This window comes from Ambystoma mexicanum, chromosome 3p (assembly GCF_040938575.1).
Source record: "Ambystoma mexicanum isolate Mex_15411 chromosome 3p, UKY_AmexF1_1, whole genome shotgun sequence".
Lineage (NCBI taxonomy): Eukaryota > Metazoa > Chordata > Amphibia > Caudata > Ambystomatidae > Ambystoma > Ambystoma mexicanum.
In genome coordinates this window covers 439,021,815-439,093,903 of record NC_090925.1, presented here as the reverse complement: position 1 = coordinate 439,093,903, position 72,089 = coordinate 439,021,815, and positions in this window count along the sequence as shown.

Sequence of the window (72,089 nt, the reverse complement as noted above, 5' to 3'; positions counted from 1 at the left end):
AGTTTTCTCAGATGCAGATCGTACCTCAAGACTCCAGGTACAAGGTAAATTGGGGAAAAACTGTAGTTTTTCTGCTAAAGATAAATCCACTAATCAAATGATTTTATGAGCACCCAGTCCCCAGGTTGGAGTCGATGACCTGGAACCTCACACTTTACTGGGATGGCTTGGCACACCTGTTCATAAATCAAATACAAGTTTTGAGTTAACTGGTCACAGTACTCAGAAAAGAGCAAATGCTCTACATCTTTTAGCCGCTTGGGTTTGGGTACATTCCAAATATTGGCAGGTCTGCCCATGATTATCTCATAAGGAGAGAGCCCTGTCTTCGGCAATAGAGCTATTGGTAAGGCATCTGGCCATTTCAAATAGCTATTTGCACAGACTTTGGCGATCTTATTCTTTAATATACCGTTGTGGAGTTCTAAAAGTCTGGCACTCTGAGCGTGTCTGACTGAATGGAACCATTTATCAATCTGTAATCCCGCGCATACTTGCAGGATAACAGCAGCGATAAAATGTGGACCATTGTCCAACCAAATGACTCTCGGCAAACCAAACCGAGGAAAATATTCCTTCAGCATGGTTTTTGCTGTCATCATTGCTGTGGCATCTTTCAAAGGAAAAGCTTCAACCCACTTACTGAAAGCGCAAATAACTACTAGAACATATTTGTAATTCTGACAATGCTGCTTTTCGATAAAGTAAAATTGCATCACCTCAAAAGGCATATAGGGGGGACCAAAACTACCCCTCGTGTCGATGTACCTTTCCCAACATTATGCTGTATGCATACTATACAATTTTGAACAAAACGCTCAGCAGTTTTTGAAATATTCACATTAACCCAGACAGGCTCTAACAATTTACAAATCTTTTTGGAACATATGTGAGTTGGACAATGAGCCATCGTAACCATAGCAGTGACATAAGCATCGGGCAGCATCCATTTTTGTTTTCCATTATCCACCCAACAACCTTCATCGTCTAAACTTGCTGAAACCTCAGCCCACTGTTTAAGTTCGTCTGGAGTGTCATCAGCCTGAATGTCTTTTATGGAACCAATTCCCTCTTTGACCTCTTTGTTATATACATTTTGAAGTGCAAATCAGTGGCCGTCTGCTTGGCTATTCTGTCAGCAAAAGCGTTTCCTCTCCCCACATCATATGTTACTTTCTATTGTGCTGTGCAGTTCATTATTGCTAACTGGCTGGGAAGCGCAAGTGCTGAAACTAGCCAAACTGTATCTTAGTTCCATGTGAGGTCAAGAAACCTCTCTCTGCCCATAATCGACTGAAGTTGTGAACCACCCCAAAGGCATACTGACTGTCTGTCTGTAAATATATTCACACTAAGCCCTTTGGAATGCTCACAAGCTCAAGTCAATGCAATAATCTCTGTGGCCTGCGCGGAGTTATGCAGAATTCTTTTGGTTTCCACAATAGTGCTTAATGTAGTGATTGCGGAAGCAGCAGTGGATGCACCATCCGGAAGTTTAAAGCCGCAGCCATCACAAAACAGCTCCCATTGTGTATCTTTTAATGGTGTATTATTTAGATAAATTCTGCTTTTAATTTCTTGGTCTGTGGTATAGAGGCAGTCATGTGACATCTTATCGCTGCAAGCAATTTCTTGCTGAAGAAGCAATAGTTCGGCCGGATTTAATGAGCAACATCTCTTAATTTGGATATGCGGTACACATAGGATCAGCTCATACCTTGTCAGTCGTGCTGATGTGAGATGTTGCGTCTGCGTTCTGTTTAATAGAACATCTACAGAGTGAGGTACCATCATGGTTAAGCAGTGACCCAGAACCATACCCTCACTTTGTTTTACAGATGCACTGGCAGCAGCAACAGCTCTCAAACCTCTCAGCAAAGTGCATGCAACAGGGTCAAATGTGGAGGAAAATTAACTGCATGATCTATACTTTCCCCCATGTTCCTGCGTTAACACAGCCAAAATGCATCCATCACATTCATGCACATACAAAATAAAGGCCTTGTCGTAATTTGGTGTGCCCAAAACTGGTGCTGAACACAACGCAGCCTTGAGAAGATCAAAAGCTTTCTGGCAATCCATATTCCATGGTAAAGGAAAAGAAATGCCCTTCTTTGTCAATGTAATGAGAAGTTAGGGATCCACTCTCTACAGTATGAAGCCATGCCTATCAAGGCCCTGACCACTTTCTGTGTATTTGGGACAGACATGCTAGAGATGCTTTGTATCCAATCAGGTGTCAATCGTCTCCCCTCCTTTGACAGGAGATAACCTAAACCTCCTGCCAACAATGTTGAAACTTTCTTGAATGAAGCCTTATGCCCATGTTCTCCTAGGTGAATACGCAGCAACACAGTGTCTTCTTTGCAAGCAACTTGTGAATCTGCAGCTAAAAGAGGATCGTCAACATACTGTAACAACATAGAGGTGGAAGGCAACTCAAGCGTATCAAGCTGTTCCTTCAAAGCTCTACTATAAATACTTGGACTCTCAGTGTACCCTTGTGGCACACAAGTAAATGTAAATGAGCGTCCCCCTAGGGTGAACACGAACAAATAACTACTGTCAACATGTACAGGAATACTAAAGAAAGCATTCTTTAGATCTACAACACTGAAATACGTAGCTGAAGCCAGAATCATTGTCAATATAGTAGTCACATCTGGCACAATCGGAAATTGTGGAGCAACAATCTTATTGATAGCACACAAATCAATAAGAAAATGGAAAGGAATTGCATTATCCCCTTTCTTATAGACCGGTAGAATTGGGCTATTACACAAACTTCCTGCAATTTCATCGATCACTCCTCAATGTACAAAATCATAAACTATACTCTTTAAAGCTTGTTCACCGTCAACTGAGATCTTATAATGTGGGATACGTGGTAGTTTAACACCTGGTTTCAATACAATTTCAACAGGCTCAGTTTGCAAAATACCAACGTCATTATCATCAACCGCCCATAAACATGTCAGAACCTTATCAGAACCTTATCCAATTCAGTCGGTAAAGGCCTAGTCTAGAATTGTGAAACAGAAATTCGTTGAGGTGAAATCGTCGAATGCTCTCCATCCGGAGAACAGTAAATTACAGCATTCAATTCTTTCAACAGATTCAACCCCAACAAATGTTCGCCACAATTCGTCATCAAAAGAAATGGACATGAATAAATGGTCCCAGTGAAATCGGTACCGGCTGAGAGACCGGACTAACCACTGGCGTACCAGAGAAACCTACAGAAATGTTGTTCTGCCCTGACAGTGGAATATCTGGAACCCGTGAATGATCAACGGAACACTTCTGTTCTCCTGTATCTATCAAAAATAGATGCTTCCTATTCCCCACCTTCATCTCAATGTAGGGCCTTTTCCGATTGACAGGAATAGGTACTGGTTCCAGACTCTGCATTGGGCTGTCCTAGCAGAACAGTACATCATCAAATGCAAGATCCTCAGAAAAATAAACAGTCAAAGAATTATCAAAAATGTTCCCATTATTAGCACTATGCTGCTGAATATCTTGTGAAAATGACTGTTGATTCCGAGCGAACTGACTTCTACCAGGACCTCCTTTCCAGGTTGGCCTCTGGATTGTCTACCCATGGTACCATACGTGTTATTCGATTGCTGCTGAAGGATCTGGCATTGTGCTCACCAATGACCTTTTTGTCTGCAATAGGCACATTGGTTCATGTGTACAGGACCCATTTGCGCATTACTCTGTGGTGCAAACTGACCTCTGAACTGTGCATTCTCACCTCTGGTTCCTCTTACTATTTGTTGCAACAAAACTTTTGTCTTCAAGTCTCCCTTCTTCTTTTCCATCTTCTCTTTTTCAGTATTAACCCTATTCTCATAATACTGAGCCATGTGCAATACTTCATACTGCGACTTAGCTTACCAGGCGCTTTCGGAAGTCATAATTTGTGTTTGCATGTCAGGCAACAATCCACGCACAAATTTGTCTACAAACAGCATTTTTCCTGACTCAGTACTTAAGTCCTGGCAGCTGAAATCTGAAAACACTTGTTTGAACCGATTAAAAAATTCAGTAGCATCTTCAGATTTCCCCTGGAGGCAAGCTGTATGCTTGTTCCAAACTATTCTTCTCTCTGGAACCAAAGTTTTCAATTTAATTACTATTCTGTCTGGCAGTGTCAATATCACCTGTGGCGGTTTCTCACCAGCATTCCTTTCTCCAGTTATTCGTACCAAGTTAACCCAAGTGTCACCCAGCCCTGCCTGATCATCTACAGTTCTAATCTATTTCCATAAATCAGCAAGTAGGATCACAGGGAACAACAAGTTTATATCACCCAGCGTGAAAACTGATGAATGCAAGACAGATTCAATTTCTTTATAAAATCCTGTTGGATTTTTCCTGATATCTGGAATCGTCTCTCTGATGGTATTCGCTGCCTGTCTAGAAAATGGGACATGAACAAACTGTTAGACATAGTGAGCCTCAATAGTAGCGGCTGCTGCGCCTGTTGCAGCATTAGCTGGAATTTCTACTTTAGGAACAAATGTTGGAGGAATCTCCCTCATTGGCAATTGAGAAGTAGGCAATTCTGAATGATCATTAAGCAATATGGCTAAATCAAGTGACAAAGTAGTCAAAGCAGTATCGGGCAAAAATGCTCTCTTATAAATGACCATCAAATCTGTGGGACAACAAACCTTTTTCTTCATCAACTCATCCTGTATGTACTCAACCATTACCTGTAACACTTTCCTTTACATAGCCAGAGCATACTGACTAAACGTTTCATATAGTTCAATGGGATTAATTGAAACATCTGAAATCCATCTAAGCACATCTCTTGTGAAAATACGCGTCTCTTCACTCATTGGTTTACATGAAGGAAGAAATTGTTTCTGCACATAGAAGGCTTCCAATCTATTATCATGTATATCATCATTCCGTAACCGATCTAAGTCCCCCTTAAACTCAAATACTCTCTCAACATGCTCATGTACTTTCTCTGCAGTGTCCCTTGAGCCAGCTAGGACATTCAAATCCCTCAACCCCTGTGGGACATTCATGTCCGTGAAATCATTCCAAACATCAGCCAAATGCATTCCCATCCCCTCTCTCAAAATATTCTGTTCGGGAATACTTTCTTGGTCAGAAATTGCAGTTAAGACAGCTGTTTTTTCACCTTCTTCTATATATTTCTTAGCCCATGCACACAATTCTCTTTTTCTAGCTTTAGATATTGTACTACGAGTCACTATTCTTAAATCGGCACTCGCCCCTTCAATCGCTACAAGTGGAGCAGAACCACTTGGGAAAGAAAGCTCAGACTTGTACAATAGGCAGTGGAGACACTACCGCTGGCGGTAAAGACAGAATTAAGGGAACGGCAACTGTCGGTAAGGGCGAGGATGCAGAAGGGGAAACAACAACAGGAAGAGGAGCAACAACTAGAGGAGGAGCAACAACGGGAGGAAAAGGAACAACAACGGGAGGAGGTGCAACAGCGGGAAGAGGTAAAACAACAGGGAGCGTCACATAAGGAAGTGGTGCACTGGCAACAGTCATATGCTCATTCAATAGTTTATCGATTAGCTCATCTGAGGTATGAAAATCCTGAGATGGATATATTTTCTGTACTCCAAGTTGAAAAGCCCTATCCATACTTCGAATAGATTCCGACTGTTTCTGTTGATCATACAATAATGCTTTTTCAGTGTTAGACATATGTCGCGTGCGTGTTTCTCCTTACTCTTAAATTGCTGCATAGCTTCCTTTCTCCAATCCTTAATTACATCAAATGCTGCAGGACTAGCCTTTTTCTTCAGCAATATAGACTCTAAATACTCTATACGGGCAATTTCAAAACTACCATGAACTGGCCACTGAAATTCGGAAGCATGTCTAGTTTGTCTGTGCCAAATATTGTTAAATATAACACCATTGAGGCCGTACTTACAGTATATTAAACAAGCCGGTGAGCCAACAGGTGGTGCCGGTTGGCCACATCCCAAAGATTGTCTGTCTCTGCGGAATAATTGGATTACAAAGGATCCTCATGGTTGGCGATTTCGGCAAAGAGCCTGCCTCAATATGGGGACCCTCATCAAGATGCCTTCTCAAACTGCTTGATCACCGCCCAGGGATCAGATTGTGCAGTACTTTCGAGGTGTCACGTCTCATACAAAGGGGCCCCCTTTTTACCACACTCTGATCCTGGTCCAATAGCCGCGTCTTCTTTTCAGCGAGATGAGATCATTCTTGAAGGTCCCTATTCGAGTGCCATTTGAAAGACCAAAGAAATATCAAGACTTAATACCACAAAATGAAATACGCCAATCACACGACGAAAGATACAAGTATCTTTATTTCTGTACAGATTCAAAGCAAAACAGATAGCTATCTGGCTCCCAACACCTCACAGTGTGTACCAGCAGACACAGTACCAATTCCAATCATTGTCCAGCTCCTCTACAAACTAATAATTTACATGCTAGCGTTTGTGCCCAGTTCATGTGACAAATATGGCAATATTGTTTAACATATTTAACAAGTTTCCTTGTCCATGAAGATACAAAGGCAGTGTTGGGTCTCCGGCTCATAGTAAGCCTAGTTTCAAGAAAGAACAAAATATATTACAACCAAAGCACACGGTCTGAGTTTGCTCTACATTGTTCCGTTGTTTATATGAGGATGAGACTTGTGAGCGGAGACATCACTTGGATTGCAGTTCATACGAGTTACAAGGTTTCTTTGCCTAGAACAAACAGTCTGCTCTCGGCCAACCTAAATGTTGACATAATGCAAAGGTCGTTCGGCTCGGCTGTAGTTAAAAACACAGTCCATTTTAGGACACAAAGCAAGAGTTAAAATCAAGTGGCGGATCGTCCTTAAAATGGCGGCGAAGTTGATCAGAAATAGGAGCATTTCAAACACGGTTTTCTGTGCATCGCAAATGGGCTTAGGCCAATATTCATAAGAAGACGGTATTATATGATTAGAGTTTAATAGTCGGAACCACTAAATATACCTTTTCGGCTTGCTGTTAAAGCTCAACAGTGTTGAGACAGGCTTCGGGGCACTTTACAATGCGATGCAGTTCTTCAATGGGGATCGGCTTGAAAAAATCAAGAGGGCAGGCCGGTGATGGTGGAGTTAGTGGTTCAATGACTCAAATCAAATTGAAAAGTGGTCAGTGTCAAAACCAGCTCCAGCAGGCCTATAGTAGCTCGGAAATGACACAGAATCAGTTGAGTCTGTTTGTAGGCAAATTGAGGTGGGAAACAGAGCTCATAGTCGGACAGACTGTTTCTGCTATAGAGGACAAGGCAAAATCCTCTTCTCTGAAGTCCAAAGATGATTCAGTGAAGGGGGTTTTACAGCCTTATATTGTCATTCTGTTGTGGAGGAGGTCACCACAATGTGTGGTATTAAATATTGCAAAAGTAGTAAAAAAAAGAGTGTACTCTGAGCAAGAATTAATGCAGTTTTATTCAGGGCCCAGAAACAGCTGGGATAGCAATTTCAAACCGAGCAAGGAAACAAACTGCATGAAAAGGAGCTGTCAAAGTAACACCCCTAAATCAAATGTTTTTATAATGATCTAAACTAATCAGTACCAGTACTTTTGCAACACAATAAGTCTTTCTTGACATTGCTGATTGGTAAACACATATCAACCCTTATGGAAAAATATACATTGCTGTATTGTGATTGAATTCAACAACACATACCACATCACCACTGGTTAGCCGATGTGACATCACAATCCAACCCCCGACTCCCACAGTATATGCCACACCATTGAAACATTTCAGATGCCTAGCAGAACTTTATTCATCTGTTCCGGTCATCTGATCATTATTCTCATGAGAAAGCCTTCTACCATGACACTGGTTGGAGCCTTGAACTAAGAACAAGTTATCGCATTAAAGTAACACATCAGGAACTCTTTGACTTCTTCCCAAGCAGAAATGTATTGGATAGACAATTAAAAACTACAGTGGGCTTTTTGAAACTGTAGCCAAGGCTTCGTAAATTAACTCTGCCAAATTATAAAATAAGTGTGCATTCATTGCCTTTCACCAAGACCCATGAGCTCCCATTATGACCTTGAAAGTAACAAACTTTGGGCCTTATTATGGGTCAGGCGGTAACCCTGCTGGTGCTACCAGTGGGTTGCCACCAGACCCGTAATATTTTCCCGGTGCTTGACTTCCCAGTGCCACCGGCTCATTACAAGTCCTGAGGCCCGAGAAGTCAGGCGCTGGCAAATTGTAAGTCCCCATTCCCATAGAGTCATAAGGGACTCTATGGAAGTGGGGATACAGGAGCACCAGCACTGTTAGCAACAGTGCCAGTGCTTCCGTGAACAGTCTGTCTGCCGTGGTCACTGCACCCGGCAGGGGCAGACCTGTCGGGCACTGCGGCCACGGCAGGCAAATACGTAGTTTGCCAGTCTGGAAAACAAGTGTGAGATAACTGGCACCCTTGTTTCCAGACCGGCAAACTTAGAATGGGGCCCTCTTACCATGCCATCTTAGGATAGTGAGACTTACAGTGTGTTGCCAGCCACTATGGCTACCAAGCGATTAATAAACCGAACACACGTTTTAGAAAAATCAGGCATTTTTAACGTGCCTCAGACTAATGTTAATTTCTATCATACTTACCTGTGGTCCATCTTTATTGTACAGTTTTAGTTTCTTACACATGAGACACTGTTATTTTGAGGCATTCTTTAGCTTAGTCATAATAGCCAAGAGATTATTAGGACAGCCCCCTCCCAGGTCAAGCGCTACTCTTGCAGCTGATAAGTTTGCGTCTCTTTACCGCACGGAACTTACATTTTTACAACACTGTCAAAGCAGATTGGTCAAGTTCAGCCTTCCATAAGGGTCCATTCTGCGCTTCTGTGATCAGTGTCTCTTCCTGGGGATGACAGTCTCAGAATTCTTTGTCTGCAGGAAGTGGGAAGAGGGTTATACGAAGTGTGAGTTTCCTATGAGATTCCACGATGGTGGGACCCTTTTCTGGACTCTCATGGCTACTCTATTTCTGCCCTCTCCTGTCTACCTAAATAAAAGAGTCTTTATTGATGTTCACCTTTATAACTTTCCCCTTGCTGGCAGTGTCTGTCTTTTGAAGTATGGATGCCCTTCCTGCCCCTTAGGGGCTGATCCTGTTCTCCTGGAAGACACGTCTTTCTGGAGGAAAGAAAAGCCCTTGCAGCAGCTGTGCCACATTTTCTTTTTTTCTGTGAAACTCTGTCCCAGAAAGTTAATGCACAGAATGCCTTGACAGAATGCATCACTGAAACCAAGCTGAAAATAAATACCCCAAGGGTTTTGGCCAGCATAATTTTTGAACACCATGGGAAAACTAGGGTTCGCTTATATGTAGCTATTATTCTCCCATCAAGCAATGGCAGCACACAATTATAGAATTTGGATCAGGGTTGCACACAGTTAAAGGCAGTCCATGGCTGTAAGAACATTGGGTTCCATCAGGCTGTGTACATGAATTACTAGATCTCGCTTTCAGAGACATAATTACCAGCATAATTTTATATTAGCATTTAAAAAAAGCACAGACTAGTCATCCCTACAGATGGCATTCTGTCACAGTTTCTTAAAGTCTGGTAGGCCTGCAGAGTTTGCATGTCAGGCAATCATGTTCACAAGCCTGAAAGTCTTTCAGAAACACCGAATTGCAAAGATAGGTCAATATTCGGGGTTGGGGAGGAGTGTGGGGATAGGAAGACTGATGGAGAAACATACAATGGGAAGGTTTTTGTACTGAATTTTAAAAAAGTTGTTATGTAAATGTTAGTGGAAGAAACAACCCAGCTCTCCGAAGAAATAGCATAGAAAAACAAATTCACAAGCAAAGTTGGAGACTTCTGGGATAGTCCAGGAGGGCATCATTTGTACAGAAGAAGCGACCTTAAAGGTGAATATGCATAAACATTCAGCGAATTATGTTTAAGGCATAGGTCTGAAGCGCTCATCAGGCATCGTGATTAATTTTGCTTCCTCTACCTCGCTTTTGCTATTGATCATCGATGTGCATATTAAACTTTCCCTCCAGCCATACCATTGTGGATTGTGCTGATTTATGAACACATCTTGCATTCAAATCGAATCTCCTGGTGTACAAACTGTGAAATCCACCTCCTTGTCTAGAGCTCTCTCTGTTATGAGAATGGTCAGAAGAGACTATGGGCCTCATTATGAGTAGGGCGGTAAGGAGACCGGTGGCGGTAATCCCCTACCGCCCTATTCCGAGGTCCCTTGGCAGGGACCGTAAGGAACGTGTGGTCAGACCACACGTCCCTTACGGGTCCTGCTAAGGGACCAGGGTTCTAATAACGGGCTTTCACGTCGCGAGCCCGTTATTAGCACCCTCCCCATTCCCATTGACCCCTATGGGGGCTCAAATGGGAATGGGGAATGGCATGTTCAATGGGGACTTACCGGTCCCGCCAGGGTTGGACTAGACCGGTAAATCCCCATTGAACAACACCGGAGCCGGACCCGTTATTGGTGGCAGTCATGGCGCAAATAGCGCCATGACTGCCACCAATCTCGGAAGGAGGCCCTCTATCCCAGTTTCAGCAACACAGGTGGCATCAGGGTCACTGTTGTGAGCACGCATGTACTTTTCATTACTCAGAGAAGAATTACATGGTGGCTAACTCAGAGGGAATATACAGTGGCAGGCATTTAATTAAATATAGTTATATAAGCCAATAAATGAGGTGTAACCCGAGTACAACATTCATTTTGACATTAAGAAAAAGCAGAATGCAGAAAATTATGGTAACAATCACGAAAAATGAATTACAATAATTATTTATTTCGTCAACATTCAATGGAGAGAAATGGTTTTAAGTTCAGCTCTTGAATTGTAAAAACACGTAATAACCTGATAATGGCTAAACCTCGGAGAACCTATTTGAATAAATACTGAATCCCCGGATTTTCCATCTATCCTGGCGATGGGAACTTTCTTAGAGGTCCATCGAGTTTGATGGGGGAGAGGGTGCTTTGCACAAGTTCGCCCTAACAGGTTATATACGTCACACACGGTTGGGGAAAGTGATTAGTATTTTCTTTGTGTGATGAGAGAAAACAGTATTTGCTTGTGAAGAAAACGTCCCACATTTTGATTGAAAGTCAGGATAGCGCATTCACCTGCTCTGAGTGTGCAATATTTCTGCGAGAAATTTGGGATGGCCACTACAAAAAGTCTGATACATTTTTGGAGTCAGCGGGATACTATGTCCACTGGATGTACCTGAGTGTGCTATTTTTGTGACAGAGAAAACAATAATAGTGACTGGAAACAAATTGTAGAATTCTTTGGAAACAGTAGATTGCGTGTATGTAACTCAAGCTGCCTTCTTTATGTGGTTAGACAAAATAAATAGGTGTGAAGAAAGCGTTTTCGAATTGCTTTGGGGCAGTGGGGTGCATTCAGTGTCTGAAACAGGTTGTGCCATGTTTTTGTGATAAGAAAAAACATTATTGGCACAGAAAACATCAACACAATGTTTGGAGGCAGAAATACATTATATTTAGCATTTGATAGTGGCCTCTTTTTTGCGATGAGACCAAATACTAGTGGTGACTAGTAAAAGTCAAATAATTCTTGGAAGGCAAGAGGAGATTATAATCAGTGGCTGTAACTTATGTTTAAGTTTATGTTTATGTTTATTGAGTTTATATAGCGCTTTACACCAAAGCGCTTTACAGAATAAAAACAGGTATATTAATGAATGAAGCATAATTACAAACATGAAACAAACCAGTGGTACAGTATTTAGAACAATTTACTCAGAGGAGGGAGGGGAAGGTGGGAGGGGAAGGGGGGGAGCCCCCAGGTGATCTCCTACGCACTATGGTGGTTACAATATCCAATTTGAGGTCATCGGGAGGAGGGTGAATTAAAGGGGGATCACGGGTATGAGGGGGGAGAGAGGTAGGGAGGAAAGTCAGGGGGGAGTGGAGAAGAAGGACTTTGAGGGAGGAGCGGAAAGACGGGTAGGTGGGGGTGGAGCGGATAGAGAGAGGCAGGGAGTTCCAGTGGAGAGGGGCCAAGAGCTGGAAGGAGCAGAAGCGTGAGGAGGCACAAGGGGCTGGGGGTACAGTGAGAAGGTAGAGATCAGCTGAGCGGAGAGAGCGGGAGGGAGAGTAAAATTAGAGAAAGGAGGAAAGATAGGGGGAGAGGTCATGAAGAGATTTGTAGACAAGGCAGAGGAATTGAAATTTCAATTGTGAGAGGAAGGGGAGCCAGCCGAGTGGAGAGAGTGAGGTAGAAATAGAGTCTCGAGGGCCAAGAAGACATGTACGGATAGATAACTTAGTGTGCAACACGTGACCTCTCCCTGTAGGTGCAGGCGAAGGGACCATTTTGAGTGCCAAGATGCCTGGAGCACCTCAAAGTGCTGTGGAGTGGACAGTATGAGAAAGAGGTTCAGTCCAGTGCCGCTGGACCAGCACAAGTATAATAGTTGCAGATTGTTTCTTCTGATGAGCCAGAGAATTAAAACACTGTGCCGAGATGCAGGATATAGCACGTTTCTAGTCTCCATCTCCACCAGTTCGACCACCACCCATATCCGCTGATGATAGGTTTAAGATCATCATTATAACTGTGATCATTATTATAACTATGAAGAACAAGCTCAAGATAAAGGTGACTGATTGAACTCCAGAAGAAAGGTGTGATTTTGAAAACAAGTGCTACTGAGGAGATGGAGATGAGATAGAGAGGGCAATGTCAGAAGGGAAAAACAAAGCTACATTTTCCACCTTTGTAAAGGGGCTTTTAAATACACCTACTCAAATATGAAAGTGCAGCAGGTGGCAGCCAATGTGTCAACTATGTCACCACCACTTTTGTGGCAAGATGAGCATTCATGTTTTACAGCATTTGTTGGAAAAAGGCAAACACATAAACAATTGAAGCAGACAACATGCAATCATTCCCAGGCATGCAATGATAAGATGCAAATGTTTGCAGCTAATGGATGTTACTCAAGCTTATTAAACCTTCTGGTGTTTTGCAATATCACCTCACATCCCCTCCAAATTGTTACAATGTTGTCAGCTTTATCAAAACCGGTCACTATCAACATCTTTTTCAGTGATGGCCTGATGCATTTTCCATAGCTTACCACCTTATCCAAAACACTGTGTGCTTTATTCATCAATGACAGCAGATTGAATAATGCAAGGAACTCTTTCCTAGCTGGCAGCTTTTTGTGATGAAAACTGGATATATGTAAGAACAGGTGCCATAGAGTGATTTGATTTCTGGATTCAGACAGTGCAAGCCACATGTTCATAAACATACACATTAACTCTATAACTTCATTTTCTACTCACATTTTATCTCTGCCGAAAGTGGTGCAACTTCCATTGTTGAGTAAGGTTGCATTTTATTGAACAAAACAATAGGCTGTGAAAAAGCCTCTGCAAGTCAATGTAAATATCTTACACAATTTGAAAGCCAGTGCTGTGACTCTATGGATATTTTTGCACTTTCCATATGAAGCCAAGTCCGAAGGCAGTCACTGATACTTCCCTTTTCCTACCCTTGTGCCCAATGTTCAGTCCATCACCTGCCAGAGAATAGGGTGGCCCTAAAGCACATTTCTCTCCATGACATCCTGCACCTTGCTGGGGTTTACCTAATCCTGAAGGATGCTCATCTTGCAAAACAGACAGCATATGCCATCATGATGTATCAGCTGTTTCCTCCTAATTGGCGCCATATGCAACACCCACAACAAGCTGCAGAGGTGATTGTGAGAACAGGGCTGTCCTGATGGATGATGTAAATGGCGCAGTTGGCATGGAGGGCAGAGGGACCGAGGACTGTGTGTGCTGATTTGTCTGGACACAACTGAATTGTCTCACTTGTGGAGCTCACAAACTGCATCTTTGTCATCCAACTGATTGAGGATGCTGTAGAAGGGTTACTGGAAGGTGAAATACATGCTCTAACACTAGCCAGACTATGCCTCTGTTCCATGCACCTTTGTATTACAATAGTTCTCAAACAGCACATGTTCCTTGTTAAACACTGCTTGACTCCCATCTTGCAGAGGCTGAATACCACAGTTCCTTCAGCCTTTCACAGTCCTAACCTCTGAAATGCTGAAAAGGTCGCAGGCCCAGGATACTGTAGGCACTGTCATGAGTCAGGGTGATCCCTGAGGTCTCAAGTGAAACTTGAGACGTCTTGCCTCCTTTCCAAAAGTAGGTACAAGTGCACAGGCCTCAGTCTAGGTGACCACTCCCTGTTGTCCATCCATCTCCAGCAGCACCACCACCTGCACCCTCTTGTCATCCATCTCTGGGCAGCCCAGTTCCTCTGATATGCACTCTCCCTCATTTCTGACCATACCATATCTAAAGTTGATTAAATCATTGCCCAGAAAAGTATTCTAGTGTATTTTCAACTACAATCACCTTCTCATGCATCCAGTCACATATTGCCATCCAGTGCCAGCTTCATAAGCAGCCTTGGGCAAGAACACGCCCTGTCTACTCCAGCACTCCTCTGCCTTTTTCTTCTGTTACAGTGACAAATCAACCACTGGCAGCCCTGCTTCCCCTGTCCTCTCCTCCTCATCTCTCTGCTCAAGGGTCAAATCATGAATGTGCTTCCCTGCCTCAGCCACATCCTACTCTGCCTCCTCCCCATGTGCTAGTGGAAAACCCTCCATTGTTTGCCCTGCCTCCTCTTCTCCTACTAAGCCAACCAGCAATGGCTCTCCCACTTGAAGCAACGCCTTCTTTGGCGGTGGGTATTTCGGCACTTCAGGTCCCACAATTACAAAGGAATGCACCATTCTCCCCTGAGACCGCCACTTGGCAATGAATATCCTTGCAACCTGAGAAGTGAACATCCTTTTACTCCTGCACTCCTCCATAAAAATGCACTGCCAGGCTTCAGGATTTTAATTTCTTTATGAAGAAAGACTAAAACTAAACTAAACAATAAAGATATGTGACAGATTAGAGCAAACTCATGGATTCATAGAAATACATTGTTCATTGACTCTAAAACCTCCATGCAAATATCTTATTGTTACAACCCATCCTGTCAAAGAAATGCACATCTGCTTATTTACCCTTACAAATTACGATTTCTTAACAGGGGCTCTCATTGAAGACAAGTGGTACCATTCACCCAAATGAGGGTGAGTTGAGAGGTATCTCTTGCTTTATTATAAAGCACAGACACCCCCTGAACATCAACACCCCTGTCATTCCACCATTTCCAACCCAGAATTCACAGAGAATATCAGATTGTCTAGTTAATAACATGAATTCAGGGAAGAAAGATCAGCAGAGGTTTGAACTCAGAGGAATTTCTCTTTTTATCTTCTTGATTTAGAGAGTCGAATAAATCACACTGGTATCTAGAACGAAATCAAAAAGTTAAGGAAAGGAAAGTAAAATGTAACATTAATGTTCATGAGCAAGCAGAATACATACAGGAAATTGGACTTCCTATACAGTAAGAACACCAGCTTACAGATGTTGTGAAGTAAACTGAATGTGTCACTTTGTTTACATTGGAATGAATGATAATATTGGAGGAAGAAGGGAGGGATAAGTAAATCTATGGAAAACAGCAACATGTATGTCTAGAAAATGGGGAATCCCTCTTCCAAAGTAGGTAGGGTTCTCATGCATGGGCAAGCTCAACTCCTAGAGTAGAGAATATAATACAGGACTGTGATTCCAAAGCATCCCAAAGCACTTTCCTGCAGTCATGCTTTATTCGACATGACCCTGTCATGGTGTGCACCTGCGCCTGGGGGTGAGCTCATTTCTGTGCATTTAGAAGTGCATCCGATTTGTGAATTTGGGATGTGCTTCTAAATGCACAGGAATGCTCCCTGATATGTGCAAATGCATTAAAGGGGGTGTAAAGGGAGATGTGACCCAAAACTCGTATGATAAAAATAATCCAAACAACCAAAGAAACACTGCACCACTTTGCAAGGGAAAACAAGGTTTATTGCATGCAAAAAGGTCTCAAATTGTCCTGCAGAATGGAATTCACATAGAGCTTGTCACGCCCCAAGTAGTTACAGGTTATATGTCAGAAACCCGCATATTAGCATAGATAGGTTATAATGTTGTTCCCACCACCCTCATTGGCTACCACCTGTAAAATATTTGAATGCCCCTCCTATAATCCCTGGACCAATTGGCCACACCTTATCTAAACCCATTCCTCTATCCGCGTGGCCCAGTACAGTGTCACTATTGAATCCAGGTACATGAATGGTCGACAGGTACAATAATTGACTAATTAATCGTGACCATCATATGATGTGCACCCCTCTGACCCAGACATTTTCAGTAAACTGGCGAGGCCAATTCTGCCTTGATAAGACAATAGGCCTTATCATTATACAAGACGCTGCAGTGCGCACATGCTGCACCCTCACCTTGGTCTAAATTTACTGGCATCACCTCTGCCCTCCTATCCCAAATCACGGAACATCCCAGGCAAGGCTCCCCGCTTATCTACTTCAAGCCCCAGTTCCCCAGTAATTAAGTCTGAATTTAAGGGATTTATTTGCTTTGGTTATGCACCTGCTTGTAGTTCAAATAGGGTGACCGTTCTTTGGAGGAGGGTGGTAGTGTTGTAAATTTTCGCCTGGCCCATGGGCACCACAAAACTTTGTGCCCTACTTTCATGAATGTGTCCTTCAAAGGGTGCATCCCTATCTGCCCTTCTCATAGCTAACATTCCGTTCCCACTGCTTTCAGGCTCTGCAGCTGAATACAATTAGTGTTATCTGTGCACTGTGGGTGTCTCTGACCTTGGCTTGTAGGTTGGGGGTGTGAAAATGGATTTGTGTTGGGACTGAGCTAAACAGAGCTCCAGCTCCATGTCCGGGCTTTCATTCTGTTCATTGCTTACTTTGCCTTAAAATTGAACATGGCAGCACTCCTGCCATATTGACATGCTGTCCCCGCTCTTACCACAGTACCTTTCTGACTCCATCTTCCACATAAGTCAGCTCTCTCCTCGCACCTCACTGAAGAGCATAACTTTCTATATACTGCTAAACACAGACCCTATAACAGAGCACTATCTATGACCTCGGCAACTGCAACCTTAATATATTTGTTGCTCCTTCTGTGTTGCTATATGTGGCTATCTATTGTGTATCAGAACTACCTACAAGTGATATGCGCGCCTTCTGCTGCACGAAACTGAACCTGCTCACACTGTCATACGTGCTAGTAGTTCTTTCTCAGCCTGAACCTTTTTACCTGGCTGGGATGCTGTCAGTGCATCCCAACATGTGAAAAAGGGCATCCAAATGTACACTTCCAATGGGTAGGCATTGAGATGCTCTTTGAGAATGGACCAGCTCTTTGTTTTGGTGCAAGTGAAGAGATGAACTAGTGCATTTCAATACTTATACCCAAAAAAGTTTTGAGAAACTGACCCCAGAATGTAGGATATATATTGAGTTGTAGAGCTCCTCGTGAGCATTTTCATAAGCCAAGCTGGCCACTATAATAGGCCAAGGGTGCTTGTGTATAGGCCTACATGAGTGGGTCCCTTTCTCCTGCCAGATCTCAGATTGATTTCCAATTTGAAAAATGCAATGGATTGCTAAGGGAACTTTTTCTAGTTATGGGGGCTAATGCAATTTATTAGCTGGCAACTGACAGTGAATTGGGTCCTAAACAAGAGTGTCTATAATTAAAAGAATAATTAGGATATGATCATATGAAAAGCAAAGTTGTTAAAGAAGGTTGTTAAAGCATCCCTTTATCCAAGATCCCACCTCTCTTGCTAACATCTACAACAACGCCCTCACCCAAGCCATTGACTCTATTGCCCCGCTGGAAGACAAAAAAGGAAAAAAATCCATGCACTCCAACTCTTGGTTCTCAGAAGAACTATCTGTCTTGCGCACCATGAAGCGCAAAGCCTTATCCAACTGGCAGTCTACGCCCAACCAATCCTCTCTCAATGAGTTCAAAGAAATCTCACGGACCTACAAAATGGCCATCTTCGAAGCTAAATCTGAATCATACAATCAAAGAATAACCAAATCCAGTTCCAAAACCAGAGAAATATTCTCTATTTTCAAAGAACTCACCACTCCCGAGTCCAGCCCAGACGAAATCATCAAGGATGAAGCTTGGTGCACAGGCATCCAGACAGCCCTCCTAAATAAAGTCAAAACGCTTCAAGACAAAATTGCCTCCCAACGTAAAGCACTCAATACCTCTGCCACGACTCCTTCTCTCCCCCCTCACAACACTCACCCGCAAACACCACTCTTTGCCTTCAGAGAAGTTACAGAACTAGAAACCTCTGCTCTACTCAAAAACATCAAACCTTCCATTTGCAAGGGAGACATATGCCCTCCCACTATCATCAAAGAGTGCTCAGAAGCCCTCACCCCCATCATCACAGCTTTCATCAATGCCTCCTTCTCCTCAGGAACCGTACCTCATTGCCTGAAAGAGGCTTGGGTTCGCCCACTCTTAAAAAAACCCTCCTTAGATCCCACCTCCCCCAGCAACTATCGCCCCATCACCACCGCCCCCTTCCTCCTTAAAATCCTTGATAAAGCAGCCCACAACCAAATTCAGCAATACATAGAGACCCACTCTATCCTAGGCAGAAGACAATCGGGCTTTCGCAAAGGCCATGGGACCGAAACTGCCCTACTAGATTTAAAAAATCAAATCACCAAAATAATGGACACAGGCAAACCTGCTCTCCTCCTGCTACTCGACCTCTCCGCGGCATTTGACTTAGTGGACCATGACATCCTCACATCTCACCTATTTAATGCAGCCCACTTCTCCCTTAAAGCAACCTCTTGGATCACCTCCTTTCTAGAAGGCCGAGCCATGAAGGTGTACTCTGACCAGGCCAATGCTCCTCCGACTACCATAAATTGTGGAGTCCCACAAGGGTCATGCACCGCACCGACCCTATACAACCTCTTCACTAAACCCCTCTTCGACCTACTGGACTCTCTCGACATAGCTTATACCAACTATGCACACAAGTCCTCCTCCCCCTCACTGGAGACTATGCCCAAGACACAGAAGCCCTCCTTACCATTTACTCCACGATCCAGGCATGGATGGCGATCAACGGCCTCTGTCTTAACGGAGACAAAACAGAGATCATCATCCTGGCCCCCAGCGAAATCCTCTCCAAGCTCAGCCAAGACTATTCACACATAACCATCGACAACACCAACATACCCGTCTCCACTGCTGTGAAGACCCTAGGAGTATATTTAGACTCTACTCTCTCCATGACAAGACAGGTCAATGCCATCTCCTCCTCCTCCGCACTGACCACCAAACTCATCTTCGCAATAAAACCCTATCTTACCACTCCCAACTGCCTCTCCATTGCTAGAGCCACCATAGGAGCCAGACTAGACTATTGCAACGCCCTCCTAGCTGGCACTTCAACCAAAAACCTAAATAAACTCCAAACAGTGCAAAACAATGCGCTCCGCGCTGCCTGCACATCCCCAAATTCGACCATGTGTCGCAGGCCAGAAGAAATGCTCACTGGCTCCCAGTTAAAGAAAGAATTAACTTCAAAGTACTCTCCCTCACACACAAATGTATCAATCATACCGCTCCCTCCTACCTAGCAGAAACCATCACCAGGAAATCCTACCTTCGTCCTATAAGAACCCCCCATGACAACCAACTCCGAGTCCCCACCATAAGAAGAGCTAAAGCTGGAGGCATTGGCTTCCCACACATAGCACCTAAGCTCTGGAACAACCTCCCTAACTCTCTTAGAGCGGAACCTTCACTGCTTTCCTTTCGGAAATCCCTCAAAACCCTGCTCTTCACATAATCACCTCCTACCCTCCCCTCCGACATGAATGACATATGTTTAAACGCCATGATGTCTGCACTGCTAAGTTTGTAACTAAAACATGTTACTGTAAATCTAATGCCTTGTAAATGTATATTTCTAAAACATATACCGTAACTCAAAATGCCTGTAAACTTTAACAACCTTCCTTCTGTAACCAGCCAATTGCTTATATGTAACAGCGCCACGATGCCCACGGGCTGAGCGTGCGCTTTAAAAATATGAATAAATAAATAAATAAATAAATAAATAAATAAATAAATAAGGTGTGCGCTCAGAGAAGTGGCTCCAAAGTGGCTGTTCGGCTGGAGTGTATGTCCTGCAGCATATTTGGATTGCCTTTGGATTGTGCCTGGTATGCTAACAAAGACTATTGCATCACTAAAAGAGACTGCTTTGGACTGCTTAGAACTCTTTAAACTATTTATCTTAGTTTCTGCTGAATTATAATCTCAATAGGATCTGATATCATATTTTTTTATTTTAGGTGTTAGCCACGCCGCTTTTCTATCCAGCGTCATCAAAAGCAGTCACTTGCGCGCTCCAAGAAGTGGCTCAGAAGTGGCTATTCGGGTGTTCGCTGCTCGCAGCAGAGCATGTGAGCTTGCCGGATGCCACTACCTTCTGCTTAGTTCTGGAGCCGTGTGCTGCTCCGGTTATGTTATCTTTTGAGTGACGGTAAGAGGAGTTCTAAATACCGTCCCCAAATATTTCTAACTGGTTAATTGATTATAGAGGTGTTTTCCTTTCTTTTTTAAAGGTTTATCAGGCTCTGCATTTTTTTATTAAGTTTCCTGTATTTTGGAGGTGTTTAGCAGTTTATTGAGTATTAACACCAATGTAAAAAGTAATAAGTAACTATTAATGGTGACTAGGAAGGGATAGGGTTGTTACACTGCCTACGTTGCCTATGCGTGTAAACTGGAGTGGCGTGTGACCGCATCATTTACTGTGATTATTTCCTTGGAAGTAAATGATAGTGAGTTTGGATTAACTTGCCTAACTTTGTTAAACTAACTCATTAAGTCTGAATATCCGTGTTTTAGCATTGTGTTAGCATCGTGACAGAGCTCAGTGGGTGTAATCAATGGAGGACATGAATGATCCAATTGATTGTGAAAAAGAAATTGCTATAAACAAGAATCTGCGCTACAGATGCATTTGCGTCCCTAAACTTATATCGCGCCCTAAGAAGGTCGTAGCACCTGGGAATCAAATCAGATAACACTTTAGTAAGACTGCATCTGTGCAACATGTGCATTCAGCAGTTAGTTGTGATGCACTTACTGTTGCATCTGATGACCTGGTATTAGAACTGACAGATACGCTAGGATATGTGAGTGCCAAACTACTGGGTGATATGCTTAGTTGTCAGTCTAAGATGTCAAAGGATGGGAAGCATGTGCAGATATTTGAAACCGAAGCTGAAGTCGACAGTGTAGTTCAGGGTCTACAGATAAGCAATCTTGACCCCTTGCCTGAGGCTTTCGTGCCCAATGTGTCCAGTATGGTGAATGAGCCAACACTAGTAAGTGGTGGGAGTAAGGGTTGTATCAAAGCAATGATTCACAATGAACAATGTAATATTATGCCAAATACTAGCACTAATGTGAATAGTGAAATTGACCTATCTAACACTGAGTTGGATGAATTTGACATTGAATATATGGTCATGACCGAGGGTGTCAATATCAGAGGCTGTATCCACCCCTATGTATTTCACACCACCGAATAAGATGGCACTGCCTATGGTACCACCTGTGCTGGAAGGGATTCCAGTCTTTAAACCTGAGCCAATAGGAAGTGGCAGTGTGAAGTATGATACAACAGTGCCTCAAGTAATTAGCTTTAATCCCATATGACTAGAGCCATGATGGATCCGATGGCAAATGGGGTAAAAGATTTTGGAGAACATAGAGGGGAGGTGGATGATGACACTAGCATGAATTCAGATTATATGTTTAACGCCCTGGAAAATCTGTTGTCTATGCTGCTCGAGAAATGTGACCGTTAGATGTGCAATTATTGTTAATTCACACTAATATAAGGGAGCAACATTGTGCCATGTGCACAAGAATGTTAAGATCTAAGTGTGACAATAAAGACACTAGTTCACTAGTTCTAAAGTGAATGGCTTTCGACGAGTGAGGACCAAAAAATTAGAAGGGTAAATGAACCACGTACACCAAAAAAGAAATCAATATGTGTACACCAAGCATTTATGTATAGCAACAGAATTGTGAAGAAGAAAAAGAGTCCAAAGGTTGTGGGTAACATTGACATGATCCCTTCTGGTGGTGAACCAAATCAAATGGTCCTTGTGGTGGAGAGTGAATGCGATAATGTGGCAGCAGAAACTGTATTACAAGGTGCAAATGTAACTAAGCCCAAAAATGATATGAAAACAACTGTGGGTCCTCCTAAGTCATTATGCTGCCCAGTAGGTAAGACTCAAACTAACATACCGGGGTATGGGTATTACAAAATCCAATCTTGGAGGTTTCTAAATGTAAATGGGACGAACCTATCACATAAATCAAGTACGAGGGATGATGTGTCTTCGATCAATCTGTCTAGCCGTGATGAATTGGGAGCCGCAAAGGATGCACACCCTCGGGATTTATTGAAGGAAAATGATAGCCGAAAAGATATACCAGAAGAGTATTGGCAATGGCTACCACTAACTTTCAAATCGCACTTTGCTGATACTCGGCAATGACCGACTACTCTTGAACTGTTGTATTCATGGAACACTAGAGGGCATTCACATCTATTTGAAAACGAGGGTCTAGTTGCAAATATGGAGCAATTCAAAATGGTGGCTCTCCTGGAGAGATGGTTAACAGCTGAGGTTCATCTAGATGATTGTAGTACTGTCCACCAAGTTGCCACTAAGGGTGGATTACCTGTATCCGTGAAACCACCCTGGAAAATAGTGAAACTATCTTTGTCAACCCAGAATGTATTAGTCACTAAACTCACATGTTCATCCTTATCAATTTTAGTGATAACTGTATATGACCCCCCTAACATGGCCATGACTAAACAAACAGTAAGGACTGTGGATAATGTGTTAAAAGCGTTCAATCAACAATTACCAATCAGGTTAACGGGCAATTTTAACATAATAATTGGAGATCTGCCCACAAACAATGATATGTCTGTTAGATCACAGACAGTAAATTCTAATAACATGATCAGTAGCAGGCAACATTTGAAATGGCATAATATGCCCCTCATCCATACTATGGTGAAATAAAATGGCCATACCCTAGGGGGTGCTAACAGGGCCTTCACAAGAATTGAGGGCAGATCTGTGGCAACCCTCGACTACATTTTCTCTAACAAAATGGGAATTCAATATATTGTAGATATGAGTGTTGTAGAGTGGGAGGAGAGTGATCTTATACCACTATGTTTTCTGTTTGCTTCCCCGAGTTGCAATGACGAGGATATTGCTTATAATTGTAATAGGGCAGTTCACATAAGTGAAGGTAAAAACAGGATACTCTGGCACCACAAAAATATTGAGAAGGCGAGTCAAGTGGCGTCTACCTTGTTATCTGAATTCCTAACTGAGGGAGTGTCGGGGAAAACAAGGATAATTTAATGCTGTCCAATTTTGCTAAGTTGATGGAAAATATCCAATCACAAGTTGCAGAAAAAAGGTCCTACAAATCAGTTGTTGAAAAATCTAATTTTGCTTTACCTGTTAGACAAGGCAATGATAACATGAAAAAAGATGCTAAAATGAACCTTTGTATTGAAATTAGGAACGTGCTAAAACATAGTAAAAATATACAAGTGCAGAATGGAGTTTCTAGCCATATTAAAGATCTAAAAAAGAAATACAAATGAATGGTTAAAAAAGCATACTAATGACTGTCAGCTGAAACAGTGGCAAACAGCCACAAGGTTTGCATTAGAGAACAATAGTGAGGGCATATAGCAATTACTCAACAATAACAAGAAACTTGAATTGACTATCAATTGCATCATGGAAGAAAAGTGGGAAGCCTACATAATGGAAACTCTGGGTAGAGTTGAGCAGTCAGACTATGTCTTTCCCATCCCCAATTTCATCTGGGGGTGCAAGGCCTCTGAACTGGACATAATTGAGATCATTGAAAAACTTAAGAAATACCGAGCGGCAGGACCAGTTGGGGTATGTAACTTAGTAATTAAGCGACAACCCTAGTTATAGGGATCCACGTTACTTCTACTTTTCAAGCAAATAGGCAATATAAGAGAGATCCCTATCTCATGGAAAACAAGTAACATCCTAACTGTCCATAAGAAGGGGGCATGGGATAGACCAGCAAATGTTCACATACTCGCAATGTTGGACATTTCTTCAAAGATTTTTACTAGAGTAGTCTTACGTGAATTGAATGCATGGATCGACAAAAAGAATTACTACCTACTAATCAAACTGGCTTCAGAGACCTATCCAGCACAACACACAACTTGTTGATGTCTACATCTCTCGTCAAACATGCATGGGAAAGACGCCAATTAGATGTCTACTGTGCATATATCAATTTCTCAGCAGTTTTTGATACTGTGTTACACAATCGATTGTGGCAGAAACTGAATATGTGGGGAATGCTGCAAGGTCTCCTAAAAATGCTCATGCCTCTCTATTCAGATACCACTGTTCGAATAAGACTAAATGCAGTAGGGCGCTTATCTCATTATATGTCAACCTGCTGTGGTGTTAAACAAGGGTGTATGATTGTAGCCATCCTGTTTAACCTATATCTGGCTGACATGAAAGATGCATTTAATCTATTTGAAGCAAATCCAGCAAAGATCAATAGTGTCACTATAGGATGGCTTGCGTATGCAGATGATTTGCTAATACTTGATTGGACAGACGCCTGTTGGCCTGCACCGTATGCTTGACTCTCTAGTAACATATTCTGATGTTAACCGATTGTCAATCAATATTGAAAAAAGTAAAACTAAACCTAAACCGAAGAGATATAGATGGACACTACAGTCGAAAGTGATTGAACAAGTCACCACATATAAATACCTTGGCATTATCATCAACGAGAAGTTAAATTGGGAAGCTCATTGGTTGGCACTGAAGAAACGGTGTCATACTTCCGCACATGCTCAGAGTATATATATTGGACGAAATAATGGCTACTCGGTATCAGCTGTTATTGCTATATATGGCAAAAGTAAGGGCCACACTTCTGTATGCTGTAGATATATGGGGCCATAAATATGAAAAGCCTCTTGTGGCCTTTGAAGCAAAACTACTGAGAAAACTACTGTGAATTCCCCAATGTGTGAGTGTCAAATATCTGTACTTAGAGTTTAATATATAAGGAATCTGGTATGCTTGCCTTAGGCAATGTGTGATGTCTTATGAAAAGGTGTGTACCCTGTGAATAGACACGATAATTGTGCCATATGTGAACGCGTTCTTGCGGTTGGAAGTGTTGGGTGTCCTGACCCACATTTAAGCTATCATGCCACAACATTTGGTGCTGTGGGCTTAGAAAATTCAAGATGGCGGAAAACCCACATGTGCGCCGAAATCCAGGAAAGCTGCGCAGTTTGTGCGCACACCAAAATGGTTGCCTCACTTGCCACCCACCAGTGCGAGAATGAAAGGCCGGGTTGCCATGAGGGAAATGGGTTGCCAAAGGAAAAACAGTAGCGCCGGTTAGCTTCAAAGCGCTTTAAAACCACCATTGGACTACCCGCACAGTAGTCTGAAACCATTGGGAATGGCAATGCTGATTGCCAAATGCAACCTAGAATTGTTGGGAATTCATTTTCTTAAATCCCAAAAATGGGTGCAGTACCAGTACTCACCACTATCCAAAAGCCGGCAGTTTAAAACCACCCTGTGTTTCTCTGAAGGCAGGCTCAAACTGTCTATTTTAAACATTGCAACAAGTCTAAAAACTCACTGGACACCAGCAGACATTTGGTAGAATGGAGTGTTGTGTGCCTACAAAATCTGGGAAATGAAGAGCCCAAAACAATGCTTATAACAAAACTGCTATGGAGTCAGCAGTTTAAGTTGCACTGGATTTAAAGACACTAAAATCGAAAATGTTTAGATTAAATGAGTGACCTATGTTTGGTGTCACATGCCTTTGTAACTGTTTAAATGTCATAGTTTTAAACTTAGAATCAGCCTTCTAGCTGCATATGTGAAAATGTTTAGTTTTATTTGAATGCAGAAACTGGGGAACAGAAATGACAGCTTAAAGCGATTCCAATTTGCCTGGCAACTACCCCCATCAGGAGTGAAACTTGAGTCACAGCTGTGTTCCCAGGCCTAGCTGCCCTTTTGCTGCTCACACTAAGGATATGCCATCTATCTGATAATTGAATTACCTGTGCTCTGCAGGAGAGTGAACAATGCAACTCCCTTCACCCAGGCAGAGGGTTTATTGAGAGGATCATAAATGGCTTCCTCTTGAACAATGAGCCTCTCCTGACTCAGGCAAAGGTTTTATTACAGCAGTCGTAAAATGTAGCTTCCTCTTGGCAGAAGCTGGGAGGAGCACTGCCTGTGAGAGCAAGCTGGCTTGGCAGAACTGGATAAACCAGTATTTCTACCTTGTGCTGAGAGGAAACCACACCCCTTTGGAGCCAGAACATAACTCTAAAAAGATGAATAACTCATAGAGCAGACATGTGAAAATTTTATAAATGATACCATAATTCTTGTGATTTTTCTGCCCACAGTTTAAGAGGTTTTTAGAACCGGTGGTATGTTCAGGGGGGTTTTAGCGGAAAAGTGGATATTACTCTAAATGTATGCATGTTAAAAATCTGAAACTTCATCAGTTAATGTCCATACTCCCTGCGCACATGTATGTAAAGTTGGGTCAATGTCAGAAATTGAAAAATCAGTCAAAAAGTCAATTATGTGCCATTTCTGAATGCAAGCTCTTAGAAACAGCAGATTTGGACAGAGACATGGCTAAATTCAGCCACACCATGTATATGTAATTTCAAGCAACTGTGTAACTCTGAAATATGTCTTTTATTATCAAATATAGAATGTGTGCAATCTGACAGAGGAGTGTCCTATCTGCAAGCCATAAAATGACATTCCTCTGACTCACAGTTCATTCCCCAATCAAATGATAAATGGAAGTTTGACCAATTAGAAGCTGAGAGAGAGGTAGGGTCAGTGATGCTAGAACACACCCACATTCTAAACACATAAAAGCAGACAGACAGGACAGATAGGGACCTTCAATTCCATCTGCAGCGGGACGCTCTGCCGGGAAAATCCATACTTTACCTCCATTAACCTCCAGAGAGCCAAACTAGAGACTTCAGTCTATCCAGAACTAGAGACCCAGACCAGAGAACCAGAGAGAGCTGACCCAGATCACTGTGAAGTGCAGAGACCAGAGGCGAGTTTAAAACCTGACCAGATCCATGGCGAGGCCCATTTCACTCAAGAATATAGTGTGAGTACCTAGAAAACTGTGCAGAACCAATCTCCTAGTTAAAATAATATAATTCAATCTATTTAATCTAAGTAGAACTGCCTCCTAACTGTCACCTGTCATTTGTAAAGCTGTCACTTGTCATTTCCTAGTTACAAGCTGCACTTGTCTTTTTGAACTTTAAATTTCCAAATCTGAAAAACGACCTTCACAAAATCGCTCATATCTCCGCAACCGTTTGTGCTAGAGACTTGCAATAACTTTCATCTGAAAGGTTAGAATCGTGGCTTTCCTACGAACCTAGAACCGCATTCCTAACCCTTATAGTTTTACCGCAATCGCGGAACACGCATTCGCGAATTTTACCGCGATTTGCAAATTTCTTCACATGTAAAAACTGCTGCTGCTTGCCTTCCATTTGCCAGAAATTCGTTTAACCTGCTAACTATCCCTGCCTCATTGATAGTGTGAGCCTGGACTAATATTAACTAGATACCACTCACCCTGAACCTCTGAAAGGGAATTAAAAGCATTTCCAGCATATTTCTCATCCATTGCTAGCACATATCAAAGCATTTTGCCTGTGTTTTCAAAACTCCTATCTGTTTTCTGTAGTGTAAGCTTGCTGGGGTGAACTGAATTGCATTGATTGCATTTCTGAGAACTGTGTGCTTTCCTCCCATTTCCTTGCATTGCATCAAGGGGGGGAGGGGATTGCCAGAGAAAAGTGATTACATTGTTTGGTTGAAACCATATTGAGTATTTTCTGTACTGCATTCATTGAATATTGCATCCACCTGAGCTTACATAAAGCATCCTCTACCACATTATACTTTTGTTCCTATTTACCAGTGTGCTACCTTATCCATTTCATGTCAACTCATTAGTGATTATAAGAAGTGTGCTAGTGCCAGATTCTCCGTTGTTGATCTTTATCATATCAGACTAAGTGTGCTATTCAATTATTAATTTATTATAAAGTGTGATATATATATATTTTAAATTATCAAATAAACCTTTTAAACTTGCAAAACAGAACTACTTCTTGGCTCAGTGGGGTCAGGGGGATTCCAAGAGAGGGGTGTTATATAGGGGTAGTCATCCAGAACGCATGAACTGGACATAAAGATATATCAATAAGGGTTTTCATTCAGTATTCTAGACTAGGCGTTAACTTAGCTGTAGTGCTGAATTGAATCCTCTTACAAATTGGGGGCTCGAGCCGAGACGTTGGGTTAGATTTACCACTTGTGCAGCTTAATACAGTGTGCTAACTGACGGGATACATACATCCGGTCGGATCACCACGCTGCATTACGCTGTGAAGCATTCCTCAAAAGGGACACTCCAAGAAAAGTTCTGTTCTGCAAAAATAAAATACAAACTTCTGTAAGTCAGGACAGAGACCAATCTCTAGAATGACGACCTTAGTAGACATGAAAATAGCCAGAGAGCACCTCTTGCATAAGCTATTTGTGAGAGGTGAATGGACCGAACAGGGCCAGGATGTGTGGTTGCAGGCCATCACACAACAGGTCACTGAAACAGGGTCAGATATATATAGAGATCAGGGTCCCTTACATGTGGCCCTGAGTGAACTATATATGGCTCCTAAAGCCAAAGAGGAACACAATAAGATTGCCAGGATAGCAGCATACCTGTACCTATATATGGGAGACATGCAGGATAGATGTGCTGAAAGCCAAAATCTGGCAAATAGGCAACAGATGGCATTACAGAAGGCCCAATCTGATCTGGACTCTTCTGAGCAGAGGCTGCAGAGGAGCCAGGAGTCAGAAGATGATAGTAGGCAGCACATCATTAAAATAAAGAAGGATATGGATGTGCTGCAACAGGAAAAGGTAGAACAGAATACCAGATTTCTGGCCTTGCAGAAGGAATACCAAGAAGGTTTGGACTCCCTACTGCAAAACCAGAAAAAGCTGGAGCAACAACTGGACTTCAACAGGGTATGTGCTGAGCAGGTAGTCACCCTGCAAGGCCACCTGGATAGAGTGAAGGCGGAGAGCAACAAACTAATTCTGAAAGATCTGGATACCCAGGCAGAGTTTGATCAGCAGCGCCAGAATGCTGGTGCCTTCCAAAGGCAAAGGGACGACCTGGCAGCACAGATGCAGGCTCTCAGTCAGGAAAGGGATACCTTAGGCCAGGAAGTCTGCCATTTAAAAAGAAAAATGGAAGAAAATCACCTGGCCCTCCAGGGGCTGGGTGATCTCCAAAAAGAAAACCAGAACTTGGTAGAGCACACCAGAAGGGTGGAAGATGCTCTAGCAAGAAAGGAGCAGGCCAATAGGGACATTGCCCAGGAGGTAAACCTCCTGCAGCAAAGACTGGCCCAGTTCTCCAGGACCAACCAGGAAGCACAGAGGGAGAATGAGGCCCTCTGTCAACACAATGATAGGCTCCAGCAACAGGTAGCGATGCAGGAGAAACTGATAGAGTCGAGTAAGGCCTTAACAGAGGAACTGAAGACACAAATGCAGGCTCTTGCATTGCAACAGGGAGCAGGGGCGGATAGAGATGAGGTTCGCTGGGAAATGGAAACTCCGGAGCATAACCTCAGGAGCCCTAGTACCAGAGGCCCTCATACTTCTCAGTCCCTGGACTCTGCCACCCCCATGTCCCCTGGTGCACATGAGCACAGGGCCACAGGGATGGCAGATTACTATCCAGCTAAAAGTAGGGGGCTCATAGGCCAGTACCACTCAGGAATGGAGGGGTGGGCATCCGGGTATGGGCACCCAAGTACAGTACAGTTCAGTGGGGAACCCCAGGAGAGTAGGCCCATTAAGGGCATCCTGAAAACCTCTACCCAGTTAGGTCAGTGGAGGGGGTACCCATCAAATCCTGGCAGCAAGGAGGAATCTGAAGACTCCTCTGAACTGCGCAGGACACAGGAGACCAGGTCCCCACATTCTGCCAGCCATTCCCAGGCTCGCAGAATCCAGGAAAACCTGGAAGATCAGACGGGAACCTCTGGGAGCAGTGCCTCTGAGTCCGAGGATGAATGGACAAGGGTTACCCGAACCTAAAAGGCCAATAAGGCAAAAAGGGCCTTGCTTAAGGACCCCTTAAAGCAGATTAAGGCGATCAGGAGCGTCATCACGCCTTACCATAAGAACGCTAAGTATTCTGTTTGGGAGCACTTAGAGTTGTTTGAACAAATGATGGAGACTTTCCATTTGAAGGACAGCCAAAGCTGTATTCAATATGTAAAGTGGACATTCTCCCCGGAATACTCCAGTTTCTTTGCGGGGCTGGAGGACCAAAATCATTTAAGATGGTCCACATATAAGGCGGCCATCCTGAAACATTTTTCTGTTCACAGAAATCCTCAAGAGGCTCGCAAGGCAGCCTACAATTTGCAATGTGGGGAGGATCAGGCCCCACAAGAATTTGTGCAGGAGTTAAAGCGTGCTTTTGCACAGACCACAAGAAGGGTGCGCACGGATAGCAGGGAATTTATAAATACGTTTTTCCATGCCTTGCCCAAATATATCATGACCCAGCTCGTGAGGGATTTTCACGAGAAAAGATCTTTAGCCTGGGTCATTGAACAGGCTACCCGGATCTATGAGGTGCAGAAACCGGTAGATAGCAAAAGTAATGCCCAGAAAAACCCCAAAGCCAACAGCACCCCTGCTGCTGCCAAGGTGGCAGAGGTAAAGGTCACCCCCGTTTTGGATTTGGAGATGGGGGGGCCTAAAAACCTACCTGCACCTAATAATGCTAGGCCCAGAAGGTCCTCGGGCCAGTCACAGACAGGGAGCCAGGGAGGCAGCCCCACAAATGGGGTCCCTCGCTCTCCTGATTATGTAAGTCCCCGTTACAAGGGAAATCGACCCATCCTGGGTTATGTGTGGACTCCTCCAGCCCAAGGGGGGGGATCCAGCCAAGCACCTAACCCAGGGAACTTCCCTCCAAACTTCCCACAGGAGGGCAGAAATTTACCAAACCCTGGGCAGAACTTTTTCCCCAGATATCCTCCCGACTTTCAGCCCCAAAACCATCCATCCTTCTTTCCCCAATTCCCTGAGCCCAGACCACTGAATCCGGGAGAGGGGAGGCCAAGGGTGGAGGGGTACCCAAATCTTCCCAACCAGGGGTATTACCAAAGAAGGAACAGCTACCCTTCCCGGGATCAGCCCAGGGGAGAAAACAGGGCCCCGTATCAGCCTGAGCGGGTTTCCCAGTTAGAGCGCCAGGTTCAAAACATGGCGCGGGATCTGGGTCACATACTGAGGGCTCAGCAGAACCCTCAGATGGGCGTGCCGGCGCAGAACGCACCCAACTCTGGACCTGGTGCTCCAGAACAATGACGGGGGCAGCACCCCGATAACTCACCGGTTCCCAGGGAGGAGGCACAAAGGGAAGGGGGGTGTAAAGCCTTGGAGGAAGCTTCCTTCCTCACTTGTAAACAGCCCCTGGAAACCCAGGAACCGGAAACAAAATCTCTTGCCCCTGAAAGTCTGCCTCCTAAGGAGCAGAGGGGGGGTAGGAGAAACAAAAGACCCAAACAGACTCAGTTTGAGGAGGAGGTACAGATCTTCCAATTTGAGGGAGAGGGATCCTCAGAGGATCCTGGGAAAAGGATCTTCTCCTTCAGAGAGGGGGGAACTCCCCCCAAAGAAAAATGGGTCCCTAGGGATGCAAATCCAGACTGGGGAGATGTGGAGACTGAGCTACCGCCGCCCACCATCTCATCCCAGAACCAACAGCAAGAAAATCCCCTGGTTCAAACCCATCCTGGGGACTGCCTCCAAAAAGGGGGGGGCAGCCCAGAACCGGAACCAGGGGAACCCACAATGGCTCTGATCTCCAGTTGCCAACTTTTTCTTTCAGATTCCCAAGACTCTCCACAGAATTCTGCCCGAATCTCTTCGCTATCGATGTCCAAAACCAGAAAGTTAGCCCACCAGTTGTCCAAAAATGTGCATTATCTGTGCCCCCTTGAGGAGAAGGAGGGAAGATATTATGCCCCGGTACAAGTACAGGGGCAGGGTACAATCTCGGCACTGGTGGACACGGGATCTCAAGCTACCCTTCTGTCCAGAAGGGCCTTTGACGAACTGAATGCAGGAAGGGGAGAGAATTACCAAATTCCTCTCACCTCTCTTCCTGGACAACTACAGAACTTTGACTTGAAGGAAATTCCCGTCGAGGGGACGGCAGATTTGGACATTAAGATCGGGCGACACAAGTTGAAACACCCGGTCATAGTTGTGACCCCAGAGGGCACCCCTTGTTTACTAGGGAATGACCTCCTGAGAAGGTTGTCACCCCTAATAGATTGTGTAAACGAGGTCCTCTGGACCCAGACTAGCCGACCAATAAAATTAAAACAGAGTGTCAACCATGTTAGTTTAAACGGCACCTGCCACATGGTTGAACAAAAATCTGACCAAGTAGAATTTCACTTCCAGAATAGCCAAATTCCAGACGTGACAGTAATAGCAGTAGGACAACAGACTGGTGATGGGGGGTCCTCTCTATTTCTGAAAATCAACCTTCCTTCCAGTCTAAAGTGGTACTCCACGCTGGAAGGAAACACTCTGAGATTCTATACTAATCCACAATCAGAAACTCCCACTCCTATAGTCCAGAAAGATGTGAAATCAGCTCAGAGCCTGGCTGATATTCAGCAAATTGGAGAGCAGTTGTTCATCCCTGTTCAGTTAAATGATGGGAAGGACTCTGTTCTCGCTCGAGTGTGTGTGAACAACGGTAAGAGCTTCATCAGCGAAGCCATGTTTCGCCAACTCCCAAAAGATCCAGCCATTCCCACCTTCAAACTGATAGACAAATGGGAAATGGACCTGGAAGCACCTAATTCCAAACATCTCCTGCCAAGCAGGTGTATGCTCAAAATCTCCATTGGCAACAAGAGCATAGTCCACAATTGTTGGGTCGTGCGAGACGTCCCTGCCGCCTTTTACTTAGGCAGTGACATTCTCAATCGCTTTGCCATTAGTTTGGACCTAATAAATTTCAAAGCTTGGTCCCGATTAGCGGATAATCCCATGGGCTTTGATGATCCAGAAAAAGCATTTAGGTCAGCTCAATTGCTACCTTATGCAGTTGAAATTCAGGTTAAAGAGGAAGTCACCATCCCAGAAAGGACCCGACAATTCTCCCTGGAAGTGAAAGTTAAAAGGGGGCAAGAGTTGAAAAACCCTGATGCTTACATACATCTAAATGCTTCTCTCCAACAGCAAGGGTTGGGGGTAAACCCAACACCATTAGTCAACATAGAACATGACACCATTCCAATAGAGGTGGATAACAGCGACTTAAAGAGTATTACTCTAGCCGCAGGCACCATTATTGGAATGGCGGTTGATGACCGACATTTCTCCATTAATCTTAGAAATGAACTGTTAGGACCAATCCCCAAGGACTGTTTTGACAGTGACAGTGATGACAACGCAACACCAGACAGGATTTTTACCCGGCATGGGGGGAACTTCCTGGTGTACACTTCCTGCCCGTATGGTAAGGAAGATGTGACTTGTGAATTCAGGAGGGATGAGGTGATTTTCCAGGTACATGAAGGCTGCCTTGCCCACCTGAAGCCTCCGGTCCAAATCAGCACTCTGACCAGGGACTTCTCCACCCAGCTAGAGGAGGCCGCGGAGATAGCCAAACCAGAAGTATTTCCAGGCTTCAGGCAGATGGTGGAAGAGAGAGTCAACCTAGCTGATGCCTGTGTGACTCTGGAACAAAAGCAAAAGTTGAAACAAGTTTTCTTGGATTTCCAAGATCTCTTTGCGGTAGACTCATATGACTGTGGTTGCACTGACATCCACACAACAACAATCCCCACGGACCCTGGCATGACTCCTGTGTTTGTGAAGCAATATCGCTTGCCTCTCGCATCAATGGAGTCCCTTACCGAAATAATTAAGAACCTCGAGTCCCGGGGAATAATCCGTCCAGTCCACAGCACCTTCAATAATCCGGTGCTGGGAATCTTGAAGCCAAACGGCCAGTGGAGACTCTGCGCCGACCTTAGGGAGCTCAACAAACGGGTCCATACTTCCCGATGGCCTCTGCCCTACATTGACCAAGGGCTGGCCCAGATCCAGGGGTCACAGGTATTCACAGCAATAGACCTGACCAATGGATACTGGACCGTGCCTGTCAGCAGGGAGGACCAATACAAACTGGCTTTTACCTTTGGGGGCCAGCAGTATACATGGACCCGGACTCCCTTCGGATACCTCAACCCCGGCAATGAATTCAACATTTTTCTACACAAGGCCATGCCTGACTTTGGTGCAAGGGGTAACCTGGCTTATGTAGATGATGTCCTCATCAAAAGTTCATCTGTGGAGGAACACATAGTGGAGATCTGTTATGTTCTGACACAGTTGAGGGCCGCCGGAGCAAAACTTTCCTTTCAGAAAGCACAATGGTGTAGAACCCGTGTTAATTTCTTGGGGCATGAGATTACTCCTCAGGGTCTCTGTCCCCAGGAAAAGAAAGTGGAAGCACTTCAGAAACTGAAAGACCCCACAACTCTGCGGGAACTAAGGAGCCTCCTTGGACTGACTAATTACAGCAGAAAGTTCATTGAGGGCTACGCAGAGATCACCAGACCCCTGATTCATCTCCTAAAGGGGGGGGTCAAGTGGGAATGGGGTCCAGAACAAGCCGAGGCAGTAAAACAACTCAAAAGAATCCTCTCACAAGCGCCTTGCCTAGCTTACCCTGTCAGAAACAAGGAGTTCTTCCTGGAGACAGGGTTCTCTAATACGTGCTTGACGGCAGTATTATACCAAAAGCATGACAAGGTCAATAAAGTAATCTCCTATGCGAGCAAAACTTTATCCTCTGTGGAGGAGAAATTCAACGATTGTGAGAAGGCACTCCTGGCAACGGTGTGGGCATTGAAGAATTACCGCCCGTTTATCCAGGGGGAACACATCATAGTGGAGACTCCACACCAGCCTCTGCAATATCTCCAAAGTGACAGAATCCGGGCCGGAAATGTGAGTAATTCCCGAATTACTTCCTGGATTCTGTCAATGCAAGGCTTTCCTGTGGAGGTCAGATATGGCCAAAACAAGAAGAGTCCCCTCGCGCAAGGTCTGGCTGACTTGCATGATTGTGCCAGAGAAAACTGTCTCGAGGACGAAAGTCTAAAAATAAAGGACAACATGGAGGCATACCTTAATTCCCCCCACAAAGTCTTTGAAGAAGACAAGTGTGAGGGAATGCCCACTGTGTATGTGGATGGATGCTCTTACCATGTTGACAACGACGGGGAGAAAGAACTGGTGGCTGGCGTAGGGAATGCATGGGTGAATGAGTCCCCAGAACCCTCCACTGGATACAAAATTGGTCCCCGAAGTAGTCAGGTGGCAGAATTGATGGCTGTGCATCAGGCCATCCTCACTGCTGTCCAGCATCAACTCCACGAACTGGTCATAATCACAGATTCGGATTATGTACGGAATGGGTTCGTGGAGCACCTGGTTAATTGGAAAACCAGAGGCATGTTATGTGCTAACAACAAACCCTTGAAACATGGGAAGTTGATCCAAAACATTGATGATCTGGTCACCTCGAATGAGATGGCCATCTATTGGAAAAAGATCAAGGGTCATTCCAAAGTAGAGGGACCAGACAAAACTGGAAATGACTTAGCTGATCAGCTGGCCAAAACCGGGGCCATCCAAGGGGATCTAATTGAGATTGAGTCCCTGTTGGGGGAAATCCAGGTCACTGCCATCACTAGGTCCCAGACAAATGCTCACAACGACCTTTCAATTGTACAATGGAGTAAGGAGACCCCGGATGCTGATTTGATTACCGCTCAGAAGGGGGATCCAATTATTGGTAAATTTTACCAGCACCTTGAGGACCCTGAGAACTTTCCCCTGACGGATACCGATTACATTGGGAAAGAGGACCTAAGAGTGTTGATGAAATGTCCAAAAATGTTCCGGATCCAAGACGGTTTGCTGGTAAGGAAATCCAAAGCTGGCCACGATCAGTGGGTGGTTCCTACCTCATTCCGAAGCCTGATGTTAAGTCACGCCCATGATGCGGCCACCGCCGGTCATAGGGGGTTTCACACAACACTGGAAATCTTAAGAGAGGTTGCATACTGGCCACACATGGGCCAGGACCTCAACCAATATTTGAAGGGTTGTCTTGTGTGTGCACAATTTCAGCCGACATCCCTCACACACCGGGCGCCTTTACAAAAGAGGGGAATGACACTGCCATGGTCAGATTTACAAATCGACTTTGTAGGCCCTGTGATTCGCTCGGCTAGGGGGAATAAGTACATGTTGACTGTGACATGCTTGTTTACCAAGTGGTTGGAATGTCTCCCAGCCCCAAACTGCAAGGCAGAAACGGCAGCTGCCTTGATGATTAACCACATCTTTTCCCGTTTTGGTCTACCTCAAAGGATTGAGTCAGACGGAGGTAGCCACTTCACCAGTGAAGTAATGACAAAGATGTGGGAGATACTGGGGGTCAAGAGAAAGCTGCATATTGCTTATAGACCAGCTTCTTCTGGGGCAGTAGAGAGATATAACCGGACAATTGTGAGCATATTAAAGAAGTTTGTGGCAGATTCTGGGCCAAGTTGGGATATCTGATTACCTCTGGTCCTAATGGCTATCAGATCTACCCCTTCATCTGCAACCAAAATGTCACCATTTGAGTTGATGAATGGGCGCAAGATGGTGCTTCCCCAGCATTTGCTCTACAGGACCCAAGAGCAGACACTGATAAATGCCTCCACTACTCATGAGTATGTAGAGAATTTAAGGAAACACCTCCAACATGCTTTTGCTTATGCTCAGCGGAATCTAGAAAGATCGGCTGATAGCATGAAGACCCATTATGACCTGAAAACTTCCAGGAAGGAATATCAGGTCGGAGACCGGGTCTATCTATACAACTTCCAAAGGAACCAGGCCAAGCAGCGCAAATTTTTGCCTACATGGAAAGGACCCTTTGAGATCATCAACAAGATCTCCCCTGTGGCCCACAAAATCCACATCCCCAAAGGTCCTTTGGCAGCGGGGGAAGACAAGTGGGTACACATAAACCAGTTGAAGTGTTGCCATCCCAGGCACGCTCTGCAACAACTGGAGGAATCCTCTGGAATCCTAGCGGGTACTGTCTCAGACTAATTCAGTTCCAATCATAAAACATACCACATCTAGTCTCTAAAATATTGTGATTTGCATGAAAATGTCTCTTAGTTATATTGTTTTTTTTTTCAAAATAAGAATGTAATGTTTTGTTATGATGAAATGCATATGCTGCCCCACTATCTCAACAGTGGTGGAAAAAGTCTATGAGTAGGTATTGCCGCTCTTCCTTTGTCGTCCTAGGAGAAAGAAAACCTGAAGTCGGGCCAAGGAGGATGATACGGAGACCGGGAACGAAGATCCAATGGGCCCAGTGGACCGCCCAATATTCCCATCAGGACTGGCGAGGAGAACCGATCGATCAGTACCGGATGGAGAAGAAGATGCTGAACTGTGCCATCTACAGAAGAGGAAGAAGATTATGCGGACAGACCGGTGCGTGGGTCAAAACCCTTGGGCACGCGACTCCCCATCGACTCAAATTCAAAGTGCAGTCGCGTGGGGGGGCTTGTTGGGTGTCCTGACCCACGTTTAAGCTATCATGCCACAACATTTGGTGCTGTGGGCTTAGAAAATTCAAGATGGCGGAAAACCCACATGTGCGCCGAAATCCAGGAAAGCTGCGCAGTTTGTGCGCACACCAAAATGGTTGCCTCACTTGCCACCCACCAGTGCGAGAATGAAAGGCCGGGTTGCCATGAGGGAAATGGGTTGCCAAAGGAAAAACAGTAGCGCCGGTTAGCTTCAAAGCGCTTTAAAACCACCATTGGACTACCCGCACAGTAGTCTGAAACCATTGGGAATGGCAATGCTGATTGCCAAATGCAACCTAGAATTGTTGGGAATTCATTTTCTTAAATCCCAAAAATGGGTGCAGTACCAGTACTCACCACTATCCAAAAGCCGGCAGTTTAAAACCACCCTGTGTTTCTCTGAAGGCAGGCTCAAACTGTCTATTTTAAACATTGCAACACGTCTAAAAACTCACTGGACACCAGCAGACATTTGGTAGAATGGAGTGTTGTGTGCCTACAAAATCTGGGAAATGAAGAGCCCAAAACAATGCTTATAACAAAACTGCTATGGAGTCAGCAGTTTAAGTTGCACTGGATTTAAAGACACTAAAATCGAAAATGTTTGGTGTCACATGCCTTTGTAACTGTTTAAATGTCATAGTTTTAAACTTAGAATCAGCCTTCTAGCTGCATATGTGAAAATGTTTAGTTTTATTTGAATGCAGAAACTGGGGAACAGAAATGACAGCTTAAAGAGATTCCAATTTGCCTGGCAACTACCCCCATCAGGAGTGAAACTTGAGTCACAGCTGTGTTCCCAGGCCTAGCTGCCCTTTTGCTGCTCACACTAAGGATATGCCATCTATCTGATAATTGAATTACCTGTGCTCTGCAGGAGAGTGAACAATGCAACTCCCTTCACCCAGGCAGAGGGTTTATTGAGAGGATCATAAATGGCTTCCTCTTGAACAATGAGCCTCTCCTGACTCAGGCAAAGGTTTTATTACAGCAGTCGTAAAATGTAGCTTCCTCTTGGCAGAAGCTGGGAGGAGCACTGCCTGTGAGAGCAAGCTGGCTTGGCAGAACTGGATAAACCAGTATTTCTACCTTGTGCTGAGAGGAAACCACACCCCTTTGGAGCCAGAACATAACTCTAAAAAGATGAATAACTCATAGAGCAGACATGTGAAAATTTTATAAATGATACCATAATTCTTGTGATTTTTCTGCCCACAGTTTAAGAGGTTTTTAGAACCGGTGGTATGTTCAGGGGGGTTTTAGCGGAAAAGTGGATATTACTCTAAATGTATGCATGTTAAAAATCTGAAACTTCATCAGTTAATGTCCATACTCCCTGCGCACATGTATGTAAAGTTGGGTCAATGTCAGAAATTGAAAAATCAGTTAAAAAGTCAATTATGTGCCATTTCTGAATGCAAGCTCTTAGAAACAGCAGATTTGGACAGAGACATGGCTAAATTCAGCCACACCATGTATATGTAATTTCAAGCAACTGTGTAACTCTGAAATATGTCTTTTATTATCAAATATAGAATGTGTGCAATCTGACAGAGGAGTGTCCTATCTGCAAGCCATAAAATGACATTCCTCTGACTCACAGTTCATTCCCCAATCAAATGATAAATGGAAGTTTGACCAATTAGAAGCTGAGAGAGAGGTAGGGTCAGTGATGCTAGAACACACCCACATTCTAAACACATAAAAGCAGACAGACAGGACAGATAGGGACCTTCAATTCCATCTGCAGTGGGACGCTCTGCCGGGAAAATCCATACTTTACCTCCATTAACCTCCAGAGAGCCAAACTAGAGACTTCAATCTATCCAGAACTAGAGACCCAGACCAGAGAACCAGAGAGAGCTGACCCAGATCACTGTGAAGTGCAGAGACCAGAGGCGAGTTTAAAACCTGACCAGATCCATGGCGAGGCCCATTTCACTCAAGAATATAGTGTGAGTACCTAGAAAACTGTGCAGAACCAATCTCCTAGTTAAAATAATATAATTCAATCTATTTAATCTAAGTAGAACTGCCTCCTAACTGTCACCTGTCATTTGTAAAGCTGTCACTTGTCATTTCCTAGTTGCAAGCTGCACTTGTCTTTTTGAACTTTAAAATTCCAAATCTGAATAACGACCTTCACAAAATCGCTCATATCTCTGCAACCGTTTGTGCTAGAGACTTGCAATAACTTTCATCTGAAAGGTTAGAATCGTGGCTTTCCTACGAACCTAAAACCGCATTCCTAACCCTTATAGTTTTACCGCAATCGCGGAACACGCATTCGCGAATTTTACCGCGATTTGCAAATTTCTTCACATGTAAAAACTGCTGCTGCTTGCCTTCCATTTGCCAGAAATTCGTTTAACCTGCTAACTATCCCTGCCTCATTGATAGTGTGAGCCTGGACTAATATTAACTAGATACCACTCACCCTGAACCTCTGAAAGGGAATTAAAAGCATTTCCAGCATATTTCTCATCCATTGCTAGCACATATCAAAGCATTTTGCCTGTGTTTTCAAAACTCCTATCTGTTTTCTGTAGTGTAAGCTTGCTGGGGTGAACTGAATTGCATTGATTGCATTTCTGAGAACTGTGTGCTTTCCTCCCATTTCCTTGCATTGCATCAAGGGGGGGAGGGGATTGCCAGAGAAAAGTGATTACATTGTTTGGTTGAAACCATATTGAGTATTTTCTGTACTGCATTCATTGAATATTGCATCCACCTGAGCTTACATAAAGCATCCTCTACCACATTATACTTTTGTTCCTATTTACCAGTGTGCTACCTTATCCATTTCATGTCAACTCATTAGTGATTATAAGAAGTGTGCTAGTGCCAGATTCTCCGTTGTTGATCTTTATCATATCAGACTAAGTGTGCTATTCAATTATTAATTTATTATAAAGTGTGATATATATATATTTTAAATTATCAAATAAACCTTTTAAACTTGCAAAACAGAACTACTTCTTGGCTCAGTGGGGTCAGGGGGATTCCAAGAGAGGGGTGTTATATAGGGGTAGTCATCCAGAACGCATGAACTGGACATAAAGATATATCAATAAGGGTTTTCATTCAGTATTCTAGACTAGGCGTTAACTTAGCTGTAGTGCTGAATTGAATCCTCTTACAGAAGGCAATGTGTCACTTGGTACAATGGGATCATTATAAACAACACACAAGAAATGGACTACGGGTAGTGACTCTGTCCATACAATAATTGCTCTGAAAAGGTGTCTAAATATTAGACTGAATGATTTTGCCTATGAGCAAATCATGATAAAGATAGCATCACATGCACATAGTGGTGCATATTGTGAAGAGCAACTCACTAGAATAAAGCCACCAATGTACACATTAGCCTATCCAAGCATGAGAACGTTCCGTACATTTCTACTCCTAAAATTCAACATGTCTGAGGCGTTGGAGACTAAAGGAGACAGGGCCGCTTTAAGAAATTCAAATTGCCACTCAATAAAAACTTAAATGGGTTTCACATGAATTATTGTGTGATAGCTCTACTTTTTTGTTGCGCATGAACACATATGAAATAACATTGTGCTTACCTTTTTTATAACTGGCCTATTTATTGTTGTCTTTTATTAATCTTGTTTTGTGCTGCTTTCGTTTTCCCATTGTTTATTAATTAACAAACCCAATAGTTTTGACTGGTTCATGGGCATTGATAACATGTCTAGATGTACTCTCCGCATTTGCTAGCTGCTGTCATCCTGTAGTCAGAGAGTACCATCATTTGTCAGATAGATACAGGGTCAATGCGAAAAGGGCAGATTATTTTACAGGCGTTCAGGAATACGTCCAGTGGTAATATTACATGCGCCATCAGTCACCCTGAAGATCCACCTAATTAAGAGTAACACAAAGCTAAAACAAAGGTATTTCTGAATTACCACTGCCGGTATTCTAGAAATACCACTGCTTCATGTTTTAAAGTTTTTTTTTTAATATAGATTTCGGTCATATTGATGGAACAAATGGATATTGAACAGTCATGGTTCATAGAACTACTGTGCATTTTTCTAAATGTGCAAAGGGGGTAAAGTGTGAGCCTTTTAAGTGTTAGATGGATAGAGTGGTGTGAGGGGACATCAGAGATGGCAAATGCTGAAGCGCGCACCACCAATGTATTCAAATCTATTTGTTTTTATAAAATGTGTCAGCGGTATATAACAAGGCCTGAAATGCTCTTTTCAGGAACTGGACATATATGAGAAAATGGGGGAAGCCACGGTCACAGCCTTGCAGTAAATAATGCTGCAGCTTCAAATGTTGATAAATAAATGTCCTGCAATCTTCACTTTCTTAAACGGCATCTTGTATTGGTGTTGGTCTTTCACAATTTCCCCTTCTCCCACCCTTCCCTCTTCCCTCCTAATGCCTCTCCCTCCATTCCACCCTTCGGATCCCCTCCCCTCCCTTTCCTCCTCCTCCCACCTTCCTCCCTCCCTCATTCACATAGATCTACTCCACTTCTCTCCCCTTCCCTCCATCTAATTGCTCTACATACTGTTTTGTTGACTGATTTATGTTAGTAATGCTTCTATTGTTACAGTTATTATTAAGTTAATTGTATCCTGTTGTTTTTATATGTGCAGCGCTTTGGTCTAAAGCGCTATATAAGCCTATTAAATACAAATACAATACAATACAATGGCTTAAGTGTAGAAATCTATGGCCAATGCATGTCATACACCGCGTCCCACATCAAGGTGGATTCTGTCAACAGCTGTGATTATTATTCTGGTGATCACACCTTAGTCTTTCATTTCAAAATCTTCACCAAGCTTTGGTTAAGACAAGACTCAAGGCTTCTGTGAGAGTCTCCTGAGATGCCCACCGTTCCCCCTCTACAATGGCCCATTCTAAATTATGGGCTGGATTATATTGTTTCTTTCCCTCTACGGGTGGAGATAATCATTGGCAGCTGTCCATTTTGGAAAACCAACTTCTAAAACTGCCAAAGGTACTGCCCAATCCAACTCAAATGCCGGTATGTGTACAAACATCAGTGTGTACCAAATACCGCTATTTTTAACAGGACACCAAACTAACAATAACCCCAGTAATATGAAAGCTATTATTTTGATATCTCTGGTACCGTCATCAACAGTCCAAGTATTCACACCATTTCATGTGTTTGATTGAAAATCACACCACTGCCAATTCAAAATATGTTTGCAATCAAAACCAAAGTACTTGCAAGGTTTCCATCCAATACCTGAACAAAAACCGTTGTCAATGATATGTGTAGTCAGCAGAGAAGTTGCAGAGTCCGCCACAGCCGTGTAACATAAAGTATCAGGGTATTATACATCTAGTTAGCTAAGAGGTGCCAAGGACACCTATGGTCAGCGAGCATAGTACAGCCAGACTCCTTTATGCCTCACTAGGTTTAAATGCCATGTTCAATATTTGGCGTTTAGCTTAGTAAAAACATATACTACACAGTCTGTATGCACGTCTGGGTGTGCTGTGCTGAAGGCAGTGTGTATTTGGGGGAGGAGGGATTGTTAACATTAGGAACTATTATATCTCGACAAAACAAATAGCTTTGTGTTCGATATTTTACAATAGAAGCACCCATTGGATTAGTCTGGAAAGGTCTGAATTCCAACAGGACAGCTTTATTTGCTACAGCTAAACAACGCCGACAAGCTATGCATCCTTCTTCATACCAATCTACACTCATTCTACACAGTTACGCCAATATCTTTGCCACAATCGGTCTCACACTGCCCTACATATGAGCCAAAACTGAACAATTGAAGATTTCATAACCAGCTAGTGCCGCTGCAATTCTGGTGAGGCTTAGTACAGTGATAGGACATGCCAGGCTTTCTTTGCATATGACTGATGGTGCCACTGTTCCAACAGGCATTGTACCTTCAAGAACTCTCTCAAGTTCTATAGAAACTGGCGTCCAAGAAAGGAAGGTAGGGCTGGGGAAAAGTTAGTGACATCTCAGGTTTGGCTGAGAAGTTTCTTTCGTTGCCCAATTTGGCCAGCCTTGTGAGAGTGTCTGCCTCTGACAGGCTGTTATGATTCAATTTTGAGACAGGGTACATGCAGCAACATATTTGTGTTTGTATTTATTTGAATGTATATAGCGATAGCGCCAAAGTGCTGTACAATTTGAATATAATGATGCAAACAATATGTTATAGGAAATAGGTTAGAGAGCGAAGAAACAGAGGGGATTTGAGGCAATTTCGGAAGTGAAGCAAAGATGTAGTACGGCAGATTGCTAGTTTGGAGGCAAGAAGTTAAAACAAATGGAAACAAGAAGAATCACAAGGAGGTGGAGCGGCAAGGAGGAATTGGGATTGTGAACTTCAATTGCGGGAAGTGGTGTTTAGTGAAATAAGAGCTGGAAGGTAGGAAGGCGCGAGACCATGGACATACTTAAATACGATGACAAGAAAATGAAATAAGAGACAGAAGTCAAAAGAAAGAACACAAATGGACAGCAAAGACAGTGTACTAGACGTGTGGTGGTAGAAAATAAATTGAATGGTAGTGTAATAAATAGAAGAAAGAGGTGTAAGAAGGGAGCTAGGAAGGCCAACTAACAGTGCAGAACAATAGACAATACGAGAAAAAATAAAAAAGTCTAGAAGAAGAAAAAGATCATAGGGGTGAGTGCTGCAGGTATTATAAAGATGGAAATGGCAGATCCAAACAGTGTTAGATCTGTGAGATGAGAAAGAGAGAGAGGACCTGCAGATGACACATACGGTTTCTAGCAGAAGACGAAAAGGCAAGAGGAGTTGGGGAAAAACCAAAGAGGGTGGAGTAAGAAAATGTGTTTGGGTGTTAGCAGGAAAAACGAGGAGCTCAGTTTGAGTGGAAATGATATAGAGAAAGTGGGACGTCGTCCAGGATTGGATAGAAGAGAGGTAACTGGAGACAGAAGAATGCAGAGTCAAAGAAGTATGAAAAAGATGAGAAAATGTGAGTGCAATCAGTGAAGAACTCGCATGACAGATTGAAAAAAGTAATTCGATCAGATAACCCGATGGTATTAAGAGAAAAAAGGAGAGAACCAAAGACTGAACTTTGAGGGACTCCATGGTGACCAATTCACATGACCCGTGCTGGATGGCATGCAGCCTGGTCAGTCTAGGTGTTAACAGGCATCAGGAGAGGCCAGATGGATATGGCAGATGCTCCGGGGGCCTTGGGCGGCAGCCTTGGAGGTCCAACAGAGTGACAGCAGTCCCACAGGTGAGGTTGGTACACCCTTACCACCGCCTGATATCCCGGTGCCATCGGGATGTCACAAGTGGCGCGGTAACGGTTACACCCCATTTCCATGGAGTCCCATAGGACTCCATGGAAATGGGGTTACTGAAGCACTAGCACCATTGCTAACTGTGCCGGTGCTTCAGTGAGAGACATGCCAATAGGGGCCTGAAAACCTAGCAGGTCAGGCCTGCTGGGGGATCCGTGGCCCCTACTGGCATTCTCGTAGTATGGCAGTCCAGAAAGGGTGCTGGTACGTTGCTACCAGCACCCTTATTTCCAGACCGCCATACTTATAATTAGGGCCAGTGTCTGGGTTGCAGTATTACATTAAATTGCCTCCAAGCATAAAAGGAGGACTTATGATTCTATCGTGCCGAATCAACTTATATACGCATACAATTTACAACATGTTTTTATATAGAAATTGTGTTTAAAGATATTTCCATATTGAAGCAATGATTACATAGATACATGACATTCTTTAGAGGAAAAGATTTAAAACTCCAACATACTCCTGATTTAGAAATGATTAAAAGGATTATTCACAAAGCTAGTAGTAACTATGACTTACTTTTGATGTATTCCTGGAGAGGGACGACATGAATCAGAAAGAAGCTATCAGGGTTATCTCTGACTGGCTACTGACGTATTCTTGGACCGATAAGAGTAATCCAGGAGTAAGCCAAAATAACTCCCAGTAACTACGTTGTGACTTAAATAGTCAGGAATAAGCCTGAGTTACTTGTAGTAACTTCTTTGTAAATCAAATAGCCGTCACCAGACATAAACCAAGGGTAAGGCAGAGTTTCTCATAGTAATTCATTATGTGAACTGGGCTCTTAAAAGAAGTACACATATGCTATTAGACAGAGAAGGTAAATTTTTTCCTGTTATATTTGAATTTTCGGCAGAGAGTATACATCACTCTTGCCACGATTTATTCTACTCTTCATCTTGCTAATTCCAAAGTCGTATATCTTTAAGAGTAAGGGGCTCATTACAAGTTTCCCAGTATCCCACCAGTAATTCCAGCGGGATACAGGCAAACTGCCAATGCTGTTTCTGCCGGCTGATTTCAGGATATTACAAGCAGCGTAAAGTGTGGTAAATCCCCATTGCATGGAGTCCCATAAGACTGCATGGGGGGGATTGCCGGAATTACAGGCACTGATAGTAGTGGTGCTGTAATTCTGGCATTTATCTGGGATACCAGCCGGATACCAGATCAAAAAACATCACTGTGAGTAGCTGCAATGGAGGATGCAACTTGTGATGCTGGAGCATCTCAGAGAGACAGGTCAGTAGATGAAGTGCAACGGACGAACCGACCACCCTGCCCCAGCGAGATGACACTAGGGTGGGGGCAGAGGCTGCAGGCAGAGATTCAGGAGATGTGGAGTGGAAGAGATAAGAGGGGGGAAGGGGGAGAAACCTGAGGGACAATACAGCATCAGGAAAGTTTCCTCTTGGCCCCAATGGTCAAGAATTAGGATTCCAAGCAAATACTGGCTATTACTGCCCAGTATTTGATTGGCATCTTTGTTCTTAATTGAGTGAGTTAAAAGGCACATTCTGATAAGAGTGATATTCAGCTGTCTCTATTGTATGATAGGTGGATTCTGCCCAAGTTAGTGGTCTCAATCCAAGCGTGAAGGGCACCTAAAACACATTAGAGCATGGCGGTAAGGACTTTAATGCTATTACAGCTTGAACAGGGGGGGAAGATAAAAGCATAATATGGGACTTCCTGTGACAGAGCCTGTCCATGGTTTCCTTGCCCGGTACCCAGTGCCCAGTGTGTATTCATCATAAAGGGAAGGTCTGAGGGTAGGCTGTTACTGGAGGTTAGAAGTTTCCAAGCTCAATAATTACCTAAGGGACTGGAAACAATGAGAATAACAAACAAGACGCTCAGGCTGCAGACTCCTACTAGCGATTAGAGCCTCATTCCACATTTTCTGATTCGTCAAATCAGAAGCAAACACACTCTAATACATATACGCAATGTTGTATAGACGTGAAAGAGTTACATTCAGAGCCTATTCAGCGTCCTTTCATTCTGATGAGAAGAATAATAAACAGCAAATAGATATGACGTGTTCACTCTGGGAAAACGGTGCCCTTGCTAATGCAAAAAGGAACAGAGCAAGCCAATCTGACATTCTCCGATTAAGGACCGTTGCATGAATAGGAGACCTTAAGCAGCAAGACCGCCATGCATTTATGGCAATTGGTGCACATGATTCGTAAAGTAGAGTTACAAAGGAAATGCGATGACAGATCTTTTTTCTTCCTAAGTGGGCACAAAGTAGTGTACAACTTCCAGTGTCCGCGTACGCTGAAAAGAAAAGCGCATGTGCACAATTGTTGTTTAACTTGTACATTTTTAATACCAGTGCTGATTGTCAAGTTCAAACTGAATAATATCCACAACAGTTTCTCTGCATCTTTTATTCAGCCGACCACTCTCCTTAGACATGCATTTTTTCAAAGCTGTCCCACAATAAAAGCACGCTTTGCTTTTTTACTTGGAAGAAGCATAAGATTTGTTTGCATTCATTCCCAGCAGAGGTTGTTTGTTAATCTCGTCAATACATTATTAGATTCAAATGTAGCCGTCATAAGGAAACAACATATCAATGGGTGCCCAGTTAAAGTTACTACAGATTTTTGCTGAGTGGCAATTACATTGAATTTGTGTCAACGTATTTGTTACCACTTTGTTTAACTACAAACGTACAGATGGGTAAGGTACATAGAAAGGGGGGAGGGGGCCTGGAAGTGGGTGGGTGGGGGTCTCCACATTTGTAGTAAAAAATACAAATCCAGCGAAAATAAAAATAAAGAAAATGCAATTTAGCAAAGAAAAAGGCTGACGTTCATAGAACCAATTAAAGGAGGGTGACATATTAACCAACCCTCAACCCCCTTCCAGATCTATCAGTGTGAAACCCAACTAGTTACTATTCACTGCTTACTTTCTAATTTGGTGCCACAATTCCCACTGTTCTTCCTTGAGCCGTTTCTTCCTTCCACAGTGCCAGGTCCTGCATTCTCATCAAAAGCTGTCATCTACACCAGTGCTCTTGACCCACGTGCCCTTGACTTCCTTATGTAGTGGTTGTCTTTAGCATTGAATGGCTGACAAGTGTTCCCATCTCCTTGCACCAACTTACCCCGGACATTCATAGTGCCATTCTCTATAGCTGCTAGGCCTAACCGGCAGCACAAGACCAACTCTCAGAACCAGTGGTTCCAGAAGAAAGCCCAAAGCAAGACCAATCACATTCAGCAAAACTATAAAATGACTAATCCAATTGATTATAAAATTAAGCCTCATCAAAGGCATATCCCTTCTCTAGCCGGGGTAATGTAGTACAGATTAGCAAAGTAGGTATAGCACAGCCAACCCACTGAAATACCAATGCCTAAATAGTTAAAGCTAAATTAAATTAACACATAACCAGAATGTGTTATAAATCAAGAGGGAGGGCCAATATCTAACACCTTATCTTCAAATATCCAGAACAATTAGTTGCATAGCCTGGTCCAGAGTCTGACCAATCGTGGTTCTTCTAGCCATCACAACAATCCCCATAACTTCCCTGTTCATAGTCACTTTCTCACTGGTAGACAACAACTGCAGTCCCAGAGTCATGGCCTTTGGAAGTAGACACTTCTGAGCATCACCTGGGAAGGTGGGACCATCTACCCAACCCAACTCAATCCGATTCAGCAACCATAGCCCGACTACACCACAGCCCTACTGACCCAAACATGACCTTAAAGACGAACTAAAATTGGGGTAACTCGCTTTTTCATCACACCTCACTGCTGGCTTCAAAAGTCCTCTGTATTGCTACAATATGTAACTACAGCCTTCAATGTGCAGAAATCAAGAGTTTAGTTATTATTTTTCCAGCCAATTACACCAGAAACAATGCCAAAGGGAAACACACGTCGTCTATGTCCAAAATGCAGAAACGCTCATTGCAGATTACTGTTCTAATAATTAATAATGCATTCCAATCAATATGGTCATTTTGTCCATGTGGCACTATTTCTGGGAAAAAAGATTAAATAATTATCTTTTTGTTTTATTTTTAAAGCATGTTCTTGACACTATAGTATTAGGATACAGCAACCAGGATGAACCAACTAATGTCATCACAATAAGTTTCTTAATCAACAATAAGTCAAACCATTTGCTAAATTACTTTTTAGGCACACGTTAGACAAAAGTTCCAATACATCTAGTACAGTCTTTTTGTGGTCATCCACATATAAGAAATATTGCAAGGGGGACCAGATGACATAAACCATATGGGTAGTGTTCCAATGTGGGTGATGTTTCAGTATTCAGGTTGTTTGTTTGTCTGCCTGTGAATTCCTAGCAGAATGTTTGAATGTACACGAAACGCAGTGGCCACCTTTGCTTTGGCCTAAAAATGGTAAGAGATCTCGGGTTTATGTGTGTACATTTGGTGTATTATTGCTGCTGTGATACGTTTTTAAAAGTTATTGGTAAACTTCGTGTCGTGTATTTGATGCAATCAGAAGGTCTCTCAATGCTCTGACTACCAACTGTGACTAAATTCCAGTTAGTGTACTTAATTTTGCCAACTTGTCACTAAAGGGCGAGCAGGTAGTGGCACGTATTAGCTCGTCAGTATTTCTACCTTCCCTTTTTGGATGAGGATGTATTTGTGTTGGGTAGCCCAAGCTAGGTTATCTGTTTTTATGTGATCTTTTTTTGGTATCACATTTTTTTAGAGTTGTGTCAGATCTCCGACATGTACTTCCCAATCATTCCTGTTACCACAATGTCTGCACAATCAAAAGAATTATTAACCGATTTTGGCACAGGCTGTATTGATGGAGGTTTGTCTAGTGGGAGATTGTGTTCTTGTCCATGTTTTTTTTTACATATCCAATATGAGCAAACGTCTTTGCATTTAGTTTAAGCATGTAGTACATTTATTTCAAATCAATTGCAATGCATAATTCATTTAAAGTTTTCATTATACCTTTCAACGCAGATTTCAAGGTTAATAAATCCTTTTTTTTATGATTTGCCAGATGATGAAAATGTCATTGATGTGCCTCCTCCACATAAGAGTGTGTGTTCTCTCAAGGGCTTTAGCTTCTTGTGCATAGTTGTCATTAAAGTTAGCCATGTAGCAAATGGCTAAGGTCTGTGCAAACAATATTGGCCTCATTCCAAGTCAGCCGGTCCAGTATTAAAGTAGCAGTATTCATGTCTACCAGCACTTTATCAGACCGGCCGACTACAGGTTTGCTGATGGGGAACCTGAGTTACGTCCAGATAAAAGCTGGAGGTCAGGCAGGTGCCCTACCAGCAGAAAATGTTGTCATTACTGGCACAGCTGTTGCCAGTGCCGGTAATTACAACAAATCACCCCATGCAGTCCTAAGGGACTCCATGAATGGGGGTTTACACTGTCACTCCGGCACACGTACTGTGGCGGATATGCACCCGACTGAGTGCCGAGATGGTAATAGCCTTTGCCAATATCCTGGCTGGCGCCGGGATACCGGCAAGGTCATAGTGAGGCCCAATGTCCGCATGTGTGTGTCTTTGATTTGTCAGTATAACTGATTTTGGTTCAAGAAGTAGATTTAATGAGGGAGATTTCTGCCAGACCGATAAGGAATTCTATTGTAGGGACCAATAGAGAGTCTTGCTGAGGGATGCTGTAGTGGAGTGCCTCCACATTTAACATTGTGAATTGCTGTGCTTTGTTTTAAGTGAGAAAACAGGAATCTGTACTGTGTCAGTTACCATCATAGTGGTCTTCGGCTTGCAAAGCTTTTCCAGAGTACATATTCAGCACATGCCTGCCATAATCACACCTGGATCGGTAAAGGTTAAAGGGAAAAAGGTCAAGGGAAGAAGAAAAAGGGAGGAATAAGGGTAGCTAGTAGCACTGTGGGACACTAGGAAGGCAGATCATGACAATGCGTGAAGCAGGGTGACCAAGGTGAGACAGTGGTTGGTCAGTGTTTATTATCTGGTCTATGTACATTTTTTTAAAAACACAAGCAAATCGTGTGTGGTTGCATGATCGCCTTGATATGTGCTTCAGTCATTTCTTGAAATATGGAAGTCATTCAATTATGCGACTGCATAGCCTTTTCCCTAGTCAAAGCCTAAAATGGTAAATTCTGGTGCTGCCATAGTAAGAGGATTCATTGATTAACTTTATTTGGAATTTAAAACCATTACATTTAAGGTGAATGTATGCATATGTCCGCATATATGTTTATTTGCAGATTGATTACATTTAGTTGTAAACAGCTGGAACAGTATCCCAATGGTTTTTGCAAAATAGCTCTCTTAGAAAGTGATATATTCTTTTATCAGTGTCATTAGGAAAATGTTGGCATAGTGTGTAAACTTGTCAAAATGTCTAGCAATGTTTGCTTTATTTATTTAAGGCTATTTGAACTAGGCCACTACCTTTATTTGATGGGTTTTTTTTTGGGTCGGGATAGGTTTTAACTGATCCAAGATTATATATTTACATCATCTAGAATCATATTTAATATATAGATGATGTATTTGTTTTCTAGATTTTCCAGTCCTGTAATATATGAAGAATTAAAGCCCTACTTGATTAAGATGTGGAGTATCGAATATTAGGGGTAATGCAGCGGCATTCAGTGGTGCATGGGGGCAGAGTGGATTCTTAGTGAGTGTTTGCAAGGAAGTGTTTTCATTTCATTGGATGGGAAAACCATATCAATTCCAAATCATTTATTGTTTTCTTATTTAAGCAATTTTGGTTTCCAGCAAACCTTTTGCTTATTAACATGAAAACCACACGCACGTCACAAAAATACAATTCACCTATAAAAATCCAATACTTTAAAATCATTTAGTTCTACAGAAATTAAACAGACTTTACAACCAAACAAGATACAAACCGCTTAAATAAAAAGCAAGACCAAACCCATTCAACATTCAGATGTTCAATTTGAAAGTGCTAGTATTGTAATAGATTAAAGCTGGGGAACTATTAGTTTTCAATTTGGAATTCCATCATCATGTTGGTGTGCAGGATGGTTCTGGTGGAATGTACTGTGGTCTCCAACCAGCTGGAGCTAGAGATTCAGATATCTGAAAAGGCAACCTGCCTACAATGTGGAATGGAACATCATCTATGCAAGATTTATTTTATTTGCATCAGATCATCGATAAACAGAGCCCATGGTTCTGGGACAATTGGTTTTTGAGGCAATATTGTTTCAGGAGGCTAAGGCAACCAGTAGCGGGCCAGCAGCAAGTATTGTGCAAGGAACATCTACAAGGGCTATGGGCTGTTACAGTCTACAACAGCCCTCCAAACCTGCCATTCTCAACATTAGCACTGAGCAGCAGCCTGATGTATAACAGAAAAAAGGAAGGCCCAGGAATATCCTTTGTCTGACTAGGGCAGACAGCTGCAACAGGGACAAAATGTAGCATCGACAGGTCAGGCACACATGGCCAGCAGGTGTCGAGGAAAACTACAGAGAAATATGACACAGAGACTAACCAAAGCATCACCAAGCACACCCACAGCTGCATGGAAAAACATGGATGTAATGAAGAGATGCAATCTGGGGAGCACATGGAGGTGCTGTGCAGGAGCGGGGGAGAAAATGGCAGCTGGGTAAAACATGCAGCAGACAAGGGAGTGTAGTCTTATACCAGGGAATTGAACACACATTCTCTCCAATCTGATTGGATTCCAGGAGGAAGCCAGGTGTAAAAGAGTTCAAGCCAATGGTGAGTGTATGTTGGCGATTGTGAACTGAAAGTGTGAGCCACTGTTAATGGCAAAGATTGCATTGAAATACAGAGGAATATTTTTCTGGGCTAATTAGTGGACCATAACTTCCTGGAGCAATTGTACCTGAAGGAGTAACAGTCTCATAATTGAAAAGGGACCCTACAACTAAACAAAATAATAGATAGATTAGACGCTAGCTGATGTTCTGCTCAGGAGTGATTAACGGAAATGAAACATATACGCAGTCCAAGAGTTTTCAGCTGTGAATGTTTTGGACAGTACAAAAAAATGTTTTTGAACAATATGGCAAAGATCTGTCGTTGCGTCAAACCCAGGGTCTTTATTGAAGAATAGGTACAACACCAACCCACAGGCCATGGTACAGGTCAGCAAATGGTTAACACATTTTTCTTTAATTAAAGTGTTTGAGGTTATAATCAAAAACATGAAACACTACATAAACAAGAATATAAGATAAACATATTATCTTAGTACATTATACAATGTTTCATAGCAATTCATTAATCTTCAAACTAATGTTAAAATCCAATTAGCTAAACAATTATATATACATAGTTCAACATTTTAATGATTCCTAAAATCAAGCATTCAATTTGTCAATCTTTTTAGTCAAAAGTTGCCACATGCAATAAACATTACAGTTTAGATGACCATTTTCTCCTGAATAGATATATGCCCAAGATTGGCCTTCTCGTATATTACCAATATCTTTAAAACCACCATAACATTTGCTATACATTTCTAATTATGAAACCATTCTAATCAGTTGGCTGGACATGATAGATACACTTTGCTTGTGCTAAATAATTCACCTTACAGACAAGCTAGCAGCATTAAACAGTCAACATTTCACTGTAAGCGAAATCGGGATTCTTCAAAATGTTCCTGTCTGGGAGCTGTGCACTGCTCCCTGAGAGAAATGTCAAAATTAGAATATAAACTGAGAGTTATCCATCAAATTAGCATAGCACTCTTTTTTTGAACATTTTTAGATATCTCAAAAACAAGCAGTGGCAAAACCAATATTTCCACCTTTCTAGATTTAGATGTTAAGATTTTTCTGTAAAGCTCCCACAAAGCAAAAGGTCAGGGCCATTGGCTCTGCCAACGCTTATTATGATACATTTGCTATTAAAGATATTCCCTAATGATTCCACGTTATAATGTCTGACAGATTACCAAACTCCTTTTCTCTACAGCCTTATTTCTGTTTGAATGTTTCCAACCAGCTCCCATCATATATGTTCCAGAAATCAGTTAGTTCTTATTTTCATATGCTTGCATCTGTGTCCTTTGCTTTGGATACTGCTGCTTATCTCCTGTAAATCATGTTATATTTTCACATGCGACGGATTGGGGAGTGTCCAACAGATGCGCAGAGTTATGAGAAGGAACATGAATCACTTTCACATGTGTCAGGAATACCTCTATTTTTACCAATGGACTGTACGTTCAAAAAGCTTTTTAGTATGATACTGTAACGAGAAATATCACATGCTGTTTTAACAAAAGTGATGTATAGTTCATTCCCACCACTCGAGGAGCTTTGAAAAACGTCTTGCAAACAATTAAACAAGGGATACACAAGTGTGTTTTTTATTCTTTTTTTCTGAACGGCCTAATTTCTCTTGCAAACCTATGGTATGCAGACCTGTCAAAGGGGTAGTGCAGCTGGCTGGTTTCCCTGAAATTAAAAACAAGTGTTAGAAAAAAGTTGAGTAATTATTATCTGCACAGCTCTATTTGTAACTTTAACATCTCATCAGGAATCTTACATTTTTTGAGACAAATGTTTAGTGTTTCATATTAAAAAGTTACCTAATGAAGGTGAGAGAATATTCCTGGGGGCCTATGGTCAACGGTGATCAATGTTTCTGCTATGCCCACAGAGAAAGAATGTGCCTGTCTAAAAGTTGAAAACCTGCATTTGTCAGCTTTCAAAAATGTGGAAGGTGGTGGGTGTGGTTAGGAGGTTCTGCAAGAGATTGTAAGTTAGAGGATAAGGAGAGTTCAGAGCCAGATCAAGTAGCAGCAACTGCGGTTCAGTGCAAGCCCTTGAGTCTTGAGCCTGCCCCATGTAATACCTCCCTCAGGACCCATCTGATTCTAGAAGTAGTTGATCCCAATTTCAAGAGTGGGTTGCTGCGAATGATGGATTAGGTTGAAGGGGAATGCATACATAAAAGTCCCTCCGCATTGTTGTGTGTTATGTTTTAAACTAGAGCATAACTCGCTCAGAATAATGCATCCTTCCATCCCCAGTAGTGACTGCTGCACTTATTCCTTTCTTCCCTCTGGCTCAAACACAAGAGCTCAGACAACGGTTTTCAGCATATGCAACAACACTGCACTACATTGAACCCCTTCATCTGTTGGTTGCTTTTCTTTCCTTGCTATGGAAAACACGATTTCACAATATACAGCTGGCAATGATAGCAAGACCATTATATAGCAAGAATGTCCATCTTCCATTGTCCATTGCTTTTATTTCCACCCCTTGGATAACATAGCTAAGAAAATACCTCTTGACAAACATTATACAGCTACATGTTAAAAGTGTCTCAATCTCCCAGTACCAGTTTTTTCAGTTGCACCTCATGTAACAAGGGCTATGTGAATCAGGTGTTTACCCAGGATCACTAGACTGCAATTCAATACATCATTCTATTTCACAGTGTCAGTTGCTTCGTATTCTTCCCCATTTATACAATGGCTTTTGATATACAATTTTCCCAAGGGCACATGGTACTGTATTAGGGATCCTCTAAGGGCTCGTAATAAAAAAGTTACCAGTTGTAGTCTAAGAAGGAGCGTACACCAGGCAAGAAGTAATGCTATTTATTACAGCTGCACAAGCAGAAATCAAACAGCACAGTGGAACAGAACTGATAGATGAGAGCTGACAAACAGACTCAAAGTGGACAGTACTTTTATACAGCTTCTACAATGTATATAGAATCAGAAACAGTTACATTTCAACTTTTCACATCTTCACTGTTCTCATGATGCTGGTTAGAATATGTCATGCCCCTATACCTAGAGATTGGTTAGTTGAACATGATTGGAGCAAAAACTGACCTGCCTTCTTCCGGTTCACTCCCTCCCAGTGTGGCGCCACATTGCCTCCTGCTCCACCCCACAAACTACTTGCAATTAGTAATAACGTAGTTGTGCTGACCTCTGTATCTTTATTCGTCTGTCATTGGTCAGCACAGGAAAAGGAGGAAAATGAGACAACCTGAAGTAGTGGGAAGGGAGGCATTCACACAGCACCTGCCCAATGATAACCCTCACAAACACTGTTATGGACACACTGGGCCTCATCACGAGTTGGGCGGTATAGCGGCAGTAATACCACTGGGATACTGCCAGCGCAATGTGTGCCAGATCACGAATTGCAGGTGGCAGTAAATCTCCATTCCCCATTGGGTCCATAAGACCCAATGGGATTGGGGAGCGTTAGTACCGCTGGCACTAATTGTGCCAGCAGTAATAGCACAGAAAACGGATGAAAATGACCCAAAACTGGCATTTTTAACCGCAGCAAAAAGCTGGAGGTAAACATGCTATTTTCTGCCCAAATTGTGATTTGGCCTGCCCTTAAATGTGGCAGTAATACTGTTACCACCACATTTAAAGGCTCAGGCCAAACTCGTGATGAGGCCCTCTGTATGCTTGTTGCCTTTCAGGGACACCAAAACGTACCATCTGATTGATTCTTCTCTAAGCACCCCTTCATCCTGCACCCTTGTTCCCATTGCCATCAACCATGGGGCGATTTTAAACCTGCCTTTGGTGTTATACAAGTACCTCCCAGCTGTAACGAGTTACCGTGGGAGGGGCTCGCTGACCCCAACTTTATCGCCCAGTGCTGTCCCCAGCGACCACAGTCTGCTGGGGATTAGCAGCCCGAATTCAGCTTCCCCCACTCTTCAGCCGCTGCGTTCTGGCCCTGTGTTCATCCTGGCCCCTTGTGAGAAGCCCACCTATGGCATCCCAATGTAGTGCACTCAGCTGTGTTCTTCGCCTCCCTTGGATGTATGCAGCAGGTTCCCTAGTGTCCATAGTATATTATATCAGAGTGACCACCCCCCATTGTTCCGCTCCATACTTGGTCTAGAGCGTTCAGGGACCCTTGTTCCCCCCTTTGGGGTATCCCAGTCCAGCCCCCTTATTCCCACAATTGGTAGATGTGCCCCTGTGTTTGGCGCTGAATCAGCACCTTCAATGCAGCACTACTTGCTATAATTCACAACATCACAACATCTCACACACTATCCTATTGTAACAATAATAATGCTATACTTTAAGTGCAATTCTGAGAGGAATATTTTATTGTAAAAGTTATATGTGAAATCTGAGGAGTATTTGCCTCATGTTTAGTTCACCTATTAGTATAATAGGTGCTCAGAATGTTTGGGAGGTTTTATGAAATGAGATTGCATGTCATTGTTGTGTACCTTAACCAATACAATGTCCCATATAAACCGTGTTGTTAAGTACAGTAACAAAACCCTTTTCTAATTTGTTTGAAGGTTTTTTTTTTTATTGAGGAAAGTGGTTGGAATTTGGCTAAAGCCACATCCATGCACTGTGATTGATTATGATTGTTTCTATGAAGGAAGTGCATTTTATTTTTGTGTCTGATTTTGTTCCTTTTCCAAGTATGACAATAAACAAGGGTATGCAAAAATTCACTATCGAGATGTTTTGTACGACAACTCCTATCAGTACTAACCAGCATAGTAAATGGTGCGGGACCCTGGCATTTATAGCCCAAAACATCTGGAGAGCCAAAAGTTGCAGAGCCCTGTAGTAGCGAATGAAGATGTATCAGCCTGTTTTAATTCCCATCTTGCTTTGTTAGTTTCTAACGATTAGACAACCAGAATCAGGCAGCACTAAGAGTCCAGCGACTGGAGGTCCATATGTCTACCCCTGATCAAATGCAACTGGCATGTGTGTATTAAATTATGTTATGGTATGTTAGTTATTTATACTGCACCCGATTACCAGTGTAGTATTCTCATATTGCCTAATCGTGTCTGAGAGTTGGCATATTGGGCCCTGACTGGGTTATCCAGATCTTATTTTGTGAAAGGAAAAGGAACAGGATAAAGTTAAAAGGATGGAAAAGAGAGGATGAATGCCACAGACAAAAGGAGGGACAGATGAAGTGGGTAAAATAATGTTTTGTTATTGCATGCATGCATGTATCCCAGCCCTTTTGGGCGGACCATAGAAGGTACGATGTAAAAGTTCAAATTCAAATTAGCTTTTTTTCAGCACTAGTCTTAAAAGCATACACAGTCACAAAACAACTAATTGACCAAAACAAATGTAAGCAATACATATAAAGTGTGGGTGCACAAGAAATTTAAAAAATATCACAACATGAGGTCCTAAAACCATTATAAGTGTTTGTTCTAACATTATTTTCACGTAGGCCAGGCTTCATGTGGGAAAATTACCCAGATCAGTCCATCATATTAACTATTAATAAAAACAACAAAAAATAAGAAAATATGCATAAACTGTGGGTGCTTAGGCAATTAAGACATATAACAACATAAGTTCTTCGAAACATAATAAATACTTTGTTTAAACATAATCTTGTCACGCTGGGGTCTTATTAGCAAAGGTTTATGTGGGCATCTTACTAAAAAAAAATCCATCCTTGGGACTCAAACGACCATATGCCATACAGACCCCAGTCCATAATATGAACACCTGTATAAAATATAAATGATGTACCTTGAATACTTCTCCCTACAGTCAATAGAGTTTAAAGTGGCAGAAACCCTTGTCTTTTTTATGTAAATTTGATGTCCTGCTCTGTATGTGATTTGCTTTGTTGCTCATTTATAGTGAGAGCACCATCTGACAAAGAAGTCTCTGTTACAAAAGCTAATGGAAGTACATCTCAGCATAATAGTTTCAGTTAGTCCTATTAAAGGAATCAACACTTGGATTTTGTTTGCTCTTGACATTGGACTAACACAGGTCCAAACCCTTTGCACATTATAATGGACACCAGATTGTGTAGAAAACATCGGCACTTCTGCAAATGAGGAGGAAAGCAGCACAGCTGGACACTGATATTTACTTTCAGACTGCTTGCAAGAAACTAAACCTGATACCACAAGGACTCATGGTCTCAAATCTACTGAGGACTACACACAACACATCATGCTGAATAGATAAAAAGAAAAGAATCAGAAAAAATAGGAATCATCTTATACACAAACTCTACTCCAAGAGAATTGGATTAAGGAACGAGAGAAGCAACCTCACAACAGAGCTGTGAGAGCAAGTTAATGACCCAGCATCCCAACTTGACTATGATCTGAAAAGGAATTATCAAAAAACTACTGAATGCTTTATCATAGCAATAACACCCGATCTGGCGGGCCGGATCAAGAGGTAATGGCCCGGAGGCTAAGTTATAGTGCGAGGGCCTTAACGATGGGCCCCAGCACTGTTACCACCAAATCTGACCCTCTTGATCAAGTGTTATTGCTATTAGCACCCTGGGTTTTTAACAACAGCAATGTTGTTTGTTTCAATGAATGGGATGCCGTGAGGGGTCCTGTTCATTGAAATACAATACTTACTTAAGATAGCTACCACAGAGTTGGAAGTTGGGACTCCATACATAACCCCTCTTCCATTTCCATGGTGGACAGTGGGCCAAGTGGGAGGCTCAAGTGGTGATGGCAGTTGTCGCCACCAAAAGAATAAGGGTAGTGGGGTAGTGGGGCAGGAGGGTATAAACGATGACTGGAGAGGAGGGTGGGGGAAGATGGCTGGGTGTGGAAGCAGCCGTCAGGGAACTCAGAATTAAGGCTGTGATCATGGGATTCAGCCTGCGATCCGAGCGACCTAATTGGTTGGCTACCCTGCCCCGGGTGCTAATAATGTGCAAAAACAGAAAGCTCCACTATCTACAAGGAATCGCACAAGGTCCCTTGGTACTCTGTACTGAACCAGCACTGAGAATTCAATGAGCAATCCTGCCACCAATCAACTATCAGTTATCAACCTCTCTGGGCACAAACTTACACGTGGTGAAGAATCTGTACTTTCCAACGGGGTGACATTCTGCCATGCCAAGAACTCAACAAAATTCAACTTTGTGGGGAAATTGAAGACTACATGCAGTGCTTATTTCTCAAGGGATATTTCCATGAGCAGAACAGTGAGCTGGACACCTACATATGGTTGTAGTCTAGAACTCGAGGGATTGTCTCCGAAAACATGTAAGATCTGACATATTCAAAAACAACATATAACTAAACAGAACATTACCTCCTATTAAAGGATGGAAATTAGAAAATTCAAAGCAAACAATGACATCATAATAAAACCTGGGTGGATCAGTTGTAGTGATGGATATGCATAAATACAAAGCAGAGGCATACAGATAACATCTCAACCCAAATTATAATAATAATTACCTTACTCTGGAGTACAAAATACTATTAAGCAAATCAAGTCTATGCCAAACCGTGTGGAGGAACACCTCTAACATCTGATACCGAAAACAATCTGACTCCTGAGACATCATATATGCTCTGAAAGATCCACAAATCAGGAAATCCAGGCTCCACACTCATTTCTGAGGGCAACGTATTAACCAACACCATTCTGGATATGTTAAATTCATCCTAAAACCTCTGGTAATGGGCATGAACAGGTTTGTACAGGACACAACACATTTCCTCAAGAGGTAGAATGTTATACCACTCTGTGCACTACTGGCAATGTTGGATGTCACCTCACTGGTATGCAGTGATACAATTGCGGCACAAATGTCGCCTGAACAAAAAATCGCGGCTAAAATGATGTGGTTTGACCCATTGAAGGTGCACCCCATTACACCATTTAAAGGGAGCCGAGGTTGCCGGGGTGTCCCCACATCCTTTACATGGATTGCGGCGGCAAAACCACAGCCTTTTTGCAGCGATAATTTGTGTCCACAGCCATTTTTGATGCAATTTTAACACATGGAACCACCTCACTTTATCCCAACATTGCACATGAAGATGGAATAGCTGCATGACAGAGTTTCCTGCAAAACACAGCCATCAACAAGGACACCCCGATTAGAGCCATTTCACATTCATGAGTTTCATGCCTACACACTATTTCTGCTTCAATGGAAGACATTTCCTACTAAAGACTGTACCAACCATGGGCACATGAATAGTGCACCAGTAGGCAAATCTTTTCAAGGCAGACTTCGAGCATTGGTCTTTACAACAACAATCCCAGAAATCACTAACATGCATGTGCTACATCCATTAGATGTGCCTGATTTGGACAGAAGGGGAAGAGTCCCTGAAACAGTTCTGTGAAACAGTAAAGGGCTTCCATCACTTCATTGAGTTCACCATAAAATACACCAAGGTGAGCATACACTTCTTGGATACCACTATTTCTGTTGGAAGCAACGGCTGCCTATAAACAACTGTATACAAGTAACCAACAGACAGGAACAAATACCTACATATGACAAGTTTTCATCCAAGCCACACAAAATAATCTATTATCACCAGCCAGGCCATCCAATACCAACATATATGCTCCAGTAGGAAAACAAGGGACAGCCAGCTTGCCACACTTCAAGCATCCTTCTTGCAAAAGGGCACCCATTCAGACACATTGACAGGGAATGTATTTGTTGTTGAACAGTTTGTATTAATGTTTAGTTACAAATGTGATCTGATTTAGACACATTGAGAGAGGAATTCAATTGTACAAGTAAATTTGATATATGAAGTATAAGAATATCTGAGAAATAACCATAAGATTAAATACTGAGTTAATGCATAATAACTGGCTTCATCATGTAAGATATTTGAGATAATAAAAGAAAATGATAAGAAAAATAGCAGAGATGAACAGAGCAAACAAGGAAACAGTGGGAAAGAGAGATAAGAGGATTGTCATGAAAACAGATAACTATTATAATGTGAAACTAATACTCAAATATGTTGTAAATATGTCCCATTTATTAATACATTTAGTAAGATTTCCATTGGAGAAAGCATGCATTTTTTCAATTCTATGAAAGGAACATATGGAATTCCACCACATGGTTTTATTGATTTTACAACAAACAAAACATAACTTACGACATTTTCAGTTATCTGTGTCATAGCATACATTACATGTTTTCTCCTTAATGTCCTAGCCCCTTCCCCCCTTAGACTCGAGCTCTTCCCCCTGTACCTCTGGCTTCCATTGCTCAGGATTAGTTCTCTTCCTGGTTCTAGGGCAGGTCGTCATCACTGGGGATACTTTGGGTGTACCCATGCAACAAGGCTATCATTTGTCTCCATTCCATCAGTGGCCCCACTTCTTCACCCTGCCCTTTGTTTGCCGCCTCATTCCATGCCACCGTCTCCACATCTGCCCACTTTAGGAGGTCCTTCCACCATGCCTCTAGTCTGGGTCTATGAGCGGCCTTCCAGCTCATGGCAATTCTTCTCTTGTCCAGGATGTATGCTAGGTCTTTGAGTTTACATACGTGTTACGCGGCCTAGTGAATCCCCCAGCATACATGCCCATATGGATTCCACGTCTAATTTAATTCCCTTTTCAGATAGTTTGTGTTTAATTTCCCCCCAAAACTTCCCAACCTCTGGGCACGCCCAGAACATGTGGATCATCCCTGCTCCCTCCTCTCCACACTCGGGGCATTTTTGTTTCTGTGCGTTTCCGAATTTTGCTATCATTTGGGGGGTTATATATGCTCTGTGGGTAACATATAGTTGTATCTGTTTTAACCTGGCATTTCTGGACACCTTCTTGTGGTATCTTTGGGCCCTCTCCCATTGCCCATATTGCATGGCCTCTCCCGCCTTCTCCTCCCAGTCTCACCGCAATTTGAGGGGCTCTTTTCCCACTCTTGACATTGTTAATTCGTACATCCTGGATATTTCATGCCCTCCCTCCGAGATGTCATACATCGTTTCAATGGCGGTATCCGGTTGCTCCACTAGCGTTATTTCGGACCATGTTTCTTTCACCCTTTTGACTATTCTACTATATGTGATATGCTGTCCCACCTGTACCCCGGTTCCGCCCATTATTGTTTGGAAATCCATAGCCTCCCCCTATTGCCAGATATCCCCCAGGGTAGGTAGGCCCACCGGCTCCCAATATTTCCGGATCGCTTTTCTTAGTTGGTCGTCTGCTCCACATAGCGCCACGAGTGGCACCTACGGGGAGCACAGGGTTGGGCCTCCCATGGTCCGGCACGCTTTGTGCCAGACCTCCCGGCCCAGTATTAACAATCTTGGTCTACCCTGCATCTCTGCCTTGGCTAGCCATATTATTTCTCTTAGGAAGTATGGGGCACTCTCATCCTTCAACTGCCTGGATTCTGCTGTCTCATCCTCCGCCAGCCACCTGGCTACGTATTGTAATTGCGCTGCCAGGTGGTATATCTCAAAATTCGGTAAATGTATCCCCCCTCTGTCGTACGCATTCTGTAGTTTCCACAGGGCCACCCTGTTTCTTCTATTATGCCACAAGAAGCCTCTGCACAGGCTGTGTAATTTAGTGAAGAAGCGCCTGGGCATCATGTGTGGGATGTTTGTGAAGAAATACAATAGCCTACACAGGACCACCATTTTCAGCAGGGCCGCCCTCCCTACCATGGGCATTGGGAGCTTAGCCCAAAACACCATGCTATTCTTGATGCCCTCCACTGCCCTCTCCGTGTTGTACTTGTGCTCCGCCGCCACCGTATGGTAAATGTTGATCCCCAGGTAGCTGAACATTTTGGTCTATTAAGCTATTTGCAGGGTGGGTAGGTTTGTCTGTGATATGCCTTTGTATCTAGCCAGGTGGAACATACTCGATTTTTTGGGGTTGACCGTGATCCTGGATAGAGCCGCGTAGCACTCCATCACTTCTAGGATGTATTGCAGGTTCTACTCTGGGTAACGCAGTCTTAGATAGATTGCTAGTGGCTCGAGTGCGAGGATGTACAGCATCGGAGACCATGGACAACCCTATCTCGTGCCTCTACTTAGTTGCCACCTCTCTGAGATAATAACTCCCGTTTTTACTCTGGCTGTGGGGGAGCTAGGCAGAATTTTCACCCACCACAGGTACCCCGGTCCCATCCCGTATTCCTTTAAGGCGGCCATCAGCCATGGCCACCAAACCGAGTCAAAGTCCTTGACTGCATCTAGCGACACTACTGCTATTTTGTTTGGGTTGCCCTCTGTCTGCTCTATAATGTGTTGGAGCCTCCTATGGTTATCAGATATGCTCCTACCCGGGACGTACCCAGTTTGGTCGGTATTTATTAGTTTGTTTATCACCGGCTTAAGTATATTCGCGAGTACTGCCATACGGATTTTGCTGTCTTGGTTCAGCATGGATAATGGTTTATACGACCCACAATCTACGCTAGGCTTGTCTGGGTTAAGGAGGGTAATGATTATCGCCTCTCTCAGAGATTATGGCAGTCTCTCTTTCTCATATGCCTCATTCAGCATTGCCAGTGGCGCGGGGAAGGATCTCTTGTCTGTATGTTTTATAAAACTCGCTGGGGAGCCCATCCATGCCTGGGGCTTTGCACGTGAGTAGATGCATCACCACTGCTTCCTGTAACTGGGGCTTCTAGGTTCTCTTTATCCTCTACGCTTAGTTTGGGCAATCGTATGTCTTCCAGGATCACCTGTGTCTCCCTCTCCATGTCCTCCCCCATGTCTGCGTAGAGGTGTTTATAAAATCTGAGGAAGCTCTCATTCACCGTTTCCTGGGTATTCCAGACTTGTCCCGCCTCTCCCACTATCTCGCTAACGGCCTTGGTGCCTCGTTTTTATAAAGCCATGCTAGCAGCCTCCCTGGTTTGTCCCCTCCAGCATGTTGTCGTGCGATATATTTCTTGTAGTTCAGGTTGCTCAGCCTCTCCCATAGCTCTCCACCAAACAATTGAAACTGGCTCGCATCTTCCGCCCGTTCCTGCGAGGTCCCCTCTTTTTCCATTATTGTTTCCAGCCTCTTTTCTATATCCTGCAGCTCCCGCTCTATATCCCCCTGAAGCCCTTTAGATTTGGATATGGCCGCTCCCCTTATTACCACCTTGAAGGCCTCCCATAGGGTCCCCTCTGATTCCACACTTCCCGTGTTGTGCTCGAAATAGCTTATTATCTCTTCCCGTAGGTCTTCTCAGAATGTGGTGTCTCTCAATGCCTCGGCTCTGAGCCTCCATGTTCGAATTCTGGCTCTTGGGGGCTGGTGTCGCCACTCCAGAACCAAAGAGGAATGGTCTGATAGTATCCTGGCTTTGTATTCTGAGCCCACTACTCCCCCCCCTATTCTGGGGGTGATGAACACGTAGTCCAGCTTCATGTAAAGTAGTGTCTCGCTGTCGGGTGTTGGCGCCTCCAAATGTTCTCAAGTCCAAAGTCTCTCATCAGGGGCCGTAACGCTCTCGCTGCGGGGGTTGGTTTATCTAATTTCGTGTCTGATCTATCTAGTTTAGGGTCTAGCGTACAATTGAAGTCCCCCCATATAATCGCCTCGCTGGTGAGGGGGCTGATTTTACTATATAACGTTTTATAATAAGTCACTGTATCTTGGTTGGGGGCATATGTATTAATGATGCTTAGTTCCCTATTCTCCAAGAGCCCTCGGAGCGCTACCATCCTCCCATCTGCTTCCACCATGGTCTGTAATATCTGGAAAGGCACGTGTGGTGCCACCCAAATGATCACCCCCCTAGCATATGCTGAATATGTTGCACCTACGGTAGTGCCCTTCCACTTTTTTTTAATTACCTCCTGTTTCTCCTTAGTGAGGTGAGTTTCTTGCAGCAGGGCTTTGTCTATTTTTCACCTCCTAAAGTACATCATCACCTTATTTCTCTTCAGGTAGGTGTTAAGCCCCCTGACGTTCCAGGTTATTATTCTGAGGTCACCCATCACCCTTTCGGTCCTTCCTCCTGTCCCTCCCTCCGTAATATTTAACCAGAGAGTAATTAGCCTGGGTTATGCACAGATGTGCGCGGGTGTATGCTCGTTCCCTAACCACTATCACTTCAAACTCCCCAACTCCCTCCCCTCCCCCTCCTGTTCAAACCCCAACTGTCGCCCAACTCCATCCCTGGATCTCAGGCGATCCCGCATTTGGTCCCGTCCAGCTAAGGCGGTACCGGGCACACAGCAGGAGGTTACCACTCTTCTGGTAACCCGACTAACGTATCTAAGGGGGTGTGAGGTTGGGTTCTCTGTATCTCCATGTTGTGCATGTCAGTTCATTGCATTCCCGTTATCTAGCACAACTATAATCAAGTCCCATTTTTACATTTTTATACAGCACCTCGCTCTCCGGAGATTCTGCATCATTTCCCCGCACCCATTCCCTTCTCGTCCTCCTTCCCTTCCGGGCAATTTTGCACATCTAGCCAGTCCGATGCCTCCTCTGGGGTGTCGAAAAACAGTGTCCTGTTCTTGTGGAATACCTTCATTCTTGCCGGATACATCAGCATGTATCTGGGGCCCGACTCCCGTAGCCTCCTCTTAACTGCTCTGAAGTTGAGTCACCGCCATTGCACGTGGAGTGTATAGTCCGGGTATGTCGTGGTTGAGGCGGACACCCTTTGGATCGTGCCTCTTTTGCAAAAGTATTCCAGGATCCTTTCCCTGCCGCGGTAGTTTAATATTTTAGCTATAATGGGTCTCGGGGGGGGCTCCCAGAGGGGGCCTCCTTGTCAGGGCTCTATGCGCCCTTTCCACTGCAAATCCCTGGGTGAGTGTTCCCCCTTCTATCTCTTGCATCAACATGGATTCAACGTACTCCATGGGGTTCGATCCTTCTTCTCCCTCAGGAAGCCCCACGATGCGTACATTGTTTCTTCGGGCCCGTCCCTCAGCTTCTTCGGCTATACTCTCCAGGTTGCCCACCTGCTGACGCAACGTGTGGATCTCTGAGGCGTGTGAGGCACAAGCTGCTGTGTTGGCCCCCACTTCTTTTCCAGGTCTCCCGTGCGGTCCACAATTGCCCTTACATCTTTTCTCAGGAGATTTAGGTCTATTTGTACTGCGTCTATTTTGGTTTCCAACGCCACCTTCAGTGTGGTATGGCGGCTTCCAGTATCGTTTCCCACGCAGCATTCAGGTCTGCAATGGCTTCCAGAATTTGCCGGTCTCCTCGCACTGGGGATGCGTCCAGCTGGGAGCTTCTGTCGTTGCTTCTGGCACCTTCCATTGGTTGCAGGGTCTTGGTGTAGTCCTCCATCGTGGGTTGCTTCCCTTTTGTTTTACTGAGCTTATTTGCCATGTCTAGTGCTGCGCCAGATAACCGGACACCCCAGTCCAGATGTTGCGGTGTGTTGCCGTTGTCGGGGGCTTGGCCTTGCATGTGTGATTAGCCCTGTTATTCAATTTCTGGGTGGTAATCTCTTTTGGGCTCGTTCAACAAAGTCCTTGATGCCGGGTCTGTTACTACTGTCTGGGTCAGTCCCACTTCTTTGTGGCATCCAATGTGAGCAGCCTCAACTTCGCTGTGGGGTTCCCCTCCAGTGGCGCTGCAGCGCCCCGCTCCCAAAGTCTTTATTCTGAGGTGTGGCAGCCCTTTTAGTAGAAGTCTGTCGGGACCTTGAATCTTTTATATTTGGGACAACTTCTACTCGGAGTCCAGATTCTGTTCCAGTTTTGCGCATTTCACACCGCTTGCTTCCCCTGCTCATTTCTATCTTTTGGGCAAGAGTTCTGCAGTGAGGACGGCAGGTTTCCCCAGGATGAATGCCGGACCTTGCCGGGGTTGTGTCCCACTTTGGGGGCTAGTGACCTTTATGGACCAGCCATCCCCTCTCGAAATTGCGGGCGCCCGACTCACCTTTCTTCACCCTCGTTTCAGGGCTGCAGACCTCCACCCTGTGCTGTAGCCTCTGTCAACGTCCTCAAGGTCTGGATCTGTGCCCCTTCCACAGAGAGCAAGATTCTGACCCCCTCAGGGAGACCATAGTATTCTCAGAGGGGTTTGTGCAATCCGAATTGCATCCTGCAGCGGCAACCTTAGGCATCCATGGTTTGTGTGCTGCTCAAAAAATGCTTTTTTGTCTCCCCCAGGCTACCATTTTTGTTGACTTAAGTTCCACGGGGGTGAGACATAGGCAGACAGCTCTCTTCCTAGGCTCTCTCACCATCAGCCTGCTTTCAGGTGCTCTGGGCAATGCTCCGCCTCACGCCATGCGCGTGTGTCCGTGTCCGGGGATCACAGAAGCTTCAGTTGTCACCAGCTGGAGTGCCTGCCCGTTCCTCTGCTCAATGCCATTGTGTGTGCATTTTCGTTTTCCTTTAAAAAAAAAAATTTTTTTGTTTTTCTTCCTTTATTGTTCCCCCGGAGCAGTCCCTGGTGCCTCAGGCGTAATCACTGCCCGGATTCCTACCGCAGCGTATTTTGGGACCCCAGTTCGGTGTGTGTGGGGGGGCGAGTTTGGTTACCCCACTATCCTTTGGGTCTCGATCCGACCCACAGATGTTATCTAGGTGCTCGGTGCACAGGTCTGCAGTGCCTAGCACCACGGCTCGCTCCCGCACCCTAGATAGGCTCCAAACGCCTGCTGCACTGCATACCATAAAGCCCCTGCCCTGGGGCGGCACCAACACACCGCAGCTCTCCAAACAGCTGAGCACACAGATGCTCTGTTCATCGCGCTTCTCACAGTGTTGTCAGCAGGCACAACAGTCTGCACTCATAAGGGCACTGCTCAGCTAGTTTCACTTCGGGTTCAGCCGGAGACGGTTCCTTTGTTTCAGTACCAGCGCCATTTCCCTTTTTTCCACCACGAGAGTTGCACTCCTCGCAAATACTGATTTCTCCTCTGTGGTTTCACGGGTCCTCACGATTTTCGGATCGCTATGCTCCCGCTACATTCATGCAGCCATAGTTCCATTTCCAGCGCTCGCATTGCGATATTGGTCCATGTAACTCCTAGGATTTTGCAGGATCGACGGGAGACACAGAAAGACCGCATCCTCTTACATGGCTACTTGGCCACGCCCTGCCATATTGTAAAACACATTATTAGCAGTTTTTCACTTTGAAGCAATAACATGGAAACCAATATACATTTTTGAAACATGAATAGTATGTGCTTTATGTAGGATGAACAAGTGTGATTGTGTGAGATTGGCTGCAGCAGAAGTGGTATAATATTGTTTTCAAATGTGTCCAATGTGTCAGGAGATAGATGTGTGTTCCAATCAATCTCCCAATCTTTGATAGTATTGGTAATCAGAAGATTTCTGTAATTAAATTGATTATAAGTGAAGTGATTTAGACATAGCATTCATCATTAATACTATACATTTGGAGGGGATTCTTTGAACAGCAATGGCTACGGTTCCAGAGTTGAGTTAATAGGGGTGGTATAGAAGTTAAAATCAGCATCTTTAAGGATAAAATGTAAAAGTAGCTGCTGCAATGCTATGGAAACAAGATTGTTAAATAAGTGATTAATGTGGCAATAAGCCCTGACCCGGCAGGCCATTACCACCTAAGGTAATGCCACTGGGGCCCATTAGGTGGTAATGGCCCGCGCGCCGGCGAGGGGCTTATCGCCATTAGTATTCCAGATTATTCACCCTGAAATACTAATGGTGTTGTTATATTTTTCAATCAGCATTTGTTTTGCCGTTTGAAAAGGTGGGCGCTGCAGCACGCGTTAGTTCTAGAGAGACTAGAACGCACATACTGCTTTATTACTGTGGATCAACAGGGCGCCGTTTTGGGCCAAGTTGTTCCGTAGTAATGAATGGGCAGGTGATTGATGAGGCTTTGAGACCCGGCGCGAGATGCATGCTGATGCATGAATGGGATTACACTGTGGTAAGGCTCGCAATTGAGCCAATCAACGTTCGGTGTTTCCTGTAGCATCGATGCGCCGGGTACTTATTTGAAATATACCAACAGAGCACTATCTCTGAAGAATAAAAGGTTTCAGTTTAATTGGAACATGATTATTTAACCAAATTAAAGTGTTATTTTAATCTACTATATAATGAGATACATCGAGCACTTTGTTAGAGGCCACTTTGCAAAAATGTAACAAAGGGTACTTTTTAATGCCTGGCCAGGAAGTAGTTTGAGAAAGTGGGAGAGATTAAGTGGAGCTATTAAATTGGTTTCAGTTTTAACTCATGTTGGAAAATTCATCACCTGAGTTTCATTATTAAGAAAAAGTATGATTTGTCATAATACGAAGGCTGTATATACATTGGAAATTCTGGAAATTCCAACTCCACAATTGTTTTTAGATAGTTTAAGCTTATTTAAGGTAATTTTAGGATTTGTAATATTCCACTGACATTTGGAAAGTAGACTATCACGTTTAAAAAAACAAAAGAGGTGGGAAAAGATACCGGGATCATTGAGAGATGGTATAGGAAAATAGTCATTTTAGTTGAATCAAGACGACCCCACCAAGTGCAAAATAATGACACCATTTACTAATTAAGACTGTACCAATTATTAGTATAACATATAGGGAAGTAGTGGTATTGCTATCTCTTGAGACATGAATCCCCAGATACTTGATTGAAGAAGGACACCATTTCAAGCCAAATACAGGTATATCCGATAATGAGCATGTGTTAGTTATTGGTAGAATTTCAGATGTATCAAGAATGATTGACAGAGAATTTGATCGAGCATTGCAAGTACCCAGAAATCACCTGCTTCAATCCAGAGACAGTGAAACCAAGGAAATAATATCCTTGGTCATCAAGTATCATCCAGCACCAACACAAGGGAAAAAAATGAAGGGCCTATAGTCAATATTTAAATGAGATAAAGAGCTGTGGGTCATTATCAAGGAAAGGCCTTTAATTGCATGCAAACAACCAAAAAATTTAGCATGGTTCCTTGCCAGAAGCACATTAATACAGGATTAAGAACAAATAAGATAGGACATTCCCATTCAATGTTAGGATATGCAAAACCTGGCAACACATCTGTATTGAACAAATGGTAAAAACTCCACTGACACAAGCATTAAAGATACCAGGGGCATACAATCATCCAATGTGGTATGCCTCATCCAATGCAAGAAATGTCCACAAAGATAATATGTTGGTGAGACTTCCAAGAAACTAAGTGAAAGAATAAACCTGCATTGACACACTATCTTGAACTGCAAAACAGAAATACCAGTTAGTCAACAATTTACACAGTAGGGGCAAGCCCTGCAGGATCTGTCAGGTAGCTTCTCAAATATCACACAAAGAAGACCATAGGAGCTCAAGTCCTTGAAGAGTCTCAATCTGACAAATGCTAGTCTGAAAAAGACACAGGATTTATGACACATGTAAGGGTGCAGAGGAGTAGACTCCCACACAGGTGGCATGGTGATTGCTATAGACATTTTTCAGTCAGGAAAATAAAGAGAAAGCCTCACTTTATCTATCCTTTAAGAGTGGGTTCCCTGCCTCAACTAAAACACTAAGAGGTCTGTCAGAATGTCTGTGTAAATCAATGTTCCACCATCCTGTGTCAAAAACCCTAATTCTGTCCCTTACACTTAAAACTAACCTAGAGATAAAGTAGTCCTTGGTCCATATGAATGACTCGCTTCTTCCGGACTCGGGATACAAGTTCACTTCCAGGTTTTGGTTTCTTAATGACTGACTCCCTTGCCTGGGTCAAAATTGTCCTCCAACACAAAAGACAAAGTTCCAGCCCTTCTCTCTGTCAGGCACATGCTTATCTTTTAACACTTTGTATCAGAATGTCTTTTCACCTCTGTTTACCAGGAGAATTACTCTCTTTAATTGAGCATTGCATAACTGGGTATTAACACTTTGCACCACTACACCACAGTTGTGGGCTGAGTTGCACTAAAATAAAAAGCATGAGTCTAGCATATACTAATTAACCTTATCCATTTGACATATAACATATTCCCCTAATAACAATCAGTGCAAGTCAGTATGTGCCTTTTATATAAACCTGGTGCAGATTGATAAATCCAGT